At 37.0% G+C, this 72089-nt stretch overlaps 2 protein-coding genes across 5 annotated transcripts in view; both read right to left on the bottom strand.

Moving 5' to 3' along the window:
* Nucleotides 1–27623: 27623 nt before the first annotated feature.
* On the bottom strand, nucleotides 27624–55713 carry LOC147760275 (scavenger receptor cysteine-rich domain superfamily protein-like). The gene is made up of 15 exons (XM_086994142.1): nucleotides 55527–55713; nucleotides 44885–45043; nucleotides 43723–43890; nucleotides 43023–43214; nucleotides 38164–38304; nucleotides 37173–37364; nucleotides 36480–36620; nucleotides 35945–36148; nucleotides 34683–34808; nucleotides 30587–30757; nucleotides 29958–30125; nucleotides 29431–29498; nucleotides 28913–28983; nucleotides 28044–28129; nucleotides 27624–27649 (listed from the first exon to the last, which is right to left on the bottom strand). Exons 1-15 carry the CDS (start codon nucleotides 55711–55713, stop codon nucleotides 27624–27626), a joined length of 2100 nt encoding a protein of 699 aa, XP_086850268.1.
* An 8004-nt stretch (nucleotides 55714–63717) lies between these two features.
* The window catches only part of LOC106160109 (scavenger receptor cysteine-rich domain superfamily protein-like), a 15484-nt gene continuing 7112 nt past the window's right edge, over nucleotides 63718–72089 (bottom strand). Inside the window, exons 4-12 of one of the 4 annotated variants that reach the window (XM_087018831.1) lie at nucleotides 71504–71695; nucleotides 70766–70906; nucleotides 70171–70374; nucleotides 68064–68189; nucleotides 67425–67595; nucleotides 66777–66944; nucleotides 65881–65948; nucleotides 65368–65481; nucleotides 63718–64849 (exon numbers count right to left, since the gene is read on the bottom strand). In XM_087018831.1, coding sequence (XP_086874957.1) covers nucleotides 64553–64849; nucleotides 65368–65481; nucleotides 65881–65948; nucleotides 66777–66944; nucleotides 67425–67595; nucleotides 68064–68189; nucleotides 70171–70374; nucleotides 70766–70906; nucleotides 71504–71695 — 1481 coding nt within the window. In that variant the 3' untranslated portion in view covers nucleotides 63718–64552. The remainder of the gene's footprint in view (nucleotides 64850–65367; nucleotides 65482–65880; nucleotides 65949–66776; nucleotides 66945–67424; nucleotides 67596–68063; nucleotides 68190–70170; nucleotides 70375–70765; nucleotides 70907–71503; nucleotides 71696–72089) is intronic. The other 3 variants (XM_087018830.1, XM_087018829.1, XM_087018828.1) reach the window with 3 other exon arrangements.

The following is a 72089-nucleotide window of genomic DNA, read 5'->3' as shown; positions in this document are numbered from 1 at the left end:
ATTTTGCCTTGGCTTAAGTCTGAAAAACAGCATATTAACTAAAAACAACATCCGGTTATTACACGATTGTCAGTAATCAAAGAAAGTCTAATCTTGTAAAATATCTGCAACCCGACATTAATTTCGTCTATTTCATGTAATAGGTACTATAATCAAAATAGTTTCTAATTAAAATTTAACACACACACACACACACACACACACACACACACACACACATATTACCTATAATAAATTTTTAGTACATGTATTTGTAAGTATTCTATATTTGTTAGAAGTGTTCAGAGCGAAATATTTATTCACGGTCTTTAACTATTAAAGGAAGATATCGAAATATCCACGATTAAACTTTTCAGTTAAAGTATTTTATTTGTACACTCACTTGTCCCCCTAGGTGACGTATTAAATAATCGTGTGTGGGCTCCGGAGAATCCAAGCTGTTTACACGCCACGTCAGCACTAGTCTGGTCCCAGCCGTAGTCACAAACCCTTCCCCATCTCCCGGAATAGAAGATCTCCAAGCGACCTTCGTACGCATTTGATGTGTTAATAAGACGCAAGGCACCATCACCGTCTGAAAGCATTAATAAAACCCCGCTCAAATCAAACTTTCGAATCGAATATTTACTCTTTAAACTGCATCATTGTGCATGACGTGATCATACCATGTTTGAACGACTTTCGTTACCTTATGTGCCGTGTCAACCGACTTTCTGAACACTATGTGTGCATTAAACGTTTTAGGTAAAAACAAACATGCAAGTTTGAGAAACTTACAAAGTGCATGCATATGTTTTCATTTTTCCTTCCCATATTCATGACATCGATAGCTTTGGAATTGTACAGGGTTGGTTTTAAAAACACCTCTCGTATCCAATATAAATAATCAGGAAAGAGCAGATCATATCTTTAATATAAAATAATTCCATGAAGCATAGGGCACCATAACATTTAAAAAACGTGTTCTATAATGATAACGACTACCTTACATCTGATACACAGGTAAGAAGGATAAAGGGATAATGCTTCAAAACATATACATGCAGTATGCAGATCGAAAACGGGTTCAGACGTACCAGCTGGATAAAAGCGATCTGTCGTAATAATGGCGAGTGGGGGAAGCTTGAATTGCCACCTTTATGATTGGATATATCTAAATATGTGCGTATAAATCTCTGTGTGCGTGTGTGTTTGTGAGTCTCACCTCCATGGCATATTACCCCGGCGTCGTTGTAGTTATTTTGACGACAGTAGTCCGAATAAATGACGCCAACGCCAGCATGGGTACACTGGGTTATATTGGACTCTGTTCCTCCACAGTTTACATTATAAATCCAGTATTTACCTGAGTTAGAAAAAGAAAAACGTTTTCAAAGCAACACAAAATTGATGGGAATGTAGATAAACTATAAACGTTATTTGTTAATATATATAGTTGTTGCAACACTATATATGCTGTCTTCTTATCTAGTTTGAATTGATAGTATATCATATGAACTAAAATAAATAAATAAATAAATAAATAAATAAATAAATAAATAAAACCTGAAAAATATACATTTCCGCCTTCCATAAAATATAATTGATTCAATAACTTATTCACATTTTGCTAAATGAGCACAACCGTCGATGCAAAGGTCATGCTCATTTGCACTGACAGCAAAATGTGTATGTTGTGCCGCCAGTATGTTTGCATGGCATATGTAATGTATAATTAAATTGTGGATGTCATAGATGTAAGTATACCCCAGTATCATATTAAACCTACAGGTCTGGCACATGAAATTTAGTTTAGAAGCATTTAATGATAATGCATCGTGTAAAGGGACTATTACATAAATAAAGAAAAAAAAAAAAATTAATGCATGTACTATTTAACACATATAGTAAAGACATATTTATGTAAAGCTACAAAAATGAGGAAAAGTGTGCACATTAACATTGCATGCACCATATTTAAAAATCGTTTATTAAGAAAAATATAACATCAGCATATCTGAATGTGAATTCAAGTATAGGTATAATAAACATAAGACCTCTTACAACTGCGTAGCCAAACGTCACCATAACTCATTAAAGCCTCGGTCACAACCGGACAAATTTGAGAACCGTACTTCCCCTACTAATTTTGGGTGCAGCGGAGGTTGTAGAGTTCGTAGAGGTACAAGGAAGGTTTCAATGGAAAGTCTGCTTTGCGAGTCGCAAGGAGCCACGTTAAGCCTGGGCTCCGTATCTCGAAAGGTTCGCTATGTTGCGCACGTAAGCAAGTGTCTCGATTCCATGGCTCCGTATCTCGAAATAGAATCGGTTATGGAATCGAGACACTAACGCGCGTGCGCAACACAGCGAACCTTTCGAGATACGGAGCCCTGGGTCACACTGCGCTTGCAACCTTTTGGCAACCACAGAATCTGGCGGTCGCTTCCGATCAGTCTGCGGGCTAATTAAGATGCTTTGGCATATTTTGACCGACAACTAGGCGCAAACCGGTTGCATCAAGGTTGCAGTTAGGTGACTGTAACCTCTTACATACCATCTTCAAGCTATAGGTTACCAGTCGCACACCGTTTGCCGAGTGATAAATAACCTGTCAGCAACCAATTGGTAATTGAAAATCGGTTGCATGACTGCAGCGATCACTTGCCAACTGGTAGCAGCAAGGTTGCACATAATATATACTCTACAGGTATATAACTTACCGGTGCCTCTCGGACTCCAAGTCGTAAAAGACGTATGTGCCCCAGCCAATCCAAGTTGCCTGCAAACTACATTGCCATCGTTAATGCCCCAGCCCCGGCCACACACACGCCCCCACTCCCCGGCATAGTACACCTCAACACGGCCTTCGTAGGGGCTAGTTGTGTTCACCAGGCGAACGGCACCATCGCCAGCTACAAGGTAAAGGAGGAGATGTATTGTATCTCACTCAGAAAATAAAGGAAGTTCGCCGCTTTGGAATAGATCGATTGTTAAAAGGGGGGAAAAAACTCGTCACAATTCACAAAATACATTGTAAACAGCTCATGGAGATACAATAAGTTGTATGTTACCACCAAAATCACAGTTTTATCACAATTATTCTGAAATCTGTGCATCCCAAAGGAACACGCGATCTTCACGGATGGCTTATATTAATCTTTTTTAACTTCGAACGTGTAAATAGTTCATTAACCATAGGGAAATTGCCGTGATTCCCAGAAAAAAATCTTACTTTGAAATAATTTCTAAAAAGATTTTCTCAAAATTTTGTCTTTTTTGTCCTTTCACATCGGCATTTACGTACGTGCTTTGCAGATGACTCCAGCATCGTCGTAGTGTTCGGAGAAACAGTCAGAGTTGATGTTGCCCCACCCTCGGGAAGAACAGCTGGACAAGCGCATCTCAGTTCCGGCGCAATTGATGTCTGACAACCAAAAGGATCCTATGCCTCGGGGGTTATAGTTGCTAAACACTGAAGGGTCAGAAAATAGGACGTAAAACCCAGTTTCTCTCTAAAGCCCCAGTCACACTTATTCGGATTCAGCAGTAATCAAGCAGAATGACCCGGAATGAAGAATTTTCAAAATACCATTGGAATACTCAGAATGCGCTTGAATCCACCTGGAATGATTCGTGCACAATTCGGATGTATTAGCTCTCAAATGCATCTCGAATGTAGTTGGAATACTTGGAATATCGAAAATGCTGTCAGAAAGCAGTCAGAATATTTAAAATTCACTTTAAATGCCGTACTAGTGCACATGCACAACATCCTAGCAGGATTTGAAGTGTCTTGCCATTTCTGTTGAAATGCTGTTCATTTCTGTTAAAAGACCTTAATAATATTAAGAATGCACTCAGAGTTCAATTCGGATACACTTAGAATGAAATTCAAAAATTCTCCGCTTGGAATGCACTTCGAAAGTTTTGAGCATGACCAAAAAAATTCCGACCGGACACAATAATGAGCCTACATAGTTCACTCTGAATTTTTAGAACGCAACGCGAATACCTAGGAATATACAAAAAAAAAAAAAAGTTTCATACCGACTACATTCTAGCTCATTCCGCCTCCAGTGTGACTAAAGTATTAAGGACCCGTTAAACTAGAGGTGGCATGAGCAAGAATGCCGTCGGAAATATCATTCTTTGTACGCTCCTGTATTTTCGAAGAGCACTGTAAAATTTTAGAGTGCATTTTTACCCATTCTTGTGGCCGGCCCGAATTTTTGCTCATGCTCAAAACTTTTGAGGTGCATTCCAAGTGGAGAAAATATCTAATGGCATTCTTAGTGTATTTTAACTGTGCTATGATTGCATTCTAAATATTAATACGGCATTTTTACAGCATTCGAAACATTCTGATCGCGTTCGAGGGAAAACCGAAATGGCAAGAAACTTCAAATTTTGCTAGAATTAGCCGGAATACAACTGCATGCATCTCGATGGCTCCCTAAATCCTACTTCAACCAGGAATCGAAATACACTCGTACGACATTCGAAGTGTACTCTAAATATCCTGCCTGCTTTCTGACAGCATTTTCGATCTTACTAGTTTTCGAACTACATTCGGATCCCATATGAGAGCTAATACAGCCGGAGTGTTCACGAATTCCAGGCGAATCCAAGCGCATTCGGAGTATTCCAACAGCATTCTTACAAAATTTTACATGTAGGTCAATTTGAAATTTCTTCCCGAATGTAGTACAGATTTAGAAAATGCTCATTCTAGATGTACTTGATTCCTGCTGATTCCGTATAAGAGTGTGACGGGGCCTTTAAAGCCCAATAGATGCATCGGCCTATAAATATTGCGCAGTAACTCAAAGTTGACTTTAGCTATATAGAAATCAGTGTAATGTGCCTCCTGGCGTTGACTGAAATACAGAAAAAATGGTGCGTGTACGACTATGTTGTAAACAAGAAGCTAAATAAATACTTCATGTTTTATTCAACCAGTTCAATTTTGTTTTCTCTTATTCCGTGTTCTAACGTCGATCTACAATACATTTGGAGAATATATGTTTGGATTTCTTCTGGTGAGCAATAATACATTAATTAGCTGATGGGCGATATATAATAAATATCTTGTTCAAGAGACCCGTAAACAATGATGTGCAATTAAGAACTTGATCACAATAAGTATCTCGGGTAACTGTGTCGAGTGCAAACTATCCAGATTTTAGTTTTGGGGAACAGCCAGCACTGATGTCTTATGCTTTGTACTAGGCAGTTGGAATTGTAGTCATATCTCTGGTCTCGTTTTAAGCAAACGTATGTTTCCAAGCTATCCAAAGGAATAGAGCAGAATTTTCTCAACATTTTTTTCCTAAGCATTAACATGTATCTGGGTGATATGATAAGAACTGAAGCCGTCTAAAACAGAATATGATACTTACCAGTGTGGGGATGCCCGTAGCCTAGCTGTCTGCACGCAACTTTGGCGTCGTTAAAATCCCAACCCTCCTCACACACTCTCCGCCACACACCGTTACGGTAGATCTCAACACGACCTTGATATTGCGTGTCCCCATCCTGAAGGCGAATGTCTCCATCGACTTAAAAATAAAATAGGACAACGTGCAATATTATGATATTATTCAATTTACCAACGCTAGGTAAATCCTCTTGGCTTATTTCACTGGATTGAAATAAAGAAAAGCTGATGATTGTACAGGTACATACATATACATGTATATGACGACATAAACAAAGGGAAAAAAATGAAGCAAAGATATCAGTGAACGAAAACTCCGTTGAACATAACATCTAACTTTTGACAGTAACTCGAAAATTAAAACAAAGCTGGAACCGTATAGTTACGGCGGTTACATATCAAAACGAAAGCATTTAGTTAAAAAGTTAACGTAAAATCCTGAACCTTGTCTTAAACAGGGAACTGTTCCCCAATGTGTTTTGCTGTTTTCTCTAATGTTATATTTCTGATATGATACAGCCAAGTAGGTAATAAAGATTTTGCGATGCTATTATGGGAGACTGTTTTGTTTGTTTGTCGGCAATAAACGTAGGCCCCTTTACATACATGTTAAACGGAAAAATATATGAGTCTGATTTATCTTATAGAATATATTCAAACACTGTGGGTATCTTTTCGTAAGGAGGGCAAGGAGATAACTGTAGTTCTTATTTCAAACACGGTTTCGTCTCTGCTTACATAATTTGAAATTATAAAGGGTAAGGCTGCATAGTGTAGCAAGGTATGAGGAACCATATTAAAAGTACGCCCTTTGGGTAACAGTGGGGGTAAAGGAAAAGTCTAGTACTATTTGAATGGGTTTTCGTTTCTGATAACATGATGATATGTAATATCAGGTAGTATAAAGTAAGTTTTATTACACCATAAACAAGGTGAATAAGCATCATGGGTGTACAGTTAAAGTAAATTGGGGCGTTATAAGAAAATTATATCTTTAAAACAAATTTTCGTCTCTGAATACGCAATTATGCGCAATTTGACATCATGCGTTTTATTGAAACTACCCTATTGAGAAAATTTAGTTATCTTTCTCTTTTAAGTTATACAGTGCAGTATTTGTATTTTCATGAAAGTTTAATAGTGCAGTAGTTTCTCTTCATCTTTAGAAATTAGAATGTATTCTTTGTCCACATGACATGTGGAAGCGTTTTTCTCTTTACTGCAAAAAAAAAAAAAAAAAAAAAAGAAAGATTTTTGTCAGTTTAAAGTAAATTGTTTATTTTTTCTTTTCAACTTTAAAATTCTGTTTTTGTTATTGATAATGCATATAGGTCTAATTGGACTAGATTGGACTTTAGATTAGTTGAATTAAAGGTTGACCATTTGTGGTCCTTAAAAAACATCTATTTGCCCAGTAGGGCCATATTTTAGGCCACATCGGCTTGCTCACATGGGAAACACAATGAGCTTATTGACAAATCCATCCAGGACCAACATCACAGTCCATATGGGCCACACATGGGACCTAACGTTGCGTGTTGACTGGAATTTTTTCTCAATATTAAGGTCTATTTAACTTGTATTAAATCAAAAGTAAGCATGCAGAAGGATTTTTTGTTCTAGTGGAACATCAATCTACTGACTACATTTTAAATTTCGGTCACTCGTTACACCATCTCACTTTTTCCAATTGATCTAAATCCGTTTTTACTAAAGTAGAAAACCTGCAACTTGTCAAGGAGCTAGTATGGTGTCTAACATCTCGGAAAATGCCCTGAAGGTATATTTCAAATAAAATAAATAAAGCTTGAGGCTACTTTCGTGGTGTCGACAAATTTTCAAAAAGTGAAAAAACTTCGTTACGTCCTCTTGCGAATGTCATTATTTTTGGTTGTTTTACATGTTATGTAATATTTTAGCCATTCATAAAAGCCTAAGTTTAGTTCCATCCATTATTAGCAAGAGAATATGGTGACAGAACGCAATCAAATGAATTTGTCAATATGAATAATAACGATGTAGAAAACACTTAGATAGGAGATCCATCGGCAGTAGTAGAAATCCATTGTTTACGGCGGATCTTCCTGAAACATGCTTATTACCAAACAGATATATATTAAGAGAGTAATAAGGGAGAGGAAAACACTGAGAAGTGGGGAACAAACTTAATTTGACTATGTGCAATGTGGCTGCCTGGCAGTAGTACCGTATCGGTAATAATCATGTGTACATTTAGTCAGTTTGCCCTTTAAAGATTACACGCTAAAATTATTGTTTGAATACAATAGACGAGTGTTATAATTACGGGGTAGCTAGAAAATTGTAAGCAAACTATGGTGATTAGCCTAATCCCCCAGTCGAATCGATTAGAACGCCCCTTTTAAGTAGTAGTTGCGAACTATTCACTAGTCTTTGTTCACTAGTCTTTAGTATCACGAGCTACCTGCACATTCAACCAGTGTTAATTATTTGTTTTAACATGATCAACAATACGCTGTTATATGTTTAAAAAAGAACTGTTGTAAATTTTACGCATATAGACATAACAGAAAATGAATAAATTAAGAAAGAGGAAAGAAACTTAGCAGGAAATCCAGCAACTTACATTTTCATCAAGGAAAAGTAACAACAAAACCAATGTTTTTCTTTAATTGCCGTAGCACTTTACTGGTAGCATCAGCGCAACTTGTACGTAAAAAGAAAGGATGGCCAAATTATAATAATAACAAAGAAAACAACAGTGCTTTTATAGCAAATATCGATATAATAAACAAGCTTATTACACGCAGTCTCAGTTAATACAAATAAATTGTACCGGAAAACGAACAAAAGAATAACACTAGTCTTTTCGGAAATGTATTTGTTCTGAAGAACAATATTATATAAAAAAAGGAAGACCGTCTCTCCTCGGGGATGCTGGGATTAAATTAATCACTTTTTAATGTACCTAGCTTTGAATTACGGATTAAAGATAAAGTGGGTTTTATAAAAATGTATTCATTACAGTACAAAACACGGCTCCAGAACATACAGAACCATCTGATATCCAAGTGGGTCTTAACAACCCCCCCTCCTTAACAATCGCCCCCACTGACTATAATGTCAACTTCTATTTTATACTTAACAGTGCTCTCCGCATGGAAAAAAATTGTCCACAATACTAAATGATATTGAAAGATAATCGATGAAAATCGATCATAATTCTTCTGGAAGAAATTATTTCAAACACTAATATCGCGCCTCATGCATGCGTGTTATCACCTCATTATGCATATTTACACACACGATCATTCTTCTGGTTGCTTCATCTGCTCGTTTAAAATACGGACGCTAAAGATGCTCCATGTTTTCTTTTTTTAGTTTTCATGACACCTAAGGGTAATTGCTACGAAAACACAAACAAAAGAAGTGATGCATGTTGTCTAGACATCCAAAGAAATTAGACTCTCACTGGGGTGTCTAAACAACTCCGTTAACAAGACAATTAAGAAAAGACAACACTTCATACTGTTTCCAAACGTCGATTTGCCCTAGAATATATTTTCTTTTAAATGAAATGATTTACTAGAACAAAAAATAAAATTGCATGTGCAGTTGATTTTTTTCCACATCGAGCACACTGTTTAGGCTGTGAGGACAGGATCCTCTTGAATGTGTCAGATCTGCAGTCGTTTACTTACAAAACCAGTTTCAAAACAAAAAAGATATCTAATTTCGGTCCAAATTAATGTAGCTTTCCAAATACAAAAAAAAAAAAAAAAAAAAAAAAAAAAAAAAAAAATGTGTTTTTCATCAATTTATTCATTATTCTTTTTTTGCTCACGGCAAGCTTAAAGGAGAGTTCAATTTACTTGAATATGAGATAGCTTTAAGGGCAAACAGACTCACTAGCGATCTGCATGTAAACGTGTTTGCAATATCTCCTCAAATACATTTTGATTCTTTGATTTGCTGGTATTATAAAAAAATAAGAAAAATGACTATAGAATAAAAATACATGTGTATCTATCTAGAAGCAAAAGTTGAAAAATGGCCTATTTACCAGTACACTCATCAAAATGTTACATGTAAACATGTGGGAGATATTTATCTGCCCAGTATTATTTTTTTTTTTATTTTGGTTTTGTGCTCCTTCAATCTCTCTCTCTTTCTCTCTCTCTCTGGAGTAGTTTTTACTTTCTCTCTGTAATATTTACAGGCTTTTGTGAACACGTACAGTGTTGAAAAAGATGACTGCAATCACTACCCTAAATCATGGTTAAATAGTACTTTCTGAAAACAGGGTGCACTAGTCTGTTACAAAGAAGTAAATTAGGCTAAATCGGCTTTTGAAGATGGATTTGACTTAAATAAATTCGCCTCGAAACGAGTATATCACTTTGCAGCTCAGTTTCATTTGTTCCCTGAATATTTTATTATACAACATTATTCTGTTGGAAATTCTGTACTCAAGGAGAGGGCATAGTTTTTGGGTTATCCAGACACAGGTTATTTTCTTGGCTTGTCATCCATCCTTTTTTGATTTAAAGATATTTACATTTTGTTTGCTTAAGGTTAGGCATATTCTGCCATGAGTGTCAGGACATTGTAAAGCTAACTATTCATACATTTTCATGGGATAGCTTTACAGTGAATCTGAGGAACAGCGGCAATGTTGAGTATCCGTGAATCAAAGGAAATGCTCCCCAGTAAATATGCAGCTGAATGACATTGATCCAACATGAAACGTAAAACATATTTGATCTTGCTTTATCTAATTTATAAAACAGGCGCGGGGGTGACGCAGGTGCGACGCATTCCCGGTGTGCTCTCGACTTTGTTCGTTAGTTGTGAGGGCGTGCGCCTTACTCCACACGCAAAGGGCACTCGCTCCTTTATTGCTTGCGACTTGCATCTTGCACAACGCGCGTCTCTCTTGCTAACTCCGTGCGAGGGGAGCATGTTGCGGCCTCGCTGTTAGCAGGCTATTCGTAAAATTTTTTGGGCATGTCCAACATCCTCCGAACGTGATTACGGGCTGTCTGCGAACTGGAAATTTCGTAAGAAGGACTTGCGTGGGAAGTAAGATTCTGCCCAAAATTTGGACGCAAACAGCCCATAAGAGCCTGTACGGCCGTTTGTGACCGAGGCTTAATATGTACATTGTATCTATGAAGTAACAAAACTAAGGGTACGCGCAAGATCGATAGCTAGTTTAATTCTAGGAAGATAACCATCCGCCCCCTTCCTTATGAAAAGGCATTATTTTATTAATACAATGCAACCGACGCGTATCCGCAAGTTAGAAGAAAATGTGTGATTACTCACCCCAGTAGGAGGCCGTTACCCCTTCCAAACAAAGAGTCAACAAAGCAGCAAATTAGAAGACAATGTGTTATTACCCACGGCAGTAGGAGGCCGCTAGCGCTTCCCAGCAAGACATACCCGCACGAAAACGCAGTAGATGCTCCAGCGCAGTAGACTACTGCAATCATACTGCAAATATGCCTCAAATCTGCTTCGCATTGGGAGCTAATTAGCATATTTGAAACATGCTTCTATCATGCTGCTAATCTACTGCATTAATGCTCCTCCTCTGTACAACCCTATGTAATTTTTGAAGTAGAATTGCAGTAGGCTATATTGCATTTCTACTGCAAATATGCTCCACACCACGACTGCGATAATGCTTCTTTGCTACTTCGATACTACTGCATTTTCGTGTGGGATAAACACTGGTGGGCGTGACCATCGCCTAATTAGGGGCGAGAGGTTGTCCTTATTTGATTGGTATAACACCTGTTGGTGGAATCAAAAGACCAACTCCGTGGTCTCCGTGCAACAGAACTGTTAGTGTCTATTTTGTGGATATTTAAAAATACCTAGTGTCCGCCAAGTCACACTTGGAAAACTTCGATGGAAACTTAAAGCAATAATAATTCTTCCTCTGAGTTTCAAAATTCCGCAAGAAATACATTGTAAACAACGCATGGAAATATATCCTATTGCATTATACCACTAACACGGCCATTATTGTAGTAAAACTAAAATCTGTGCTTGTCAATAGGGCTTTCGATGCCTTTCTTCCCGTTCGTCAAGGCATCCGTTGCCAATGACGTTTGGGATGTCACGCGGATTCTCGCGTTCATTCGAGACCAAAATAACTTCTGGCGCGAAAAGCCTGATGTAATACGCAGACGTAAGTTGCGAGTTTTTGTACAGTGCGTTGGATAACGAAAAGCCCAGAATAGCACACATTGTAGATATAGATGCATTTTGAGCAATAAGACGAATATATCTTATGAATTTTATATTATTGTTATGTAGTGTTGCTGTTGTCTGCTTTTCCCGCGGTTTTAAGTAGGTCACCAAAAACTATCGCTCGATATCGCGTGACTATGCAATGTCAGAGTGGGCTCCGTCAGTTAAAATCTCTTAAGACATTTTAACAAAAATACCAAACGTTTAGGAAAAAACCTGGACTAACTATGGATGCAGGAATGGGGTCGCTGACCATTGGTAAGTACGGGGAAATTGCCGTTTACTCCAGGAAAATCCAATTTTTGGCCAAAATAAAGTTATTATGTCTTTGATTTTTTATGCGCGGAAAATATATATTATAGCCAGATGCAATCACATTTATTGATTGACATTAACTGAAATTGTTGTACTCACTTATAAGAAGCATTCCCTTTACTGCTCTTATACCCGATTTTATGGAATGTACTTAATCTGACCCTGAATTTGTTTACGCGTTTAAAGTCAGTCCCGTCCCAGATTCATAACGACGATAACTTAGTTAGTTTTACCCATAAAAAATAATTCCTTACCTTACCATGTTTGCAAAACAATAACTTTGAGAAGTGCGTATGAAAAAAAGGGTCTAAAGTTAAATTACGGTGATAAGATTTGATTTTCAAGTGAACCTTATCTGACGCCGCATGAGACAAGTTGCGTCGTTGACCTTTACTGAAGTGATCATCATCGGCCGAGTCCAAAACTGAAATATGGACCACATGTTACCTTGCATACCGATTGTCCCTATATCAATATACAGAAAAACTAAATAAGTACCTATGGTTCTGACAAGTATTTCAATTTATTGACATACACAGAGAACAGCCCCTTCCAAAATACCATCCGTGACGTAATTACGGACATTGTTACAAGGGTACCCGTAGTTTACTTTAACTATTACATACCAACTACACAGCCAATTATCTTATATATATTGAGGACGTTAGTAGTTCAACACTGACCTATCTAACGTAAACATATTGAAACTCTATTTACCTTTAACATGCTGCTCTTTGAAGAGAGGAGTGCCCTTTTTTACCAAGCGGCAGGCATAGGAGGGATTATTCTATAAAGGGTATTCAGAGGGATAAGCAGCATCATATTCGAGTAGGTACATGGGCAAGATTGCCTGGGTAATTATGCTCCAAAATTGCCCACACAAGAAAAAATATAATTATATGTAAATTTTTAAAATATAAAAATAAATAATTAAAACACCGAAGCTTTTGTCATACGCGTACTTCACATTCATTGTACTGACCAAATGAACTAGAAGATATTCATGGTTCACTTTGCACACTATTTATTTTCATCCAAGTTTATGAATTTTAGGCCTATATGACAGTTAGAAAAAGTAACCAGAATTGGACTTACACGAGAAGTGCTTCATGCTGAGTGCAAGCATCAAGACATACATAACAAATATAACTCTAGGCGATGTAAATGCCGTATCCCAAATCTGCTAACAGGCTAATCAACTTTTAAATCTTGTAAAACTTTTAAGAAGTGTCTTCTCATTACATTTAGGCCTATTTGTAATAAAGCCTGACATTGTTTGTGTAGGTCCTATACCGCTCGACGCCTATTGAAAATGGCCTCAAGAGAATTTATACCCTTATACTTTAAGTAATTCCATGGTTTAACCAGATACAACCAAAAATCCGAAAACAATGCAGGTTTTGAAAATGTCTTATAAATGTATTTTAAAATGTATTTTAGAAAACGTTTGAATGCCTTATACTTTTCTTAGAATTAACCATTTTAGTACAGTTTCAAATAAATATTGTTATGAAGTATATTATAAAGAGCTACGATTTTTGCCATACATGTAAATCACCGTGACGATTCCTTACAACTTATTTATACATACTTAATATTGAAAAATAATCCATACATTTCTTTTAGGATTAACATTTTCGATGCAGTTTTAGTCTTATTTTAGCTTGATAATATCTACTTACTTTGTCCTTGAATACCCCTGGGAATCCATGAAGTGACCAACAGAAAAAACACAAATGTGTTCAATCGCCACATCTTCACATCAGCCGGATAAATCTTACTCTGCGTCACAAGTTTTAATCTGCGTTGCGCGGGATTATTCCCCATGGCGCAAAGGTGGATATAGTAAGTCAGAGGGTGACAAGATAGAGGTCAACTACCCTGACACTCAGGGCAGTAATTACCTTCTGACATTATAAATCAAATTAGAGCCGTAACCCTTTACCCTAGGTTCTGATTGATCGAATATTGTCGCTGTTCCTTAGTGCCAGTAAAGCGATCCCATCACAAGGTGTGAATAGTTATTAATCTAACTTTACTGTGCCCTGACACACAGGGTATAGCCCTCGTACGGGACTTGTAACGTCCAAATATGGAAGTGCCACAGGCAAAATTTAGCCGAACACGCCCCCAATCTGCCGCTAGTTTCTAGTGTCAGTTTTGCTGATATAGGTTATATGTGAAATCAAGATCGAGCCACCCCGCTTATATGGCTTACCTTGATAATTTCTTATGCTGTATATTATTTTTTAAGAATATTTAAAATTATATTTTTTCCTTATCTAAAATATGGTATATTGTGCCCCATATCTGTAAAAGTTATGATCCCAAATAAGAAAGCCAGTGGCTGCCAATATACACCATGTTGATGTTTGGCCACACCAAGGAGTTATAAAAGAAGGAGATTACACATACGCCTCTCTATTGTCCGATGTCTGAGGAACTAGCTACGGGGGGGGGGGGGGGGGGGGGGGGGGGGGGGGGGGGGGGTTCCTGAGTAGTAAGGAATCAGGCTGAGGGTTACCATCGGCGTGTGGATTGACTTGTGGATTGTTTGTTTGTTTGCCTGTGTGCTTGTTTGTTTGTCTGTCTGTTTTTGTTTGTTTGTCTGTCTGTTTGTTTGTTTGTCTGCCTTTTTGTTTGTTTGTCTGTTTGTTTTTGAGGGGACGGGTAACTATGGCTACCAATGCTTTTTTATTTTCTTTTTCTTCGGTCTTATTAATTTTTTCTTGTGTATTAAACATTTTATTACATCATTTTCTTTGTTTTTGAAAATCTGATCTTGTCTGTTTTGATTTTCAGTCTCGTCTCATCCTATAGGTTATGGTGAGCTTGTACTGTAAATTGTTTCAGTGCAATATTGGGTTGATTCGATAAGCGCGTATCCAAACAGTTCAGCTAAGTCATAAGTTTAAAAAAATATTAAACACATTTTCTTTTGATAGCCTGTCGTGATTGTCCTGCCATCTTCGGGTAGACGCAGTAGTGAAAGTGTTAATTATATGATTGAAACGTTGGAGATTTATAACTCGCTTTCACTCTTGAGAAAAGTAACTGCTTTGTTATTTTATTGTCCAATTGATATTACAATAATGAAACACTCCACATGTAGATGTATGTTGCTGACTCTCTTTTAATTTCCTCTATAGAAAAAGAAAATAGATATCAAGATATCATGTATTTACAAAGCCTATGAATCACTTGAAAGGCAAAAGAACAATTGAAGAAATTGTAACATAAATCACTCCAAGTGGATTTAATTGGGGTTGCACCTGAGAAAAATAATAAAATGAAACAGTTTTTTTCCTTTTACCTTTAAAGAATTCCTGTGTAGTTTTTAAAATCTTTATTGCTCACTAAAATAAGATATACAGAATGCTGGTGAGATATTAGGTATGCACAGTAATAACTCATTAAATGGGGTGGGGGTGAATTACTTGTCAATAATAATTTTAAATTATTCAGAAGTTGTTGGGCTCTGTTTGAAAAGTACATTGTGTGAGCAATCCTGTATTGTAGATCTAAAAATAAAATCCCTGCTAAAATGGGCCTCTTGATTATTTTGAATAATTTTGGCAACTGTAATATGGGACAGAATTGATGGTAGCCATCTTGTATTTATAACAATTGGATATACTTGTCCTTATCAAAGCTGTTTGAAAACCTGACAATGACTATTTGATTAGATTTGGTTATTGGAAGGTATTATCTCAAATGGTACTTGTATCCTGACTTGGGCACTTTTTTTTTTTTTTTTTTTTTTTTTTTTTTTTTTTTTTTTTTTTTTTTTTTGCCAAACCCAGCGGGCAAATTATGATGCTTTAAAGTTGAAACAACTTTGAACCATAACGTTGATAAGATGTTGGATAAACGTTGGATTTGAAAGTTGGATCAACGTCAGATAACAACATTGTATCACGGTCAGATAACAACATTGTATCAACTCTAGTTGTTAGACAACATCCTTGCATGAAAAGACATTAAAATGACCTGAATGTTTTTATTAATTTTTGGTACAAAACACAGGTACACAATTATAACGTACACTGTAAAAACATCCAAGTGCCTGCTTTGTCTGATTTTTTCAACGCATTTAGCTTCTAAGCATGTTTTGCACCTAAGCACGGTACACCCTTATAGCCTGGATGTGTTTAGCAGTAGGACATATTTGATGGCTAAATATGTGTAGGGTATATATGTCTGGCCTTCAAGTTTGGATTTCGAAGGTTTATATATGTATATGGTTGTTTTCTTGTCAGTCACAGTCACCTCAACCTGTCCATCTATAACAGGGTACCGAGAACTGTCATATTTGTTAACTTCACTCTATCACATTTACAGCTACTTATTCATCATAGTGTTAGCTGACCTTGCAAGGAAGATTATTGGAATGTATTTCTGAAAATTCACTAGTTCACTAAAGACACAAAACAACTGTCACTGTCAATTTCTGTGATAAGACTAACATATTCTAAGGATCCCTACGCAATTTTACGGATGTCAATCCGGCAAAAAGAGAGATATTAATGCGTGAAAATTGCTTGGTAGAAAGGTGAGTTTGGAGGGGGGTAATAAAAATGGGCGTGGTTCGTCAGTTTGAAGATTAAACTGAAACTAAGTAACATATTCTCAGTGCCAAATGGCTGGTTTAACTAGTTTAATTATCAATTTATTTCAAAATAGCAGTAATTTGGACATATTTGCTCATGAAGTGGCTTTATTAATCGAAGCTGAAAATCGAGCCAGAAAATGGCCAAAAACATATAAAATCATATTATAATTATATCCAATGATTTCTTTTGGGGTTAGTGACTTCAGTGCTAATACCTGCTATGTGTGCAACAATACTAAGAATTTGGTAGAAATATGCTGACCCCATAGAAGACAATGTGTGATTACTCACAGCAGTAGGAGGCCGTTACCCCTTCCCAGCAAGGAGTCAACAAAGCCGCAAATTAAAAAACAATGTGTGATTGCCCACAGCAGTAGGAAGCTGCTAGCCCTTCTCAACAAGACATAAACACTGGTGGGCGTGGCCATCGCCTAATTAGGAGTGAGAGGCTGTCCTTATATGATTGGTATAACACCTATTCCACTATCAATGTTCATGCACTTATTAATCAGACAAGTCACTTCTTGGCTGTGTTACTGACATGATCATCACCAGTTGGTGGAATCAAAAGACCAACTCTGTGGTCTACGTGCAACAGAACTGTTAGTGTCTATTTTGTGGATATTTAAAAATACCTAGTGTCCGCCAAGTCACACTTGCAAAACTTCGATGGGAACTTAATTTTTTATGCACGGAAAATATTTATTATAGCCAGATACAATTACATTTATTGTTTGACATTAACTGAAAATGTTGTGCTCACTTATTAGACGCATTTCCTTTACTGCTGTTAAACACGATTTTATGGAATGTAGTTAATCTGACCCTGAACTTGTTTACGCGACACAGTTTAAAGTCAGTCTCGTCCCGTCATAACGACGATAACATAGTTAGTTTTACCCATTAAAAATAATAATCCCTTACCTTATCATGTTTGCAAAACAATAAATGTGAGAAGTGCGTATGAAAAATAAAGAGTCTAAAGTTAAATTACGGTGATAAGATTTGATTTTCAAGTGAACCTTATCTGACGCCGCGTGAGACAAATTTTCAGACAAGTTGCGTCGTTGGCCTTTACTGAAATGATCATCATCGGCTGATGGAGTAACAAAAAAAAAAAAAAAAGGCAAAAATTCGTGATTCTAATACTTTTTAAATCAAAATAACTTAGCTGTGGACTACATGTAACCTTGTATAACGAATGTCTCAATATAAAAAAAGGAATAAATAAAAAAGTACCTATGCTGCTGACAATATTTCAATTTATTGACATACACAGAGCACAGTCTCCTTCCAAAATATCATCCATGACGTAATTATGGTCAATGTTGCAAGGGTAGCCATAGTTTACTTTAACTATTACATACCAACTACACAGCCAATCATCTTAAAATTTGAGGATGTGAGTAGTCCAACATTGACCTACCTAACGTAAACATAAATCCTAAAACGCCATTTACCTTTAACATGCTGCCCCTAAATGAGAGAGGTACACTTTTTTTACCAAGCGGCAGGCATAGGAGGGATTCTTGACCCGACAAATTGCCAGAAGGTTGGGTTATTCCAAAAGGGGTATTCAGAGGGATAAACAGCATCATAACTGAGTAGGAACATGGGAAAGATCGCCTGGGTAATTATGCTCCAAAATTGCCCACACAAGAAAAATATAATAATATGTAAACATTACATAATATGTGCGTACTTTACATATATTGTGTAAACAAATGAACTAGAATATATTCATGGTTCACTTTGCACACTATTTATTTTCATCGAGGTTTATGAATTTTATATGTCAGTTAAAAAATGTAACAAGAAGTGGAGAAGTGCTTTTTGCTGAGTGCAAGCATCAAGACATACATAACAAATATAACTCTAGGCGATGTAAATGCCGTATCCCAAATCTGCTAACAGGCTAATCAACTTTTAAATCTTGTAAAACTTTTAAGAAGTGTCTTCTCATTACATTTAGGCCTATTTGTAATAAAGCCTGACATTGTTTGTGTAGGTCCTATACCGCTCGACGCCTGTTGAAAATGGCCTCAAGGAAATTTATACCCTTATATTTTAAATAATTCCACGGTTTTAATAGATATATCCAAACGTTCGAAAACAATGCAGTTCTTGAAAATGTCTTATAAATGTATTTAAAATGTATTTTAGAAAATGTTTAAATGTCTAATTCTTTTCTTAGAATTAACCATTTTAGTACAGTTTCAAATAAATATTGTTACTATGTACGTTTTTCGCCAAAAATCACCCTGACGATTCTTTCCAACTTATTTATACATACTTAATATTGAAAAAAATCCACACATTTTCTTTCAGGATTAACATTTTCGATGTAAATTTTAGTCTTATTTTAGCTTAATAATATCTACTTACTTTGTCCTTGAATACCCCCGGGAATCCATGAAATGACCAACAGAAAAAACACAAATGTGTTCAATCGCCACATCTTCACATCAGCCGGATAAATCTTACTCTGCGTCACAAGTTTTAATCTGCGTTGCGCGGGATTATTCCCCATGGCGCAAAGGTGGATATACTAAGTCAGAGGGAGGAAAGATAGGGTCAACTACCCTGACACTCAGGGCAGTAGTAACCTTTTGACATTTTAAATCAAATTAGAGCCGTGGCCCTCTACTGTAGGTTCTGATTGACGGAAATTGAACATTGTCGCTGTTCCTCAGGGCCAGTAAAGCGATCCCATCACAAGGTGTGAATAGTTATTAATCTAACTTTACTGTGCCCTGACACACAGGGTATAGCCTCGTGCACAGGCAAAATTTAGCCGAACACGCCCCCAATCTGTCTCTAGTTTCTAGTGTCAGTTTTGCTGATATGGTTTATATATGAAATCAAGATCAAGCTGACAAAACTGAAATCTAGAACCTAGGGTAGTAGCTAAATGCCAAATGTGGTGCTTTTATTCGATTTTACCATATTTGGAAAAATACATTCCCACAATGCAGTTGGTTGCTATAAACATTATAAAAGCCGTGATAGTTGCTAACAAAAAAGTGATCTATATCATATTTGGAAAATGAATTGCCCATAATAAACAATATTCTTAGTATATTTCAAGATGGTACATTCATTAAAATAATGGGAAAAATATCTACAGGATATTTTAACGTCAGTGTCAAAAACATATCCAGGGCAAGGTAGTGACATACTTTCTAACAAAATGGCTGACTTGGCACGTTTGACAGATTCTGTCAATAGCAGCGTAGACTTTTTTTTTGTCGATTTAAAAAGTATGTTTTAGTAAAATAAAAGATAATAAATCTGTCACGGAGATTGCATGGGTCCTGTTCGTAGCAGGCGCCGTGTCAACTTTGATCAAGTCTTTTATGTAATCTATTGATTCAGTATCACTTAAATCATCAAGAGCAAACACACATCTTCTAAAATTCTCTTTCTAATCATTGTGAAATCTCATAGGACTTACTCCCAAAGCAAGCAGGTTCGCCATTTTTGATGATTTAACAGCATGATAGCAGATTTATCCAACCTATTTCGAGCGGACAACTTTATCCTCTAGATAAGCTGATTTATCCCCTGGATAACGTTATCCACTGTTGATGAAACGCGCTATCCTCTGGATAGCTCTATCCAGAGCATAGATGCCATTATTATCCATACGATAGCGCTGTCCAGCCTTGATGAAAGCGGGCCCAGGTGAATCAGATAACAGAGAGAAATTATAAATAAATAAATAAATAAATAAATAAATAAATAAATATTCAGCAACCGCTTCCTTATAAAAAAGGTATATACTAATCTAAACCACCAAAGAACAAGCTGTTATCTGAATTTATATAAGGAATAGTTAAGACGGTAACGTGTTTTATCGAGGTCGCGCCACGATTTCAAGACGCGAATTTTAAATAAGTAGTCATGAGCACCACGTCAACGAGCATAACCAATATCGAGGCTGCTCCTCGAAAAAATTACACCCTTGTATGTCACGACTTGTGCTGTAAATAGCAGTTATTTCACTGGCGAATAATGTTTTCTTTAATTCTTTGTTACATGCGCCCCAGGTCCAACCATCCTTGGAGTCTGAAGATCGGTGTTATTATTGCGATGAGTTCGTCTCGGTTACAGGATCTCAGTCGCAAATTACAGGTAATCAAGGTTGCAACTTAAAGTCGTTTTTATGGTGTAGTTTCGATAGTTTCTGTACTCAGTCGTGCGACACGGAGTTATGCCTTCAATGCAATGCAAATATATATTTTAGCAATCCAGAATTTTGATTTAAAAGGAGAATCACTTTTTGTCAGTCTCGATCGTCCTTACGCACTCGGACCTCGATGGCAATGTACATTACTTTTATTTGTTCTGTAAAGCCACAATTTTGTGTTAAGGGCATCATCAAACGCTCTTCGACAATAGAACATTTGTATTGATATAAAATACCCTTTACTCAAAGCAGCACTTGTAAAAATCGCCTTAAATGAAAAGTTCGTCCCACGCCCACACGACGATGCGTATTGTACACAAAGTAGGTACCGCTTGCACAAGGTGAACTAGAAACTGGCCAAGAACTTCGTGACTTGATCACAATGGACTTTTAGTGCACTGGTTCTTAAGTATAGGAAATATTGCGCATAAGTAGCAGTCTGATTTAAACGGATAAATTACGGTATGGTCATGTTATAGAGTTGTGTGGGTGGATTACGGCTTCAGTTGAGCTTGGGTCGGTCGTATCTTGGGCGTGGCAGCAATGGCGACACCAAAGATGGGATGTGCAGTGGGTCACGTGACCCCCCTTAAGATTTTATGATATATTGATATGCTCCCTTAGAAAAAGAAATGGGGGGAAAAGTGAAAAGGTCCAAATTTTTGCGATTATGCGCCCCTCTACCCATTTTTTTATAGTAGAAATGCCCTGGTCCACCGTTTAGGTACTTTAAGTAAGTCAAGGAAGTGGCTATTTCACCACCCCACCCCATCCCCAATTAACAAAATGTTATATCTAGTAGTGGACAGGAATCTATTTCACTAGTTTGTAGTAGCTTTTTGGGAAAGAAACCCCGTCCTACAAAGACCTATAGCCTACTGGTGTGCAATTTACAAAAAGGACGTCTTAACCGTTGTTTAACTTCACATCTTGAGCAAATTGTTATTACACTGATATTGAGACCGATATATACATTCCGCGTATGGTGACAGTGTTAATGTGGGTATGTCAAATACGTTTATACTACCTGTACTGTGGGGCTGTCATTCTTAAAAGGCTCTTAGCCCTATACTGTAAAATCGGCTTAACGAAATCAGCTGTCTAAATCTAGTAGGCTGTAAGCTTAGATAAAGAGGGAAATGAACCCATGTACTATAAAGCACATTGTACCAGTTGGGCATAGTTACGTAGGAGCCACATAAAAGGGGACGACACTAGCAAACTTTAATTTCTCTTCTATGATTGAGCATAGAAAGAGGCAAAAACTAACTTAGCATGACAAAGGAACACATGAATACACGACGCTGTGAAATCGAAGAAGATGGAGTTTTTAAAATATCGTTATGAAAATGATTATTTTGATTGCAGTTACCGGTATTAAGTGCGACGTAACTGGTAATTCGAAATGTTGAAATATATGACTATTTTCGAGACGACTATTTTCATTCATCTATAATTTGGCCTAAGCGATTTTATTCAAGGTTATGACCTAAAAGATGCTTACACATACCATTCCAGTAATATTATACTCACAATGATTATGTTCAATAAAATTAATACAAGACACATCTACTGTATATTAAGACATTATTTTCCTTTGTCTGCCTTTTAGATTTGGTGCAAATTACACTACCCGCACGAAAACACAGTAGATACTCCAGCACCGTAGACTACTGCAATCATACTGCAAACATGCTTCAAATCTGCTCCGATTTGGGAGCTAATTAGTATATTTGAAACATGCTTCTATCATTCTGCTAATCTTCTGCATTAATGCTCCTCTCGGTATTAGCCTGTGTACTTTTTGGAGTGGAATTGCAGTAGGTTATACTGCATATCTACTGCAAATATGCTCCACACCACTACTGCGTTAATGCTTCTTTGCTACTTCGATACTACTGAATTTTCGTGTGGGTAGGATTCGCAATGGATATTACCGTTACAATCAGCCCTACATTTAGTCCCATTTCCCTACTTTTCTAGATTATATATAGGCTCACATTCCATAATTATAGAACAAGTATATATTATTCAATTGCAGTAAGCATTTTAAACTAAATTTTAATATATATATATATATATATATATATATATATATATATATATATATATATATATATATATTTCAAATTGATTAATGGAATCACTCATACACCTCATTTTATACAATTAAAGAATAAGTGTGATAAAATATTATAACTCTTTTGTAGGTTATTATTCTCTTGAAGGCAAAACAATACGTGATGTACTGCTGTGTGCATAAAATACAATACTTTTCATACCTTACACTTCTACTACTTATACTACAGTGTACATGGTGCCCTTCAAGCAGTCAAATTTCACTTAAGCATCACGTACATCCAATGGCGGCGCTCAGGTCGTCAACACAGATTGTAATTATTATTGTTATCATTGCCATCATTATTATTAGTATATCAGTAGGCCTACCTGGCATATAACACAATTACTGCGTACAGGATGAGTGTAAACAGACAGAGTGCTGGCCATATGGAAATATTTCGCCAATAGCAAAGCCATTGTTCATGAGGACGTACACTGCCCAATATGACCGATAAAATTAACAGATAAATAAACAAATGAATAGACTGTGACGTGCAAACATACAGATGACTGTTAGTTAGGATTTCTTCCACTACTTTTTTATGATCTAACCATAGAACATTGCTTATTAGTGGTGTCTGAAACAATATTTTACTTACAAGAAGGCATGGATCGTTGATTTAAAAGTAAGCAATTATACAATTAAAAAGGGGTTGCATTTACCTCTTATCATCCCATTTTTAAACATTCTCTATACATCGAACAAACACACAAATAAATAAATAAGTAAATAAATAAATAAGTAAATAAATAAATAAATAAAAAATTCAGGAACTATTCCTTTATATAAAAAGTAAACCCTATTTTAAACCAATGAAGAACAATCTGATCTATATATTTTCCATAAAGCCGATCATCATTTTAAAAAATTGGACACTTTGGGCTCCAAAAAACGTTTTTAAAGCATTTTTGTGAATGGCTCTGGAATATCGTTTACCATAATACTTTCGTATAAGTTTTAAAACTGCTAGGGAATTAAAGGTTTATTATTACATTAGGGTCTAAAGCGTGCAGTGAATGCCTTTAATTCCAAGCAAAGATAAAGAACAAAATCGCGTAGAAGACGTTAGACCAATCACTTTGGGAACTGGATCCTCTATTGGTGGTCTTTCTGCTGGTTTGGGACGTATCCAGTGTATCGCTGTTACAGTAGTCACTAGCGCAGCACTGCCTGCAGACTCTACTGGTCCCAGTTCCCGTGCAGGTACTTCCCTGGAATTCTTGGCTGGTACAAAATGACCGGGCTCTACACCCGCGACTGTAGCTGTATGCAATGGTGGAAGAACCAAAACCGAGAGCGTAACTGCGATACGCCGAGGCCGTTGTCTGCAAAAATATGTTTACCCATATCATAACAACGAAACATTATTATTGGAAAACATAAAACATTCATTAAAATAAATGCTGTCTTAGGTATGAACACAGCTTTCTTTCATTAAACTTGATGCTGGTGAAATAAGAAAGTGTAAATTGGTACATTCACTGGCCATTGTCAAATTTGGACTGCAATGCTATTCGGCTATGAGGCATAAGACTTGCCCTTGCGGCTAAAGGGCTGGACAAATTTTAACAAATATTGTGCGAAGAAGAAGAAAAAAAGTAAGAAGAAGAAATATATTTATAAAACGGCAATAACAGTCTTTTCATAAAACATTAATTCGACGTCAAGAATAGAATAAACCTGAAGAGGTGCATAGCCTTTAGTGGACTAAATCTGTGCAGAAGGTATTTTATCTGAATTAGGCGCCCGCCTGTTAGGGGTAAAGGCGTCTAGAAAAGCTATTTTCTTAAAAGAATCATAGGGCCAGATAAATATCCGCTACGAAATAAAATTTATTGTATTGTATTGTATTGTATCTCACTGTGCACGTAGATAAACAGTTAAGGAATGCCCACAATAAATTCGGAAAACGAATGATGCGCCAACATATAGATAATCGCGATTGTATAATGTCGAAATATTAAAATGAATAACCCTGCCATTTGACGCTTTAAACCAATCAAAGCAGCGGAAAGGGGGTCACGTGATCGCTTGACCCACATCTGAAAAAATGAATTTCCACGCGAAGCTTGCCGATTTTATAGAGGATTCCCACGCATAGTTTCAATAAAAAAGGTCTAGCTCTTTAAAATGGATGTCAATATTGAAAGAAAAGTTAAAGCTGTTGGAGAAATATGTGTATTTATGTACTTTGCTAAATGATGACATGAATTCACGAAAAAAATATATGCTGTACAGCCCGTGTGTACCGTACCACTTTTAGTTCAATCGCACAAGGTCACGCTACTACACTATATTGTGATCGTGCAATATCTGTGTTGTTAGATTAAATGCAGTTAAATTTTCAGATGTGTCAAAGTACAGTACATAAAATCACTATCACTATGAATATTAGTTGAATCCACATTTCATATACTCAGTAGATGTATATAATATACTGTAAATCCATGCATAGGGGTTTGCAAGCTATGCATTTTAGAGGTTGTCTAACTGTTTATAAAGCTGCACGCAGTAAAATTATTTCTAAAATATGCAAGTCCTTGCACAACATTGTAGAATCATAAAAGTTTTTATATTCAAATATATCTTTAATAGCAGAAGTATAATTCCAAAGAGGTATGTTTATTGTAATTAATTGCACCATTGTCCAGTAACAACAGCACGTTAAAAGAAAATTCAGCCAACACTCAGCAAGGCCTCAATGTTTTTTAATGTTAAGACCTAAAACTTGCTAGGTTACTACCTAACAATATATAAGCTAATGTGTCAAACACCCTCTTTTCCATAAAATATATATATATATATATATATATATATATATATATATATATATATATATATATATATATATATATATTCTTGTGCCCTTCAGCAAATAATAGCATTTAAATAATCGTGATAATAAACCCATATGTATACAATACATACAAATACAATACATTTTTTCCAACTTCATTATTACACCTGTGAAAATATAACTTTCTGTGTTACTTATGAATATCATTTACAAATAAGAATAAGATTCAGTGTCATTTCCATCTTCTGATCCACTAGCAACCGGCTCCCTTTCAGTTTTGTTTGTGCAATTTTTCAAACCACAAACATCAGTGCATGGCAAGTTCTACACATAGCAAAATACTTTCAGGGGCTGGGTCATGTGTCATTCACTTAATTTCAATATCATTGTTTTTGATTTGCCACCATCTCCATTGGGATGTGGTGCTTCAATGCACTGCTCAGTAGCAGGTCTGTGGATTTTTGTTTGATAATTTTATCCTTAAATATGCAAAATCAGAGCATCTCGGGTAGGAAGCATGCTCTGATCACTGGTGGTTGACAAGCAACATACTTTACCTGACCTTTTTGACACCACTACTTCCTTTGGGCTATAGGGGTAACAGAAAAATCATTCCGTGCACTCTTGATATTATTTCTGCAACTTCGAAGGCTGCCCCAAGACTGGAGACAGCCTCTATAAAGGCACGTTGCCATAATACATGTATATATCAAAAGCCTTTCTCTTTCCTTTCATAAAAAAAGCACTGCATGGCACATGGTTAGAAGCATTGTCAGTTTTGATATGCCAAGCCCTGACACTGATCTCAACCTCTTAGGGTATGGACACACTACTGGTTGATCGATCTGTAAAAGAAGCAAAATGAAATTGTAATTTTTCATCCCTTGTACAAGTATATTAACATGACATATACAGACTACTATAGAAACAACTTCATCCAAGTGGGTATTAAAAGGATATATAAAATTGTAAAATGCTCAAAATGTAGCTAACATTTGTACAAATAAATAGCAGAGAATACTTATTTCAAAATAGATACTCATAGATACACCTGGTTACACAAATGATTCAGCAAATACAGGGCAGACCACTAAGTTACAAACATACAGCAAGTGAGTATATCACATCGTTGACACTGAGTGATATGAACAGCTAATTACATATATCCTCATGATTTTAAGAAAGGCCATATAATAGGGTAGGTATAGGATTCAACATAAGAGTGTCTTATTATGTTCTTACTATGAGGGGAGAAGCTATAACAAACTGTAAGCAAATGAGACTCGCTGACTAAGGGACCATTCTCACAGATATTAGGATCTATCTATCTCCCTGGGGAGTCTCACTGAATTGCTATCAACTTAACCGACGTAAATGTCTTTCACGCTTAGAAAAGCTGTCAGGGGGTATTTATCTTTACCATAGCTGATTCAGTAGGCGTGACAGACATTAAAGCTGGTTAGGTTGATAGCAAGATAGACTGATCAAGATGGATTGATCTTGGCATGGAAACCCAATGTAATACTTGTTGCAACAAAGACAAATCATCAAGCTTACAAAGCTTATTTGTTAAAGGGAGCCAACTACCATTTTACTGCCCAGGTTTATATTAAAAAGCTTTGAATAGAAAGGAACCCTTCTTATTTCTTAACTGGACTGCATCCAGTCATCCAAATCACTTTTGGCCCTAATTGATACTATTTACGAATTTCGTTATTATACAATTTATGTATTCCCCTCTCTCTCTCTCTCTCTCTCTCTCTCTCTCTCTCTATATATATATATATATATATATATATATATATATATATATATATATATATATTATTGTACGTGTAATAGCATCTTATAAAAAACTTACAAGGGAAAATCCTAAAAGTCCTAATTATTTTCATCACACTGCAGATGTTTTTTTGTAAAGAGATAGCCTACTCATTCTGTCCCATAAGAAATATTCCCTGAAATGCATTGTCAATTAAGTTGTGGTTAGCCTATACATCTTTATATAAGAGATCTCTCAATGGAATGGGGTGGCTAACTAAGCTGATTAACATGGCATGTAAATCATTTTCAAGCTGCCCAGCTTATCAGGCCTAAATCATATATGTTATACAGAACTCTTTTTTTCAAATATTAAACCGTAAAGTATTTACAAATTTAACGATAATAATAATAATAATAATAATAATAATAATAATAATAATAACCCGTTTGACTATTTTATCATCGTCTTTATCATTCATCCTTTATTTACTATTTTTACATGTACATGTAACATCAGCCAAGCACAATGTACACATCACACGATCGGGGCTCACTTAAAAACATATTGCAATAAGTTAATTGACTTACCTTCTTCAGCAGGACTGCCTTGTTTCTCAACTTTCTCATACTTCTTTGCTGCCTGAGATGACGCTTGTCGCTTGTTCATTATCATCCTGTAGAGTGAAAAGTCGGTGACATCGTGGGCTCCAAGTTGTCGAAGTTCTAACTCTGCGCAAATCGACCGAACAGCAGCGACTTCTCTACCTCCAAATTTCATCCATTATTTAGCTGCAATTCTAAACGTTTAACAAAGAATACGTGTGATGTTATCTACATTGTCTCTAAGCAACCGTACGTACTACATGTAAACAACAAGAAAGTTATGAAGTGGTCCAAGATTCCACGTCTCCTTTCTCTGAACCTTCATTATTAAACCATGCTGGTTTGTTTACATTGCGAGACCTGTTGGGAAGGTCACGTGACCCCTTTCCGTTAATTTAATTGGTTTAAAGGGTCGAACGGCAAGTCCATTTGTTTTGATATTTCGACATAATACAATTGCGATTACTGTATCAATATGTTGGCGCATATTCCGTTTTCCGAATTCATTTTGGGCATTCCTTCACTGTTTATCTTCGTGCAAAGTGAAAAATGTATGGCCCTATGATTCTTTAAGGCAATGAAACGATAGGTATTGGACTATAGTTTTTAATCAATGCACTATGAGGATACCGACTGCTACAGGTTAAACAAAGGTGTTATAAAACTTGTCCATATCAGTCACATGCCGTTATGGTTGGCGCCAAAATGATTTGTGTTTAAATCTGGTCTAGTGTGTGTTTTTGCAAGTGTGTCCTTACTCTTGTGTGTACATGCGTGTTAAATCGCGTGCGTGAGTGTGGGTGCTTGCGCTGTACTCGTGTGTGTGCACGTACAAATGGGAGAAAGAGACTCACGTGGCACACGTATCCATAAGAACACGTAAGGTAGGTGTTATAAGTTTGCGATTTGCCACACGAGGAGGTGTCTGAGCAAGAATAACATCTAGGTCCGCTCTGAAACTAAAAAACCATATAGTTAAGTGTACACTAAAAGTTATTTATTCAGTAGATTGTGATGTAAAATATATATCTCACCAGCCAATCACCTTTCTACCCTCTGATGACATGGGCATGTAAACAGACGACATTCTGTCTATGCTGACAAAAATTCAGTTCGTTTAAAAGTTATTGGCAATATAATCTATTTATCGAATTGCATATAAATCCTATGTGTATGTATGTTCGGCGCTGCTACTAATACATTTTTTGATTTAAGAGAAGGCGCCCAGGGTACACATTACCGATGCTTCACTCGTTTACAGACAACGTTGACGTCGTTGAAAACACGAATGCAAATTTACAAACAACAAAGTAAATTTATTCTGAGTGAAAATGAACGAAAAAAAAAAATGAAAGCAATAGATACGACTTACTGCAACAGTGGTTCTTGTGGCCCCTGTGTGTGGTGTTGTGGTGGTTGTACTTGTTGGAGTAACACCCGCTGGTGAGAAGATAGAGGAAAAATATCAATTGTTTAAATCTTGATTTTAAGTTTTCAAACCGTTTTGAAATACGTCATAATGGCATTAAACGCATCTCACACAATATTAAAATAAAATGGAATCGTATGATAAACTGCATTGATCTCAATTTAATTGACCATCAAATGGTTCACTCAGTCGGGGAATTAGTAAGCTCAGCACCTCTGTTAAATTTCAATGGCCTAAATGGGACGAAAAAAAACAATATATGTTGTTACTAGATGTGCACATTGTTCAAAAAAGACAAAATGCCCGGATTATCGACCTAACCCACCCACCATTTCCACGTCCTGATAGCCCAACAGGAGATAATGGTGCACAGACAAGCTGTTATACAGACAGACGAATCCCAAAAAGAGATGAGAAGCAGATAAAAAACGGACCTGTCGACCAACAAAAAGACATACGTGTATACTCACGTAAGTATCCCTGGCAATAGACCCCAGCGTCATCATATCTATCTCGACGACACGCATAACCCGTGGTTACCGCAATTCCATCGTTAGTGCAGTCTGTAAGGTTGCTCTCTGTTCCCAGACAGCCAACATTTTGCAGCCAATAAGACCCACTCCCCTTGGGGTTCCAACCTGAAATGCCAAAACAACAAATTGTTGAGACTATAAGACACTAAAATTTTCAAAAGAAGCCAAGAGTGTGTTCCTTCTTGTGAGGCACAATGTTTGAAGTGTTGGCCGATGTCCTCTTCATTCACATCTCACCTCTAACTCAATCTATCAAATGGGGTTACAACCCATACGCTCATACTCAACTACCTTGACGTAGCAACCTCGTTAAGTTCTTGCTTGTCATAAAATAACGTACATGTAGGCAAAGTGCTTGAAAACCAACATGAAAATATCACAACCTTTGTGAATTTAAACAGATAAAATCCCTCAAATGAATCAACCTGATGTCGAAATGACATTAGGACATATCCGAAGGGTGAACTTTAACTGGATTTTGGCTATTTGTTAAGTGAGTTATTAAAACGAATCAGAATTGGTAGAAAACATTGGATTAAACAGAAAAGGGCGATCTTCGGCCTAACCTCTCTCTGCTCTAACATATCCGCTATAACCCAACTGTCGGCAGACAACTGCTGCGTCGTTGCTTCCCCATCCATTGTCACAGATGCGCCTCCATATACCGGCAAACTTGATCTCCACACGGCCGCTGTTGTAGCCGTTACCGTCCACCAGACGAAGTTGACCATCGTCAGCTATAAATGTAAAAGACTTGATGGCAATGCCTATCTTACACAGAAGGGAATTCAACAAAAATCTTTTTGAATTCCACATATATGTAGACATCGATTTAGGATTGTGCTAATTATCTTTTACTTTGCGTGCTTTTCAACTGTTCCAGATAAAGAGGATGGGGGTACATATTTTCTAAACCAGCTGGATCTGATTTAGTGTAGTTAATAATAATCATCAAAACAGAAACATGCTACCCATACGCTCAAATTAATAATTTATACAGAGTACACGGAACTCAGGCATTCATATGCGCACAACAAACGCTTATGTAGGGTGTTCCAAAAGATGTTTCAATTTTTGAAAATTAACAATTTTCACAAACAGAGAAACCAAACATCATTTTAATAGACCTGTCTTACAGACGTGGGTGTTTTGTTAAGCGTCATTTTTTTCCTCGTTTACGCTATAATTTTGAGAGCACAGGTTAGTAGTTGAAGCATCTTTTGGACCACCCTGTATATCTGTCATTCTTTGCTAGTGGTTACAAAATGTTGAATTTGACCAAAAATTTCAAACTTTCTCTGGGAAGCTGTAATTTTGCGATGTGATAGCTACACCATCACAGTTTATCATTTCATAAAAAGGGAAACAGCAGCTGCCCTTTTTAGGGCACACAGGAGAGTTGAACAGCTATACCCACCAAATCCAAGACGCGTAACCCTGGGTAATATATTTTGCACAAACTAATGAAAGTCTAATGGAATGTTTTCAGTTTTAGTTTAAATCATAAGGGGGTGTTGTCTCAATGCTTCAAAACTGGGTTTGAAGAATTTAATCCACATTTCATAATTAATAAAAATGGTGAATATGTGGGTAATGGTAACGTTATTGACGCGGGTACAAAAAATTTTCATAATCATGTAAATAATAACAATATTTTTGCTATTATCCATACACACTTCAATCATGAGGGGCACACCACTTTCACATGCTTTTAAAATGGAATTGACAAACACAGAGGAATAATGCACATATTTTATTTACTGTAACTCTGTCACATGGGACACACACTGAACAAAGTTGATCTAAAGAATGTTCCAGATTGTAGTTTTTTATCTGAATTATTATTATTTTTTTTATTATTTTAACACAATAAAGTTCAGTTAAATGCAAAATTTAACAAAATGAAGTTCAGTGTAACACAAAGTTCATAATTATAACATTCTTCCTGACATATGTGGACCAATGGTGATATCTGTTCTGTGCTCACTAAGGCATTCACTCTTGGGATTCTGAAAAAAAAATCACACAAAGAATCTGTTAACTCTGATAACGAACAATGGATAACCTAAGATCACAAATAGTTTATTGCTTATTCAAAGAAAGTACAGTGCATTATGAGTGGCAAACACGCATTACTGAGACACATTTTCTTCACCCATTTTCGGTGCTTCATTGCGTAACGTAAGTGTTGCTAGTAATCCATTATTGCTGTTTTTACAGACGGTTAATTTTTAAACGCACGGAATACAGCGTAGCAGCTTAATTTAAGAAAAAACTAAAAAAAGTAATTCAATTTCGATGATTCAGTTTTCGAGAACAAGAGAACATTAATACGGTATCACCGCGTCATCATGTTCAATATGACCTTTAGGGTACGTACAGATAAAATTTAGTCCCAAAATATTACACGTCCCTATACTCCCGTTGCCGATAGATACATAAAGGAAAAACGGAAAAAACGTCTTTTTAGATTTAAATACCGATAGATCCGAATTTTTTCTGCTGTCCTATATATTTGCGTTCCTATAGATATGACGTCCTCATAAACCCACGTCATTTAAATCCGCACACCTATAGATCCACGTATTTTTAGATCCAAATACCGATAGATCCATTACAGGTACACTATTGCTCGAAATGGTTGGTATACTACTCAGTACATAAAATGCACTTCTTTAAAACGGCAGTACGCAGTCAGCAATATATTATTCTACTAGATCGTTTTCACACAATACTCAGTGAAAGATCATAAAAAGAACAAAAGTGTGTTCTATATTTCACAACGCTTAATTACTGTTCTAGCGTCAGAACACTGTTTAAAGCGTTCTCAAAATGCAACATTCGAACACGTAAAAAGTGTTCTGAATTTACATGTAAATGTGTTCTAAACAAAACAAAACAAAAAAGAACATAAAATGTGTTCTAAATTTCACAACGCAAGTTGATATGGCCCATTTAGCCGATTACGATGTCAGATAGATGGATCTAGCGGTACCTGGATCTAAAGATACGTGGGTTTATAGGAATCTGTTGGTGGATCTATCGGAACGTAAATTTAACGAGACGTAAATCTATTGAGACGTGTATGTATAGAGACGTATCTATCGGGGCGAATATTTTATTGGGACGTTTATCTATATGGCAGACCCCGACCTTTAGTCCCCCATGTGACACAGACGCAAAACGAAAGTTCAGACGAAGTCACCCTACTTATAGAATGGTAAAAATCAATCGGTACACAAATATGTTGAAACAATTGAAGAAAAATGAAACGAAACTCATTATTTCTCACCTTCATACAAAGAAGATCCCAATAAACAATCCTGTGACGGTTAAATCGAGGGAATTACACCTGTGCCCTGCATCCTATCTCGACAGCGTCATTGCGTGACATGTTATCAGAATGGGCCACCCGCCAGTTTGAGCTGTTTTTTTTAGTGTGCAAAAGAAGCCATTCGTGTGTAAGACGTCATCAGTTAGTGAGTATGGAAGAAGATCGCTATCGATGTATAATTTTCACGCGGCATTTTAAAGTCGTCTGATAAGAATCGATCTCTGAAGTTTCAGCGTTGCGAACGTTACATTGGTACGCGGTGAAGAAAAATCGACCTTGCTGAGCAATAAATGTGAAATTCTTAAGAAAACTGATATTATCATGGATTTCGTGACACAAACTAACCGACATACTACTTTGGACGATTGAACAGTTTTAATACGGAAAGATAGGATTAGATGAAATTTTCATCGGGGTGGGACACCGCATGTATCGTAAGTTAAGCTAATTTTGTGATCATTTTTCAGTGACTTCAAATAAATTTTTATTGAAATAACCATTTGCACATTCTGTTTATTATATCTTCTTGCAGTAGGTGTATTCCCTGCTTCAATAATTCATTCAAACCCTAAACAAACTGTTCCTAAATAGAGGTAGGGTCGAAATTCCACAAAAAAGGACGCCATTTTGAGGGTAATTTCGATATATTTTCTGCTTTTTCTCTTTTTTTGCTTTTATAACAACATCCTCCTTGCTCATGCAGCTTCTTTGATTTGTTATTGAAACATACACAACGATGTCATGAGAATTTGGTCGGCTATCTAAATTTAAATTACATTCCTGTTATGGTTTCCCCGCAGTGCACCACTAGCAAAGAATGACTGATATATAAACCAAATAAACGCTGGTATACGGTACTCATCCGCTGCTTGATATACGCTACAGTTACGTTGATATACGTCATGCAAACACAAGATATATGGTGTTAAAAACTATCAATACGCTATCTGTGCACTGCTTCTACGTTATTTTCGATATGCTGGATAATGGCCGATTTCTTACGTTGAACAATGTGGGAATAACACAATTTACAGTACTGTTGGACACGATTTACTCGTGCGGACCTCTGAACGCTATAGTGTGACAGAGCCTTATAGTTATACGCTATAGTGTGGCAGCTAGGGCCTTAAGCAAAATCCTGAAACCCGTTCAGGGCTCCAAGGGCATCCCAGGACCAACAGATATGCGGATCAAATATGCCGCTTAATTCCCGATTAGACGCTAAATAGATACCCTGCCAGGATAAGGCAACAAGCATTCAAGTAGGCCGGCCATATTTAATCTGCAGATCTGTTAGTCCGCTGTTCTGAATGCGCTCTTATGCTCACGCGCTTCACAGGCAACTCCAGCGTCCACGGCCGAGTTTTTCGAGCAGGACGATGAACTTGGGTATCCTATCCATCCATGAGTGCAGGCATCCAGTCGACTTTCTGTACCGGCACAGTTTAATTTGTCTGAAATTTTTCAGTGTAATTTATATCTCAAAAATCACGTTAAACCTGTGTCCCAGGGCTACTTACATAAATCATTATTAGTTTTGATGAGAATCATAAGAACATTCCAAAAACATACATTTGAATTAAAAAGTGTTATTTGCCGTTTAACTGCAAAATCACATTTAATCAAAATTTTACATTGCTTTTCATTATATTCGACCAAAAACATCGCTATTTTGAATAATTGTAACATAACCAATACCATATGAGATAACAGAATCATTTAAACCCAATAATGGATAATGCACAAACAATGCCCTTTTTTCAAGGGAAAAATAATGTGGGAATTACAGGGATATTTGTAAATGTGGGGTAAAAAAAACATGGAAATGGAATGACAAAGTTGGAGAAAGGAAAACATCTTGTTCAAAGTTTGTCACTCCATTTTCATGACTGTTTAAATGAAATTAAACCTCGAATCCATGCCATGAATGTCGCTGAGATTCCCATATAACACTTTGCTTGCAAAATTTTCAAAAAGAAAGGAATTTTTGGTGCACTGTTCAACAATATGTGGCTTACCTTTTTACCTTAGCTTACATAACTATTTTATAATTGTTTAAAAGAACAATGCTTCCGAACTTTTTGGTTTTCGAATGTATTAAATTTCACAAAGCACACGGCAAATTAACAACACTCTATTTATTTGTGCACTATTATAATACCGTATAAGTTTAACGTTCCTTACTATGTTACATTGGCGGAAATTGTATTCCAGAAATTTCTGTAACTTTCATACAAAACTGACCATTCGCGAAAAAAATAATAAAATATGAGTAACAAACCTTGGCGAATAACTCCCCTGACCACAAATAAAACATTTACAGTTTGTTTAGATTTTTTAAAAAAATCCATAAAAAAGGCAGTGAAGCAAACTCAGGAGGAAAGGCAGACAGACATACAAACAAATATACAGACACACAGACAGACATGTGCAGACACGATCAGACAGACAGACACCCAGAAAGGCAGACAGCCATTAATACAGACAGTCACACAGGCAGATTGGCCTATTGAAACACAGACACATTCATATGAACGAGCATATACATGTATACGGAAGAACATGCATACGGACAAACAGTAGACTGTACCTAGAACCACCCTCGAGGTCCCTCGAGGTGTCCAGTTTGTCCAGTAATTCAGCGCCCCGCTGAAGCCAAGCTGTCTACAGGCCACTATGGCGTCATTCAATGACCAACCGTTTTTGCACACTCTTCCCCAGTCACCTGCGTAGAATATCTCAACGCGACCAAAATATTGGGAGGGGCCGATCAATCTGATTTCTCCGTCGTTGGCTATTGGGAAGCAGAAGAAATTAATGAGTAAAAACAACACTGCACGAAGCATTGCCGTGTTACAGGGAAAGTAGTTCTTGAAATGAACGCCAGGGGTCTCATGTGATTACTGCAGGTTAGGTTAGTTGTAGTATGGGGGTTATTATATATGGGACGCCTACGGTTCCTATCAGACTAGCATTTTTGTCACGATGGTACTTTTTTGATCATTTTGTATGCAAAAAAAAAAAAAGAAAAATATAATAATAATAAATTAATAAATAGATAAATTAATTAATCCTCACAAATACAGTGTGATATACACAGGTGAACATTTGAATCATGTACTCACGTCCTTTACACAGTACGCCGGCATCATCTGACGAAGACTGGGTACAATAAGTTGAGCTTGTTTTTCCAATGCCGTCATGGGAGCAATCTGCCAGGGTCGACTCAGATCCCTGGCAATTCAAATTCTGCATCCAGAATTCACCTGGTGTTTAAAAAGAATACTTGTAAAATACCATTTGCTTTGACTTAAGTCTGCAAAACAAGGTATTAAATAAAGTAACGGCTTGTTAGATGGAATAACAAGCTTAGTTTCATTCGCCACTATCAAAACGCCGTGTTTGACTGCTTTTCGCTATTTATACTCTAATAAATACATGCTTGATTGATCAACATCTCTGCATGCATTGAACTCACAATTACCAAAATGACGATATATAGTAAGCAATAACACATGTACATACTTAGATTGGTAAAATATTTTGTTACCCATACAAGTTACAAACAACTGTTCAAATATAATAGGTCAAGATTTAAGATTTATAATAGGTCAAGATTAAAGATTATATATATATATATATATATATATATATATATATATATATATATATATATATATATATATATATATATAAGTTTTAAATGCTAAATATTCATGTAAATGCCTATCGTTTTAAAATTATGGTCTTAAAAATAAAAGGATATCGAAATATTTACGATTAAACTTTAATTTAAGGTATACAATCTGTACACTCACCAGTCCCCCTAGGTGTCCAACCAGTAATATATGTGTGGACTCCTGTGAAACCAAGCTGTTTACACGCCACGTCAGCGCTAGTCTGGTCCCAGCCGTTGTCACAAACCCTCCCCCATCTCCCAGAATAGAAGATCTCCAAGCGGCCTTCGTACGCATTTGATGAGTTAATAAGACGCAAGGCACCATCACCGGCTGAAAACATAAATGAAAACATTCGAATCAAATATTTATTCTTTAAATTGCATCATGTGCATGAAATTATCATATCAAGTTTGAACGACTTACGTTAACTTGTTGTGATTCAACGTAATTTGATAAACCATGAATAAAACAAGCAGCTTCATGTGGATACTAAGCGTTACATCATATCCATCACCTGACATGGCGCATCACACACAGCAAAACCCGCCCTTCAAACCCACGTGACTAAGAGGCGCCACACCAAGCTTCAGGCACATATTATGACAATCTCATGTGCTGTGTCAACTGACTTTCTGATCATTATGTGCATATGCACTAGACATTTTAGGTGAATAAAAACATGCTTTATGTATGTATATGTTTTCATTTTACTTTCCTTACTCATAATATTGAAAGTTTTGGAAGGAACACAGTGTTGATTTTTAAAACGATTGCCGTATCCAAGATAAATACTCAAAAGAGAGCAGTCCAGAACGCCCTGCTTCGGATGTGAAGCCACCTTGAAGTGGGATTCGGGTCCTGCTTAGGGGCCCGACAAATTTTTGGTATTTTGCAGGGCAGATAGTGATTTTGGTACGGTTTAGAAGGATGATTCAGCTAGTCAATATTCTAATACAAGAGGGGAATATTGGTTTGATATATGTTTCAGAAACCGAAGAGGGGGGGGGGGGCATGTCATGTGGCGGATTAAGAGGGGGGTCAGAACCCCCATGACCCCCCTCCCCCTTTATATCCGCCACATGACTATATATATAATCCGTATACGTGTGTGTGTGCGCGCGCGCCTCACCTCCATGGCATATTACCCCGGCGTCGTCATAGTTATTTTGCCGACAGTAGTCGGAATTAATGGCGCCAACTCCAGCATGGGTGCATTGGGTTATATCGGATTCTGTTCCTCCACAGTTAACCTTATATAGCCAGTATTTACCTGGATCAGAAAAAATGATAATCAAATTAAATTGATTTGTAAATATATGTAGTTGTCGCAATATGTTATATGCTTCCTTCATATCTATCTTGAATTGAGGGTATATCATCTGAACTAAAAAACTGAAAACTATACATCACCATTTTCTATAGAAATTAAAGATTCAATAAACATTTGCATTTTGATGAATAAGCACAATTGTCAATATAATACACTGGGTCTTTTAATTATTAACAGCATAATGTACATGTTAAGCCAGCACTTTGTTTGCATGGCGAGTGAAACGTGTCATTAAACTGTAGATGTCATAGATGTAGGTATACCCCAGTATCATATTAAACCTACAGGTCTTGTAAATGGAATTTAGTTTAAAAAGTATCAGGTGACAATGCTTTTTAGGGGCTATTGTATCAATATACAAAGAAAAAGCATTTTTCTATGTACTTATTAACACATAGCATATAGGAATATTTTAATAAAGGTGAACTCTTAGGAAAAGCCGATCCACTTACATTGTATGCAGCGTAGTCAAATATTTGATCATTTTATTAAGAAATAATAAATTGTACAAAACAAAATTTGAATTATCTGCCAGCCAATAGCTACATTTTATATTTGCAGGCACATCATTGAGTAATAGAGCACCTTGAAGGGGAAGTTATTTGGATACCTAAAACTAATTGAACCCAGTAATAATTACTGTGAAAAGACCAACATGAATTGTGCAGGTTTGTATAGTTGTTTTCGGTATTATATATATATATATATATATATATATATATATATATATATATAACTTGATACTAATCTGATCCTTTCCTACATTTTTATCAAAATGTATAAGGTCCTAACAAATGCCAATTTATGAATGTTCCACACTGCTATGGTTAAGATGTAAGTAAAAAAAAATACTTAGTTTCATTTTTTTCACTCCAATAAATCCGCTTTTTATGTAATGAAATAACCAGTTTACTCTTGGGAAACGTACATGTTTTAGTTTAATTTATATAAATGAAAAATATTTTTCCTTGGACCCCCCCCCCCAATTACAATTAACATTCCTTCACCAAATGTTTTATTCGAGCTAAATTGCACAACTTTCAACTTTCAGATGTTATTTGTAGAAACCACATAAAATGAATACAATATAATTACATTTGACATACAAAAGAGCTGGCAGTTAACCTGCACATTACTTGGTAAATTAACCCATTGGGTTATTATGGTTTTAACAACGCAAAGACCCATTGGGATCTGGTCTAGTCCATATATATATATATATATATATATATATATATATATATATATATATATATATATATATAAGACTCATTGTTAAAAACTGGCTGGTCGACAATAATCTTATTACTCGCGTCCACAAAGAATTCCAAGAGAGTGTTATATTTTTGGTTGATAAACGTTTATGTAACACGCAGTCTAATATTGGTCTTTACCTACATAGCACCATAGAGATCGACCATATACGATGATCAGAATAGCAACGGAATTGAATTGTCAAATGAAAATCTCGCGTTATTAGACCTGGACTTCGGACCACGTGTATCATTTGTTATTGCAGGTCACTTAAATGCGCGAGTCAAAGACCTATTAGACTATATTCCAGATGACACTGTTGAATTTATATTTAATGGCAATACGGACTACCCCAGTGACACATTCTCTTTACCACAGAATAACCGTGACACGGAACTTACACGGAACTTACAATTTCGGTTTGTCATTGATAGAGTTAAGCTGCACTAAAGATATCCATTTGCTAAACGATAGGTTTAGTGACATTGAGGGTAATTTTAACCGCAAATAACGGAAGGAGTACAGTAGACTATATTTTGTGTTCAACAGAACTCTTTCCCTCCATACAGGATTTCAGTGCCGGTGGTCTTGATATATCTGATCATTTCCCAATCTCATGCGAGCTCCAACTTTATTACGATAAATCGGCTAGACAAAATATTAACAATAATGAATGCGCGCTATCTAAACATCAACCATATAAATGGAATAAAACATAAAGACGCTTTTTTGAGCAAATTTAATGACTTGTTTACGTGACGGACGAGAATATTATAGACACGCAGAAGGATTTCATTACTCTGTATCAAACAGCAGGCGAATGTATGAAACGCACACGAAATGTCAACAAGAAGAAAACTACGCTACCAGAATGGTGGGATTAGATGAACAATGTGCAATTGCTAAACAAGATAAATATAAAAAGTTAAGATAATTTAGGAAAACAAGCTCACAGTCAGATCTGAGTGAGTATTTAGACTCTAAACATATGTTACGAAATATATGCAGAGATAAGAAAGCACAATTTGAAAGGACGGTTAGAGCTTATTGATTGTCGTAACAACGCAACTACATTCTGGGCGTGTATAAAAATGCCAGTAAACAATCCCAAAGCGTCAGTAAAGGAGGAAAATGACTTAGCTATTTTAAGGCATTGTATGCTATGAAAGAACATACTACTGCTAATGACGATACAAAAGTAAATATTTTCAGAGATATGAATTATGTTAGAGACTCAACTATACTAGACAGGGATATAATGGAAGATGAAATTATTCAAAGTGTTAAATCACTTAATAACGGAAAAGCAGCGGGTATTGATGGTACATGTATAGAAATGTACAAGCGAACTATAAACAAAACATTACCTAATTTAAAAATGTTATTTAACAAAGTGTTATCAAAAGGTAACGTCCCTCAAGACTGGTGCGTAAGCCTAATCTCACCAATTCACAAAATAGGAGCTAAACTAGACCCTTATAATTACAGGGCTATTTATGTAGTGAACAGTCTTAGTAAGTTATTTATGAAAATCGTGACCTCATGGGCCGAGGAAAATGGTGTGAGTGACGAATCTCAAGCTGGATTTCGCAAGGGGTATTCGTCAACAGATAATATCATTAGCCTTCAAGCAGTTATCCAAAAATATTTGTCAAGACAGAAAGGTCGACTTTATGTTTTTACATAGATTTTTTAAAAGCTTATGATAATTGTGTCCATGAACAACTCAGGAAAAGCCTGCAGCGTAAAGAAATTCCAGAAAACAGTAATCTACTATTAGTTTTTAAAACGATTTATAACCAACTCAAATCGTGTATAAAAATACAAAATTGTCTTACTTCATTTTTCCATGCGAAATTGAAACCAAACAAGGACGTGTGAGCTCTACGATTATCTGCTCTCTATTTGTGAATGATCTGGTCGAATACATGAAGCTTTAATGTGGTAATGAAATCTTTATTACTGCAGACTTTACAGAATTGCATGCCTTAATGTTTGCGGGTGACGTCTCAGCTATTGCGGAAACTGTTATTAAGCTATAAAGACAAATTAATTCAGTGAGCGATTGTTGTGATGAAACAGGTATGAAATTATATCTAGACAAATCCAAAATAATGGCATTCAGGAGAGGTGTCGTATTAAAATAGACATGTAAAATGGACACGTAAAGGAAATAGAATTGAGGTCGTATCCAGTTATAAATATTTAGGAGTCTTATTTACTCCTCGATTAGCTTGGTCTAGAACGCAGGAACACTTGTCATTACAAACGATAAAGGCATCTAACGCAATATTCCGTTGTCAAAAATATTTTTGATATTTTAATTATCAAGAAGCTTTTAAACTGTTCGATGCAACTGTGAAACCGATTTTAATATATGCAGCAGAAATATGGGGATTTCAACAGTGCGCAAAAGTTGAACAAATTCATGTCCATTTTTGCAAAAGAGTGGCCTGCTTAAATCAAAATGTGACAAATGTTCTAGCATTGAGCGAATGTGGTAGACTCCCTCTTTATGTGTCATATATGACTAAATGTATTAAATACTGGGTCAAAATGTTAACCAGCAGCAGAAATGTACCCCAAGCAATGTTATATTATGTTACGCATAATTTAAACTCTGAAGGAAGATCATCCTTGGCGACTTGCATTAAAACTTATTATGGTTTTGGATACGCCTGGATAGCGAACGATATCGGGGATGCAGAGGCGTTCTTAAGTTTATTTAGAACTAGAATAACAGACTGTGCACAACAAACTGTATTTACCGATATTAATGTATCGCCAAAATGCATCAGTAATAAACTCTACAAAAGTGCTTTAAATCCTGAACGATACCTTTCACTGCCTTTAACCTACAACTACAAGCGAAGAAAAATTATTTCAAACTTTCGTTGCTCATGAGCTCATGATCGAAAGAGGCCGTTATACAAAAATCGACAGAGATCAAAGATTTTGCCTTCTATGTCTCGAACTAGGCATTCACACAGGAGAAGACAAAATGCATGTTTTACTTTTATGTCCCTTATACGACGAATTCAGATTGAAATACTCTAGAACTGAATGGACAACCCGCTTTCCAAATAAATATTTGTTTACAACTTTAATGTCTGACGAGAACGAAAATAGTATTTTCTCACTGACTAGATTTTTATTGAACGCCTTTGCACTACGAATTGATATTGTAGATAACATTGTTAACCGTTCGAATATGTAAATGAAATACTTGTATATGTATGGTGTACACATAATTTATTTCTGTATGTAACGCCTTGATTGTATATGTCTTCTGTTTTTATGCAGATTGTATTGTTGGCCAGAGGCCTTAAACAACAAAGAATAAATCATATATATATAAATATATATATATATATATATATATATATATATATATATATATATACCAGTGCCTCTTGGATTCCAGCCCTTAAAAGATGTATGAGCCCCAGCCAATCCAAGTTGCCTGCAAACCACTTTGGCATCATTAAAATCCCAGTTGTAATCACACACACGTCCCCACTCCCCGGCATAGTACACCTCAACACGGCCTTCGTAGGGGCTAGTTGTATTCACCAGGCGAACGGCACCATCGCCAGCTACAAGAAAAAAGAGGAGAGCTATTGTACTTCACTAAGTCAGAAAACGATGGAAGTTGGCCGCTTTGAATAAGATTGATTGTGAAAGGGATAAAAAAAATATGTAAATATAATAAGCTCTATGTTACCATCAAAACGGCAGTTTAATAGCAATTATTGTGGAATCTGTGCTTTCTCATGGACCTTTATAGATGGCTGTAATCTCGGTAATAATTATTACAAAAAATAAAATAAAATAAATAAAAATCGATTAACTTTGAATATGTTAAAAGGTTCATTAACCATTCGAAAATTGCCGTATACCCACAAAAATTCCATTTTTATCAAAATTTACGTTCTCATCACTTAATTTGTAAAAAAAAAAAAAAAAAAAAATATATATATATATATATATATATATATATATATATATATATATATATATATATATATATATCAAAAGCTTGTTTTTATTTTAATTTATTTATTTATTTATTTATTTTGTCCTTATACCACGACATTTACGTACGTGCTTTGCAGACGACTCCAGCATCGTCGTAGTCTCCTGTGAAGCAGAAAGAGTCGATGGCGCCCCACCCTCGGGAAGAACAGCTGGACAAGTTCCTCTCAGTCCCGGCACAGTTGAGGTTGGACAACCAAAAGGATCCAGTGCCTCGGGGCTTATAGTTGCTGAACGCTGTCGAGAAAGAGAATAGGACGTAAAACTCAGTTTCTTCTTTAAGTTCCAATGGATTCATCGACCTAGATATTGCACAGTAACACCAAGTAGACTATTGCTGAATACAAATCAGACTAATATGCCTCCTGGCGTTGATTGAAATACAGAATAACAGGTGATTGTACGAGAACGTGTCAAACATGAAGCTAAAAAAGACTAAATGTTTTACTCAACCTGTTTAATATTGCTTTTCTCTTCTTCCGTGTTCTAACTACAAGCTACAGTACATTTGGAGATTTGATTTTGTTTGGTTTTCTTCTGGTGAGCAATAATAAAATAATTAGATGCTCGGCATTGGTTGGCAAATGTCCTGTTCAAGAACACATGGGCCAGAAAAACAGAATAACCCAAAATCAATCCTTTGCGATTAAGAACTTGATCAAAATAAGTATCTTGGGTATCTGTTTCGTATATGCGAACTATCCAGTTTCTAGTTTTGATGTACAACCAGCACTGATGTTTTGTACTAGGCAGTTGGATGGACTTACTAGAACAGTAATGTCCTTTTAGTTGCACCGTAAACGTTTCAACCAGAAATAGTACCAAACTTTTTCTTTGGCTTTAATCGGAGGCGTTGCCATCTTTCAAGTTTTGTGAACACAACTGTCTTGCAAAAGCAAACATCAACGACTGGGCCATACTTGTGCTCAGCTCTGTTCCATTAATAAAAAATCACTAACCACTAACTTTTGAATTACTCAAAAATTTATGAAAACTTACGCAACTTGGACGTTATTTATTGGGTAATGCTACAGCAAGCTAAGAATTCGGAAGTTGTCAGAGTGACCTTTTGAATTTTAGTCATATATCTGGTCTTGTTTTAAGCAAGAGTATTTTTCCAACCTATCCAAAGAAGTGGAGCGGAATTATCTCAACATTTTCCTTAGCATTAGTATGCCTCTAAGTGAAATAATAAGACAAAAACCAGTATAAAAAGGTACACCATACTTACCAGTGTTGGCATCCTCGTAGCCTAGCTGTTTGCACACAACTTTGGCGTCGTCTAGTCCCCACGACCGGTCACACACTCTCCGCCACTCCCCGTTATGGTAGATCTCCACACGGCCTTGGTATTGCGTGTCCCCATCCTGAAGGCGAACGTCTCCATCGGCTTAAAAGTAACAAAGAACAACGTGCAATAATATGATATTATTCAATTAGTATACATCCCAGCGGGCAAATTATGTTGTTTTAACGTTGAAACAACGTTGAACCATAACGTTGAAAAGACGTTAGATAAACACTGGGTTTGAAAGTTGGATCAACGTCAGATAACGACATAGTATCAACCCCAGTTGTAAGACAACATTCTTGTATGAAAAGACATTAAAATGACCTGAAATGTTTTATTTTTGGTACAAAACACAGGTACACAATTATAACGTACACTGTAAAAACATCTAAGTGCCTGCTTTGTCTGATTTTTTCAGCGCATTTAGCTCCTAAGCATGTTTTGCACCTAAACATGGTTCACCCTTTTAGCCTGGATGTGTTAAGCAGTAGGACATGTTTGATATCCCGCAAGAAAACGCAGTAGATACTCCAGCGCAGTAGACTACTGCAATCATACTGCAAACCGCAGTAGACTACTGCGATCATACTGCAAACATGCTTCAAATCTGCTTCGATTTGGGAGCTAATTGGCATATTTGAAACATGCTTCTATCATACTGCTAATCTACTGCATTAATGCTCCTCTCTGTACAAACCTATGTACTTTTTGGAGTAGAATTGCAGTAGGCTATGCTGCATTTCTACTGCATATATATATATATATATATATATATATATATATATATATATATATATATATATAACAAAGTCATAGTCTTCCCAACCTATCTATAACAGAGTACCGAGAACTGTCAAATTTTGTTAACTTCACTCGAACACATTTACAGCGACTTATTTATCCTAATGTTAGCTGACCTTGCAAGTATTTCTGAACAACAAGTTAAGAAAATTCACTAGTTCACTAAAGACACAAAACAACTGTCACTTTTACTTTAAAACACGTTTTTATTATTTTGATAAAGTTAGTTACAGTATTGATAAACAAAGTATCACGTTTTCATAATTAATATTGTAACGTCCCCCCCCTCCGTTTTGCATTCCAATACAACATTTTCACCTAATCTCTTCAGAAATTCACTTTGGAAGGGTTAGCGGTTACGTACCTGCCCTCCACCTTTATTTGATTCCCCCTACTACAATTATTTCCGTCAATTGTAAGAAACTTTTATCTAAAGATGACAAAACTACCGATACAGTGCATCGACGATGCATGGAAGCCGCCATATATGCCACTTCATGCTGACCTACGCCGTACGCGAAGCTCGTGCTTCGCGCGACTGATGACGTCGCCGCGTCAGAGTATAAATAGAGTGGCGCGCTGTATGAAAGGGAGCGTTTACACAGATTCTAGTACGGAGAGAGAGTTTTTGACAGATTCGAGTACAGACTGAGACCGGACTTAGAAGAGAGTTATCAGTAAGCGTCAGGGCAGCCCCTAGGGGCTAGCCCGCTCCATTTTCTTCTCATTTTTACGGGGGGGGGGGGTCTTATTTTAGAGATTTTTAATGTTTGGTAGATTGAACGGTAGATTATAACCGTTGCTAGATTGACGTAGAAGTTTTACGGAAACTTTATTTCCATGTAGCCCCAGTTTTCATTACTAACTAGAACAGTTTATACTGAGTCCGATTATGGACACAGACTAGTAAGTTTGTTATTGCTACTGCAGTTGTTTTATTGACAGCAGTAACTATTTAAGTTCGTTATTTTCACAGCCGTCTGTCACTCCATGTTGTCATCTAATGACCACGTCATTTCGGTCAAAGTTAAGTTAAGTTATCTTTTAGGGACAACGTCATGTTGTCGTCAGAGACAACGTCCGTCACTCCATGTTGTCATCTAATGACCACGTCATTCCAGTCATAGTTAAGTTAGGTTGTCTTTTAGGGACAACGTCATGTTGACGTCAGAGACAACGTCAGTCATTCCATGTTGTCATCTAGTGACCACGTCATTTCAGTCATAGTTAAGGCATGTTGGCTGTTTTAGGGATAACGTCGTAGGGTCATATTTATCACTTATAATTAAGCTTAGTTTAACTACAGCGTAACCTAACGCTAGGTCCTTGTTTTGAGTTATCTGCTAATGGAATCAGTGTTCAGTGTTACACTAGTATATGGGGGTAGGATTTCAGTGTACGCAAGATAAGTTGTTACGATAGTATATGGGGGGAGAGATTTAACCGCATTTACCTAAAGTTTAAAGACTGTGTACGGGAGGGCGGTTTTTAAGGAAATAATGTTATGCACGCCGGCGAGCTATGTTGGCTATGGATAGACAAGGTCGGCATAGTGAGTCTTTCAGAGGGAGTTAGGGACCTCATTAAATTTCTCTAGCTAGCAGGGCCGTAGCCTGAGAAAATTGCCAGGGGGGGGGGGGGGGCAGTAAACGGACACGAGGGGGCGAAGCCCCCGAGGGGGGAGGGTGTGGAAGGGGGTTCCCCCTCCCAGGGCATGGAAAATTTTTAAAAACTGTATGTATAATACTGCATTCTGGTGCAATTTAACTGTTATTTATTGCTCAATCAGAAGTCAGAAATTGTGGGTTCATTTTACCATAAATACTGTCATTTTTTCAACACAACAAGGGAGGGTGAGCTTTTTGGCATGAACTGAGTTGGCTAAAAACAGTACACCTTTGTAAACAGATTGTTGAATGATTGTCTAGTGGCCATGAGTGCACTTTCTTACAGAATTGATACCAACTTTGCCATTATTTTTTTTTTTACCTTTGCGATTATTATTATTATTATTACTATTTTTTTTGCACCTCATATCCCAGGGGGGGCAGCTGCCCCTCCTGTCCCCCCCCCCGGAGGCTACGGCCCTGACCCTAGTGTAGGCAATGCTAAGATATAAAATCATTGTAAGAAGTAAATTTCATAGTTGAATAATCAGTGTTTAGCACAGTGCAAAGTGGGAGAGTTACTCTCCGGTTAAGATTACTAATCAACGTGATTTGAGTTCCTTTGAGTTAACAGTTGGCTGGGCGGAACCTCTTCAGTGTCTTCCGGGCCATGGGCTTATGCAGCATAACGGTCTGGGACCCCTTGGTAGAGCTGTGCCAAGGATGTTGCAATTATTGTGTATGACGACCCCGGGTGAAAAGCCGGCCGGATCCGGGGCGCCATAGTAGAGCGGACGTCCACTTGGGTCTGATGCCGAGTTCCAGCCCAAGAGTGTTCCTCCCGTGTGAAGGGAGTCGAGTTACCACGTGTGAAGGGGCAGATTTTGCTTTTGTTTCTTTAGTTCAGTGTGTCCAACCGGAGGAGTCGAGTGGATGCCAGCCGACTGTGACCTTAGAAACGGAGACGTGGTGAAGATTTCACACGGAACAGACGGTGCTCAGGGAGTGGAAAATGTGGGCTTGTGATATGCGAAGATTAACCTTGCTCTTTCGGTGCCAACGATCACTGGTCCCGGGTCAAAGGGTTTCAGCGCCGCCAAGATCTAGACTGATCGGTTTGAAGGCCGCGGCGATCCCCTGCGCCCTCGTCACTGGTGACCGGAAAGATTGTCAGTATTGAGTTGGTATCACTTGACCCGCACCCTTGCGCATTTCTGGTAGAGAGTATCGCCGCATCCACATCAGAGCTGGTGAAGCTGGAATCGGGCTGTCGGGAGAGGGTGCACACCGAGAGCTGACTTGGATTCCCCTAGCGCCTGCGGCCGTGCGATGCGGTATGAACTCCCTACCATGAGGACATCATCTTGAACAGAGAATTACAGAACGGACAGCACCACGGAGATGAGTGAGACTACGCGAGCCACGACGCTACCATAAGAAGACTACGTACGATAATTCATATGAGAAGATACGCGATCTACGGGAACCGCTGCGCTACCCATAAGAAGACTACGCAAGCCACGACGCTACCAGAAATGTCTTCGTTGTCTTCGTTTTACTACCCAGATGCTGTCGCGCGCAACATTTGAAATTTGTGAACTTTAATGACCATAAGTCACGTCAAAGGATACTTGGAAATGCATGAACTATTGTGGCCATAAGTCACGTTTATATTGCATGAATTTTTGTATTCAATGTTTGGAGATTTAATAATCATATTGGAAATGTAATACCTGTTTTTTTTTTTTTATTTCCGAAGGTTGGGGATAGACTTTCCTCAAGGTACAGGCAACATCAATCCCACACCGCGTCGGGGTGTCGTCGCCGACTCGAGGCGGACGGCCGCGTCGCGTTACAATATTTTAAATTTCAATCCATGTCTTGCATCACGACGACCAAACAACAACGTTGAGTCAATGACCAAAATACAACGTTGAGCCAACGTTACGTTATGACGGTGTTTTGACGGGGCTGAAACAACGCTGATTTTACGTTGAATTTAGTTAGATCAACGGCAATTCAACTTATCAACCTGTTTTCAACGTTGATCCAACGTCACTATGCCTGCTGGCATGTATATACACACTTGCAACTTGACGTTGATTGAAACACAGAGAACTGGCGATTGTACATGACCCAGGTTGTAATCAATGCACGTGCAAGTATTCAATCCGCCAAACGTCGCTTCCAGTTAGGCCCAATTGTTTGCGATCCTCCCACTTGCATTGTGTAGAAAGGGGCGGATGGTGAGGCTACGCAATCAGACATCGCACGCCCTAGATCACAGTTACGCGATTGTCAAGGGATCTAATTTTAGCTGCATTTGCTTTGCCTCTCGTTTTTTAAGTAAGCGTAACGGAGTGCCTACATGACACATTCAAAGGGATCTTTTCCTCACAGCCTGCACAGTGTGCTAAAAGTTGGATTATACACTGATGCTCATAAGTTAAGCAACACTTTCTTATTTCTCGAATTTCTCAGCAACCAAAAATTTTATTGAGGCAAAATTTGTACAATAGCTAGATATTTTTCTTGTTTTTACTTTGACTTACTGGACCGTGACATTAGAGTACTATTTACTGTTGGGCACGATAGAATGTGCAATGGGGGTGCCATTTGCGAAAAACACAGTTTGGCCATGCCATGAGGAGCTTCCAGTTTGGCTAGTTTCATGGGCACAATTTGTTATTTTGGACCAACCAATGGTTAGAAGAGGACTCAACGAGGTAATCAGATGGCAAATAATGGGAAGCCATCGTGCTGGGGTGCCAAAGAGACAGATTGCAAGGCAACAAAAAAGCAGCACCAAGTCAAGTGTCCAAGCTGGTAGCAAAATGGCGCCAAACTCATCATGTATTGGACAAGCCTCTTTCTGGTAGACCAATATTAACCGACGCAAGAGATGAAGATATCTGGTTCGATTATGCCACCAGGACCATTTCATTTCAGCCAAACAATAAAAAATTGCCACCGTACGTCATTCAAGGGAGGCGCCCTGGTCATCAATACAGAGACGAAATACCATTGGGGTGCATACAATCACACATTCAAGCAAATCCAGAAAGAAAAATAATTTTGGTGCAGGACAATGCGCCCATCCAGAAAGCATGGTCGTGCAAGACGCACTGCAACAGCGCGGTATCCCACATTTGGATTGGCCTGCATATTTACCAATTCTCAATGTAATCGAGCATGCTTAGGATATGATTGACAGGGCAATAAATGAGAGACAATCTCCAGTTAGAAACATTAGAGAGGTCCAACAGGCAGTAAATAAAGAATGGAACCGGCTCTCAAAGTAAGATTGGCAGAATTTGGTGGCAAGTTGCAGGAGACAATGTGAAGCTGTTGTTCAAAACCAGGGAAAGCACACCCGGTATTTATTGCATAATAGACGATTAATCATCTATTATCTACAGTCTTCTTTTATTAAAACTAATTCTTAGATGATCGAACTTTATTTTTTCATAATAAGCTGTTTTAATCAGCACGTACTTTTTGCTGTGTGAGCATACTTTTTTGACACATGGTTTGGCATATTTTAGTACCGTTTGGATAAATAAAGTCATTTTGATTATTACAATAAGCTGTGTGGTGTATTTCTTTAACCGAAATATTCAACTTGAATAAGTTATTTATAAAATATGAAAGAAATATGCATAATCCCACCAACAAATGAAATAATGATCATGACAGAAGAAACTTTTGAAATAACCGGGGTGTTGCTTAACTTATGAGCATCAGTGTAATCTCTAAGTATTGATACGTACTTAGAGATACTGGTGTAGCTGCACCAGTAGAGTGGAATAAGTTGCCAATTTTTATTAGACAAATAGAATCACAAGAATCTTTTAAAAAGGAATTAAAAACTCATATTTTTAAAACATTTTATTCATGAATCTTAAATTTTACAATTTTAAAGAAACCTTGGATTTTTTTCCTTTTAATTACTGTTTATTACAATTAAGTTAGTTTAGCTCTTATTTATATAAAATATATCTTAACCATTTTTATCTATAAACTTCTTTGTATTTTATGTTGTACAGTCTATTGAACATTTTATGGATTTTAGACTTGAAATAAATATATTATTATTATTATTATTATTACTTATAACTGCTAAACAACCACAAATGCCATTATACGCATTGTTCTAGTAAAGCCTTAAATTTCTAGGTCAAATTGTTGATTGGTTACATAATGAAGTGGTGTCATTTATATACTGTTTTGTTAACAGGGTTGTTCGGATACCATTGGACATCCCAGTGACAGTCTAATTATATAATACATAAGAAGAACAAAGAACATCCTTTGTAGCTGCCATATTTTAAACAACCTAATGAAACAACCAGAGGAATAATTGTGTTGGTATATGTGTAGATATGAGGTGATAATACGCAACCCTAATCCTGGGTCCCAACTACACGCACGACTTTCAGGACGTGCGTTTTTTAGGTTCCTTTCGCTGGGTCGTAGCAAGGTCGCAGGGAGGAAATCAAGTAATTGGGTGATTGCAAGGAGTGCGCAAGAAGAAAATGCGTGGAAAGTACGTGAGAAGCACAGCCTCCGCACGTCAGAAGTACCTGCTGCACCTGACGGGCTTTCGCACGCGGCCCGCGCCCCGTGCATGCTATGTACAAGCATCGTGCACTATGAACGCAATCCGTACTGGGAGAACGGGCAACGCAAGGGGAACGCAAGGGGACGTAGGGCTACGGTTGTTGTTCGTCCTTTGCACGTCTGTCTTGGGAGGGTATAAAAACAGCGCATGTCTGAGGAGATCATTATATCCGCAGCAGTGTTCAAAATGGTGAGCTCATTTTATGCCTGGCTTGTCCCCGGTCCCCCTCTCCCCACCTTGCTCTTTGTTGTCTTTTAAAGTATTTTATTTCAAGCAAGGAATAAGTTATTTAAAACCAACACACTTTCGGACTTGCAGAGTTTATTTAAGAAAATAAATAAACGACTAACTACATACAATTGAAATATATATAGTATAACAATTCGTTTAAAGAAAAAAAGTTGACACAATGGAAAATAACTGTATATAAAAACCTACTGATGATGAAACGACTATATCCCCCATGCTGAGTTGCAAGTCTGGAATTTTCGTACATCCCCTTGAGGGTGGGTGGGTGGGAAATAAAAGCGCAATAAATATGAAGCACCGGAGGATGAGGGAGAGCGCCTGCTCCCTAGACGCGTCTTCCTCGCTAGCTGCCAAAACGTCAATTGCCGAGTTTAAAAGAGTCACGTGGCTGTTTTCGGCTAACGGCCTTAAATTTGATAGGCTCCCCCGACGGGAACCGCGAGCGGCGCGCCCTCCAGTGGTGGTTTTAAAAAACTTTCCGTTAAACGAAAAGAGTACTTTACCGTGCCCCTTAACCACGTGCATCGCACTTACCAATCGCAATGGGAAAAATAATTTTCTCACGTGTCCCTTACTACAGGCGCACGGCAGGCGAACATGTTCCCTTTTTTAGATTTCGTAGACCACACGCAGAGGCTGTTGATCATGTCCATTCTACGTGCTGTCAATTATCTCTATCTATTTTCTGTTCGCGTGGACTTTTCTTGCAATGTTATATACGGAAAGGCAGTGCATTTAAGAAGGGTTTATATAAAATATTACTACATTTACCAATGGCTGTTTTTTTCTTTTTTCGTTTTTTTTTTAAATAAACAAACAAAAAGAATGTGTTTACAACAAGAAACATATTATCAACCCAATGGGTACTAATCTTGTGCATTGGATCCAGAGAGGTGTACACTCATGTAACTGAGGTAGAGATATTTTTTGATGAGTAAAAGTTGAAGACAAGTTCTGAGGTAGTGAACAAGATCCTTTCATGGTCTCCCATAACCAACATATGGAGGCAAACCTGATTTATTTAGGTGTAATGCAAGCGTTGTATAGTCAAAATAGTACTATATGTAGTTTTCTGACTTGAAATTACATTATTTAAAATATTATTAAAAAAAAAACTTAACTGAGCTGTGGACGAATCAAATGTTGACTAGTATTGCACAGCATCTGTTCCAATATCAATATACATGCACCTATTTATCAGACGATTCACTTCCTCGCTGTGTTGCTGACATTGAGCCAGGGGCCGGTTTCACAAAGCAGTAGTTAGTTAGCGATCGGTAGTTAGCCTATCGCTAGTTATAGTGCCGTTTCACGAAGCAGTCGCTAGTTCTCTCGCTCGTTATTGTCTCGTTGTTGCCTTGGATATTTAACGACTGGTCAGACCAGTCGCTAACTCTAGAGTTTCATCGTACGCATGCGTAATGAGTGAAATAAAAAGGTTGCTTAGTTACCGTTGTCTGTCGTTTGTCTTTGTATCCAATATGGCGGCTACTTTTCTTGCTATCCGTACCGCCAGACGGCAACGTAGACTACGACGTTTTCATGAAAGGCAGAATCTATTAGAATATACACACGATGATGCAATTTACGAGAGGTTGCGCCTAGCTGTGACAAAAAGAGCGGCAAAAAGGTGGTGGAGATCCTTTACGACGACCTCAAAGCAGACGTTCTTATGCATTTCCAGCCACCAAAAATTGGAGAGTTAGTGCTTTCGTGACACTTTTACGCAAGAGTTCCACTTCCGGCAGACGGTTTCGAGACTACGGTGAGTAACGAGAGAACTAACGACCGAACTTTACGACTGAACTTAGCGATGAGTTAACGACTGTTTCTTGAAACACCCCTCGAAAATCGCTAAGTTTGCTCGTTAGCGAGGTAGTTCAGTAGTTAGTTGTTCTAACTAACTACTGCTTTGTGAAACCGGCCCCTGTTAAATGGCAGTTCCTGAGCATTGTACATTTATCTAACCAATGATCTAACCAATGATCAAATCTGCTGCATTAGTCAGTAAAGAGGAAAAAATAATAGGGGGGGGGGGGGGCAGGGTAGGATTTGAATAACTTTTCCAAAATTCACCTTAAACATTTATTTACTGAATGTTGTGAATTTCACTAGACAAGTAAACAAGTGAACAAGAGTATTAACTATAACCTGAGTAACTGACCTCTGATTGGCTGGTCTTACAGAGGCAAGGTGGCACTGTCCACGCGCAGGTAGGTGGCACCCCCTAATTCTGTCTCACAAGTGCCGCTTGAAAGTGATTTAGTCTAAGTGTGAAAAACACAAAGGAGGCATCCTGACTGAAATTAGGGAGGAAACATCTGGAGCTTGTTTTATAAGAGCCAAGCTCCCTGGGAAGCCTGTCTAACACTGATATTCTCATCCCACATGGATCCTTTTATTGTGCCCAATAAATTATATTTATTTATGCATGAATTGAGAGGAGTCTCCGAGGCTAGTTTGTTATTAGCAATTTCGTGATTTATTCAATAACAACAGAATAAGTTTTTAGTTGAAAATGTCATTTCATGATTAATACACATAATACGAATATAAAATACATACAGTTAAATATTATCATATAATGATACTCATGTATTGTAAACCATTTACACTTTTAAGATATAATCCACATCTAGGTGGAATAAATTCTGATTTAAAGTAACGTACTAAACCTAATACAGGTGGGCTATACAAGGTTAAGAGCAAATCATTATCAGGCAGTGTCATGCTATCAGACGATAAGTCAATTTTCACATTGTATTTTCTTAAGAAATCTGTGCCAACTGATTTAATACGTGAACTTTATGTGTCCAAAACAAAGAGGTAACTCCACTTTTCCTAGAACTTAAATCACAGATCCATCAACAACTGAAACTTCTTTTAATGAGTTTTTCGTATGTATTTCCATAATTTTTTTCCTAACTTGATATGACGGCACCTGTGTAAACCAAAACATTGACATGTTGTTTGTCGATTTGAATTGATATCAGATTATTAGCTTGGTAATCGGAAAGATAGAAATTGGCACTTTTCTATCTTCCATTTTGTTATAAAACTATTTTCTTTTTCTTAGCTTTTTGTTTACACGTGCAGCATGACAGACTACGTGACCTATTTTACCACAATTACAGTTAAAATTGCGAGCAAAACAATTAGGTCTAGCTAAGATGCGTGTACTCACCACATCCCTGACACATTGGTCATTTTCTTATGGGGTTTCGCTGTTGAGGATAGTTAGAACGTCCAGCTGATGTTAATTTGTATTCTGATCGTCGCAGATGTCTGTTGCGATGAGGCATACGTCTAGGACCTATGGCGTTGGGAGTGAATTTTCCTGAAGACACTATAGGGCTCGCTCTCGGGGGTGCAAGTTTTGTTTCATTTCTGGTCTCACTTGGGTTTTGCAACAAATGGATTGCAGACTGTGCACTGTTACGGACGGCGTCGCTTATTGAAGTCTGAAGAGCTTCTATTTTCTCTGTTATCATTTTTATGTCAGTTCGTTGACTTCTTTTCGTCGGTTGGACCGCGTTTTCTGCAATGCGCCCGTGGTTCATAAGTGAATCAAAGTCAGAGGGCTCCTTGTGCAATACAAATGGACGGGTTTCGGGGAGTAACCCATTCATTACCACTGTAAGGGCCGCTCCTTCATCTAAACGCGCACGTTTGGCGTCGCGACGCACCGACGCAATGTAATTATGTACTGGTTCTTCTGGCAGCTGATGACGACTGACAAATTCTTAGGCTTTCGCCCAAGGTTCTTCGGATTTCAGTTCATATCGCTGCCGGAACTCACGGACTAGCTATGCCTAGTTTTTTTTTTTTTTTTTTTTTTTTTTTTTTTCCAGTGGTAAACACTCATACCAGTCTAACACTGTTTGATTCAGTAAGAGAGGAAATATAAGGCGGTACTTTGCTCATCTTCTCATTGTTTATTCTGTGTTTGGTTTTAAAGTGTTTTAACCACATTTCCACAGTTTCATCTTCGTTGCCTGTTAACTTTTCTGGCGCTAAAGATAAATCTGAGGACATCTTCAGCTTTTTAAAAATGTATTCATTGTTGCTGACAATAATGATTTCTGGCTATTTTCAATACCCAGTTTCCTCTGCGCTGGGGCACTGACGATGTTTGCCCTTGGGTGGATGGTGTGAACCCATCGGTGTCTACGCTCCAGTCGCCGTCATCACTATAACTGTATCGCCGTTCCACTTGCCTCGGTAGAGCAGGGGTCGATTTTTCCTCCAACACTTGTTATAGTGAAGAATAACGACAACAGTCTGGAGCTTTGGAACGTTTATTCACTGATCAACTTTTCTTACAATGTCACAAGTATTAAAACTCTATTTCTGCGCACTGATCATGCATCTGTTTTGTTTTCTTTCCATTGTCTTTGCGTGATTAAAATATATGTTCCATTCGCATGTTGCAAGTCATCATTGTCAATTAAAGATATTAAAAATATTATTTGAATTACTCATGCTTGGACCTTATCCAAAACTCAGATATCATGTGATAAACAGATGATCGAAATTGAAATTTGTTATGAAATTAACCAATCACATAAACTATTATTGACTTTGACATTTTCCATCTTTATTTGACACTAAAACATGTTCCTCACTTGTTAACTCTTGATGAAACTTAATTTACACTTAATAACTCCCTATCCTTTCACTCGTTTTAATTCCGTTTTAATTGTTATCTGTGATCAGTGAAACTGTAAGTTATTCGCTTTACAACAACATCATCATCACCAGTTGGTGGTCTCCGTGCACTAGAATTGAGTGTATATTTTGTGGATCTTTAAAAAAACCTAGTGTTTGCCAAGACACCCTCGCGAAACTTCGATGAAAACTTTTTTTTTTGCTCAGAAAATATGTCTTATAGCCAGAGATTTTTATATCTATTGTTTGACATTCACTGAAAATAGTGTGTTCACTTATCAGACCTATTCATTTACTGTTCTTAAAGACGATTTTATGTAATGTACTTAAACTGACCCTGAACTTGTTTACTCGACAGAGCTTCGAGTCAGTTACGTCCCTGGTTCAAAACGACGATAACTCAGTTTTACCCATAAAGTCAATAACCACCTACCTGTCGATGTTTGAAAAACGACAGATATTGGTCTAAAGTTTAAATTATAGTGATAAGATTTCATTTTCAGGTGAGCCTTATCTGACCCCGGGCTAACGCGTGAGACAAATTTTCAGACAAGTTGCGTCGTTAACGTTTACTGAATCGATCATCATCGCCTGGCGGAGTCAAAGAAAGCACAATGCGTGATTCTAATACTCTTTAAATTAAAATAACTGAGCTATGGACTACATGTAACCTTGTATAACGGTTGTCCCTATATCAACGTACAGAAAACTAAATAATTACCTATGGTGCTGACAAGTATTTCAATTTATTGATATACACAGAATATACCCCCCTTCCAAAATACCATCCATGACGTAATTATGGTCATTGTTACAAGAGTTTTCGTAGTTTACTTTAACTATTACATACTAAATGCACAGCCAGTCATCTTATATATTGAGGATGTGAGTAGTTCATCATTGGTCAACCTAACGTAAAATATTAATACTTAAACTCCATTTACCTTGAATATGCTGCTCCTAAATGAGAGGGGTACACTTTTTACCAAGCGGCAGGGATAGGAGGGATTTTTGACCCGACGGATTTCCAGAAAGTTTGGTTATTCCATGAGGACCATTGAGACAGTTAAAATACATCATAAACAAGTAGGCACACGAGCAAGATCGCCTTCATGTAGGTAATTATGCTAAAAAAATGCCTACACAAGATAAAATATAATAATATAAAACTCAAGTAATTGAAACGCCCACGCTTTCGTCATATGCACCCTTAACATTCATTGTACTGACTAAATGAACCAGAAAATATTCATGGTTCACTTTGCACACTTATTTAATCTCATCCAGGCTTATGAAGAATGTCAGAAAAACGAACACAAAGTGAATCTACGCAAGGAGTGCTTCATGCTAGACTGTATGACATCAAGACACATTACAAATATACCTCTAGGCGATATAAATGTCGTACCTCAAACCTTCTAACAGACTAATCAACTTATTAATATTGTAAAACTATTGAAAAAAGATAAGGCCTGACATTGTTTATGTACATGTAGGTGCTATATCACTCAAAGCCTGTTGAAATGTCCTCAAGGTAATGTATAACATTATATTTTAAGCAATTCCATGATTTTACCAAATACATCAAAAAATTAGAATACAATACACTTCTTGAAACTTAAATGTCTTTTAAATGTCTTTTAAAATGTATTTTAGAAAATGTTTTTATGTCTGAAACTTTTCTTAGAATTGATAATTTTAGTACAGTTTCAAATAAATATTGTTATTAAATATATTATAAAGGGAAACGATTCTTGCCATAAATCACCATGACGATTCTTTCCAACTTTTTTATACCTACTTAAAATCGAAAAAAAAAACACAAATTTCTTTCAGGTTTAACCTTTTCGATACAATGTTTAGTCTTATTTTAGGTTAGTAATATCTACTTACTTTGACCTTGAATACCGCCGGGAATCCATGAAATGACCAACAGAAAAAATACAAATGTGTTCAACCGCCACATCTTCACCTCAGCCGGGTAAATCTATCTCTGCGTGACAAGTTTTAATCTGCGTTGTGCTGTTCAAAGCGTATATCTATATGTATATATATATAATCCCGAGCGTATAGATATATGTATATATGCGCGGGATTATTTTCCATGACGCAAAGGTGAATAGACTAATCAGAGGGTGACAAGATAGGGGTCAACTACCGTGACACTCAGGGCAGTTGTTACCTTTTGACATTATAAATCAAATTAGTGCCGCAGACCGCCACACTAGGTTCTAGATCTCAGATTTGCCAACTCGATCTTGATTTCTTATATAACCCGTATCAGCAAAACCGACTCTAGCCACTACCCGCACGAAAACGAAGTAGATACTCCAGCGCAGTAGACTACTGCAATCATACTGCAAACATGCTTCAAATCTGCTTCTTTGTGGGAGCTAATTAGCATATTTGAAACATGCTTCTATCATGCTGCTAATCTACTGCATTAGTGCTCCTCCTCTGTACATCCTATGTAATTTTTAAAGTAGAATTGCAGTAGGCTATACTGCATTTCTACTGCAAATATGCTCCACACCACTACTGCGTTAGATCAATGCTTCTTTGCTACTGCAATACTACTGCATTTTCTTGCGAGTATTTCAATAGGTGGGCGTGTTCGACAAACGTACGAGACTTGTGGCTACGATTTTCGCTAAGCCATCCCGCTTATATGGCTTACCTTAATAATTTATTATGCAGTATATGATTTTTAAAGAATAATTAAAATTATAGCTTTTCAAGATCTAAAATATGGTATATTTTGCCATAAATACTTTGTCCCATATCTTTAAAAGTAATGATCTCTAATAAGAAAACCAGTGGCTGCCAATATCTATCATGTTGATGGTTGGCCACACCAAAAAATATTTACAATCTGTTGACCCTCATCTTGCCACTTTTCGATCAATTTGTCTGGTTTTCTCATGGTCACACTGTTAAATAGGGTGAATGTGCCAGTTCAAAACAGTTCAGTAACAATTTTCCACGTCGCCGATGCAGTGCATGAATTGCACAATATTCCCTATGCTACTAACTTCGGTGTGATAGGAGTGGTAGCCCTAGGAATGGAAGTCCGGGTCCCACATGATTAGAACAGGTAACTGAGGTTAGGATTAGTAGATGTATTGGGTAGGTATATGGGGCGAATATCACATGTACAAAGTAACTGGAAAAGGAATGATATACCTTGCAGACTACCATGCCTGTCACACTGGCCTAACTGACCATCTGCAAGACTGTACACTTCAACATGCACTTCTTCTTTTTTCCCCCTTCTCAGTGATAGACAAATATACCTGGCCCGGTTTCATCAAGGCTGGATAGCGCTATCCTATGGATAACAATATCCATGGTACATGTGTATAAATCTCTTATTCTCTGGACAATGAGCCTATGCATAAATGTGTGTTTCACAAAGGCTGGATAAGCACCATGATGGTAATCCAGTGGATTAAAATTCATCTATTACCATATTTGGAAAAAGACATTCCCATAATGCAGTTGGTTGCTATAAACATTATAAAAGCCATGATAGTTGCTAACAAAAAAGTGATCTATATCATATTTGGAAAATGAATTGCCCATAATAAACAATATTCTTAGTATATTTCAAGATGGTACATTCATTAAAATAATGGGAAAAATATATACAGGATATTTTAACGTCAGTGTCAAAAACATATCCAGGGCAAGGTCGTGACATACTTTCTAACAAAATGGCTGACTTGGCACGTTTGACAGATTCTGTCAATAGCAGCGTAGACTTTTTTCGTCGATTTAAAAGGTATGTTTTAGTAAAATAAAAGATAATAAATCTGTCACGGAGATTGCATGGGTCCTGTTCGTAGCAGGCGCCGTGTCAACTTTGATCAAGTCTTTTATGTAATCTATTGATTCAGTATCACTTAAAGCATCAAGAGCAAACACACATCTTCTAAAATTCTCTTTCTAATCATTGTGAAATCTCATAGGATTTACTCCCAAAGCAAGCAGGTTCGCCATTTTTGATGATTTAACAGCATGTTAGCAGATTTATCCAACCTATTTCGAGCGGACAACTTTATCCTCTAGATAAGCTGATTTATCCCCTGGATAACGTTATCCACTGTTGATGAAACACACTATCCTCTGGATAGCTCTATCCGGAGCATAGCTGCCATTATTATCCATACGATAGCGCTGTCCAGCCTTGATGAAAGCGGGCCCAGGTGAATCAGATAACAGAGAGCAATTATAAATAAATAAATGAATAAAGAAAGAAAGAAAGAAATAAATTTTCAGCAAATACTTCCTTATATAAAAGGTATATACTAATCTAAACCACCGAAGAACAAGCTGTTATCTGAATTTATATAAGGAATAGTTAAGACGGTAACGTGTTTTATCGAGGTCGCGCCACGATTTCAAAACGCGAATTTTAAATAAGTAGTCATGAGCACCATGTCAACGAGCATAACCAATATCGAGGCTGCTCCTCGAAAAAATTACACCCTTGTATGTCACGACTTGTGCTGTAAATAGCAGTTATTTCACTGGCGAAGAATGTTTTCTTTAATTCTTTGTTACATGCGCCCCAGTTCCAACCATCCTTGGAGTCTGAAGATCGGTGTTATTATTGCGATGAGTTCGTCTCGGTTACAGGACCTCAGTCGCAAATTACAGGTAATTAAGGTTGCAACTTAAAGTCGTTTTTATGGCGTAGTTTCGATAGTTTCTGTACTCAGTCGTGCGACACGGAGTTATGCCTTCAATGCAATGCAAATATATATTTTAGCAATCCAGAATTTTGATTTAAAAGGAGAATCACTTTTTGTCAGTCTCGATCGTCCTTACGCACTCGGACCTCGATGGCAATGTACATTACTTTTATTTGTTCTGTAAAGCCACAATTTTATGTTAAGGGCATCATCAAACACTCTTCGACAATAGAACATTTGTATTGATATAAAATATCCTTTACCCTTTACTCAGCACTTGTAAAAATCGCCTTAAATGACAAGTTCGTCCCACGCCCACACGACGATGCGTATTGTACACAAAGTAGGTACCGCTTGCACAAGGTGAACTAGAAACTGGCCAAGAACTTCGTGACTTGATCACAATGGACTTTTAGTATACCGGTTCTTAAGTACAGAAAATATTGCTCATAAGTAGCAGTCTGATATAAACGGATAAATTACGGTGTGGTCATGTTATAGAGTCGCGTGGATGGATTACAGCTTCAGTCGAGACTGGGTCGGTTGTATCTTGGGTGTGGCAGCAATGGCGACACCAAAGATGGGATGTGCAGTGGGTCACGTGGCCCTCCTTTAGCTTCAATGATAAAGTGATATCCTCCCTTAGAAAAAAAAATTGGGAAAAAAGTGAAAAGGTTCAAAGTTTTGCGATTGTGCGCCCCTCTACCCATTTTTTATAGTAGAAATGCCCTGGTCCACCGTTTAGGTACTTTAAGTAAGTTAAGGAAGTGGCTATTTCACCACCACACCCCCTCCCCAATTAACAAAATGTTATATCTAGTAGTGGACAGGAGCCTATTTCACTAGTTTGTAGTAGCTTTTTGGGAAAGAAACCCCGTCTTACAAAGACCTATAGCCTACTGATGTGCAATTTACAAAAGGACGTCTTAACCGTTGTTTAACTTCACATCTTGAGCAAATTGTTATTACACTGATATTGAGACCGATATATACATGCCGCGTATGGTGACAGTGTTAATGTGGGTATGTCAAATACGTTTATACTACCTGTACTGTGGGGCTGTCATTCTTAAAAGGCTCTTAGCCAGATACTGTAAAATCGGCTTAACGAAATCAGCTGTCTAAATCTAGTAGGCTGTAAGCTTAGATAAAGAGGGAAATGAATCCATGTACTATAAAGCACATTGTACCAGTTGGGCATAGTTACGTAGGAGCCACATAAAAGGGGGCGACACTAGCAAACTTTAATTTCTCTTTTATGATTGAGCATAGAAAGAGGCAAAAACTAACTTAGCATGACAAAGGAACACATGAATACATGAAACTGTGAAATCGAAGAAGATGGAGTTTTTAAAATATAGTTATGAAAATAATTATTTTGATTGCAGTTACCGGTATTAAGTGCGACATAACTGTTAATTCGAAATGTTGAAATATATGACTGTTTTCGAGACGATTATTTTCATTCATCTATAATTTTGCTCAAGCGATTTTATTCAAGGTTATGAAATAAAAGATGCGTACACATACTATTCCAGTAATATTATACTCACAATGATTATGTTCAATAAAACTAATACAAGACACAGCTACTGTATATTAAGACATTCTTTTCCTTTGTCTGTCTTTTAGATTTGGTGCAAATTACACTACCCGCACGAAAACACAGTAGATACTCCAGCACAGTAGACTACTGCAATCATACTGAAAACATGCTTCAAATCTGCTCCGATTTGGGAGCTAATTAGTATATTTGAAACATGCTTCTATCATTCTGCTAATCTACTGCATTGATGCTCCTCTCGGTATAAGCCTGTGTACTTTTTGGAGTGGAATTGCAGTAGGTTATACTGCATATCTACTGCAAATATGCTCCACACCACTACTGCGTCAATGCTTCTTTGCTACTTCGATACTACTGCATTTTCGTGCGGGTAAGATTCGCAATGGATATTACCGTTACAATTAGCTCTACATTTAGATAGTCCCATTTCCCTACTTTTCTAGATTAGGCTCACATTCCAAAATGATAGAAAAAGTATATATTATTCAATTGCAGTAAGCATTTTAAACTAAATTTTAATACATATATATATATATATATATATATATATATATATATATATATATATATATATATATATTTCAAATTGATTAATGGAATCACTCATACACCTCATTTTATACAATTAAAGAATAAGTGTGATAAAATATTATAACTCTCTTGTAGGTTATTATTTTCTTGAAGGCAAAACAATAAGTGACGCAATGCTGTGTGTATAAAATATATACGTTTCATACCTTACACTTCTACTACTTATACTACAGTGTACATGGTGCCCTTCAAGCAGTCACATTTCACTTAAGCATCACGTGCTTCCCAGGGAGGCGCTCAGGTCGTCAACACAGATTGTAATTATTATTGTTATCATTGCCATCATTATTATTAGTATATTAGTAGGCCGACCTGGCATATAACACAATTACTGCGTACAAGATGAGTGTTAACAGACAGAGTGCATGACATATGGTATCATTTCGCCAACGCTAGATCCTTATATGATATTCCCCATCAGCGCATCACTTAGCTTAATTTTATGCAGCATTGTTTTCCTTCCTGCATTTACATCTTATCATCCCAGTATTTAAACATTATCTATACATCAAACAAACACACAAACAAACAAACAAATAAATAAATAATTAAGAATTCAGCACCTATTCCTTTATATAAAAAAGTAAACACTATTTTAAACCAATAAAGGACAATATGATCTATATCTTTACCACAAAGTCCAACAGCATTTCAAAAATTTGGAAACTTTGGGTTCTAAAACGTTTTTAAAAACGTGTTATTGGGAATGTCTCTGGAATATCGTTTACCATAATAATTTCGTATAATGGTAAAACTGCTATGAAATGAGATGACTGCTGCTACATTAGGGTCTAACGAGTGCACTTGGTGCCTTTATTTCCAGGTAAAGATATAGAACAGAAGCAAAATGAATATGTTAAACCATGCACTCTGGGAACTGGATCCTCTGTCGGTGGTGGTGGTTTGGTACGTATCCAGTGTATCGCTGTTACAGTAGTTGGTAGCGCAGCACTCCCTGCAGACCCTACTGGTCCCAGTTCCTGTGCAGGTACTTCCCAGAAATTCACGGCTGGTACAAAATGATCGGTCTCTGCACCCGCGGCTGTACCTGTAGGCAATGGTGGAAGAACCGAAATCGAGAGCGTAATTGCGATACGCCGAGGCCGTGGTCTGCAAAAGATATGTTTACCCATATAATAAAAACAAAAACCATTATTAAAGTAACATAAATTAATCATTATAATGGATATTATTTAAGGTATCAACACAGCTTCCAGTAGGTCAAGACTTGCCCTGGAGGCTAAAGGGCTGAGCAAATTTTGACAAATATTGTGAGAAGAGGAAGAAGAAGAAGAAGAAGAAATTTAAGACAGCAATATTTTCATAAAATATTTCTTCGACGTCAAGGATATAATAAATCTGAGGAAGAGTATAGCCTTTCGTAGACTAAATCTGTGCAGAAAGTGTTTTATCTTAATGTGGGCATTATGAGGATACTGCTGCTCCCTAACGAAAAATTCATATGGAATCCTATAAGATCTTATAAGATCCTATAAGTGTGTGTTTTTGCAAATGTGGACTTACTATTGTGTGTACGTGTAAGTGTGAAATCATGTGTGAGTGTGGGTGACCATGTGGTTGCACTGTACTCGTTTGTGCATGCATGCAAAAGGGAGAAAGAGACTCACGTGGCACACGTATCCATAAGAACACGTGATGTAGGTGTTGTAAGTGAACCGGTTTTGTGATTCGCCACACGAGGAGGTGCCAAAGCAAGAATAACATCTAGGTCCCCTCTGAAACTAAATATACTGTAGTTAAGTATTCACTTTAAGTGATTTATTCAGTAGCTTGGTATATAAAATATATATCTTACCAGTCTATTACGTTTCTACTCCCTGGTGATACCTGAATATAAAGAGAGGGCAAGTTGCCTTTGCTGTCAACATTTTAGCCCGTTTATTAAGCTATTGGATGTGTAATGTATTCATTAACAAGCGTACAGGTTTAATATCAGAATTGCATATAATCTTTGATTTTGTTAAAAATACATTTTTAAGAGAAGGTGCCCACAGTACACATAAACGATGCTTCGCTTATATATAGCCAACGTCAACGGCGTTAAATAGACGAATGGAAGTATACAAACAGCATCTACAAAACTACTTAGGTACTGAGTGAAATCAATAAGTACGACTTACTGCAACAGTGGTTCTTGTAGTCTGTGTGTTCGGTGCGGTGGTGGTTGTACTTGGGGGAGTAACGCCCGCTGGTGAAAAAAATGGACGGTTAAAGGGATAATAACTCTTCGTTTCGGCCAAAAATGAATTTTCCTGGAGTAAACAACAATTTTCCCATACTTGCCAATGGTTAATAAATCCATTTTTACATTCAAAGTTAGTCCCTGGTTTTTTTCTAAAAAGTTTGGTTTTTTGTTAAAATCTCTTAAGAGATTTTAACAGAGTATAGCCATCAATGGAGGTCACGTGGTTTAAAGACAAGCTCAAATATCAGAATTTCGAGCTATAACTGCAGTTTTTGTGGTAAAACAGAATTTATTATATTTCTATGAGTTATTCAAAATGTTTTTATTGTGAAATATAGGTCTCATACGAAGAGTTATTATCCCTTTAATATCAATTATTAATTTTTCAAAGCAGTTTTGAAATACGTCATAATGAGATTAAATACAAATCTCACAACATGAACATGCAGTTATATGGCTGACTCAAAAAAAAAATGCCCTCAATTTAATTGGCTGTCAAACGTTCATTAAATCGGGACATACATGTAAGTAAGCTCAGCAAATTTGTTGCATTCCATGGGCCTATATGGGACGAATAAAACAAATATATTGTACGTTTTTACTCGTTGTGCATATTATTCCAGGGACAAAATGCCATAATTATCGACCTGCTCCACGTACTTATACTACTGTCTTGATAGCCCAACACCATTCTCATGAGAATAAATAAGCTCCGGAAAGGAAACATTGGAGCACAGGCAGGTTGGTAGACAGACAGATGAATTCCAAAAAGGGATGAGAGGGAGGCAGATAGAATCAGATCGACCGACAAACAGACATACGTATACTTACGTAGGTATCCCTGGCAGTAGACGCCAGCGTCATCATTTCTATCTAAGCCACAGTATGAAGAGGTATATGCCCCAACTCCACCGTGAGTACAGTCTGTAAGGTTGCTCTCTGTTCCCACACAGCCAACCCTTTGCAGCCAATAAGACCCACTTCCCCTGGGGTTCCAACCTGAAATGTCCAAAACAAAATATTAGAGACTATAAAACGGTATCATATATTCAAAAGAAACCAAGAACACGTTCCTTCTTGTAAGGCACAATGTTTGAAGTTTAGGCCAGATGTCGCCTGAATTCACACTAATCACACTAATGTATATTGACGTTGCAGCCACGTGAAGTTCTAAATTGCCTTAAAAGAACGAGCGTGTAGGCAAAGTGTTTCATTAACGTCAATGTCGCTTCAAGTATAGTATTGGAGTTTGAAAATATTACAAGTGCCTATTCTTTATGTCTAAATATCCCGCAAAGTACTTATTTTTTCTAAATTGGAACAGTGGATTAGTCTGGTGTCGATATAACATTCTGGATTATCAGAAGGGCAAGGTGAATCTGAATTATGGAAATTTGTTCACTGGATAATATGCAAAATCAAATCAGACTCGGTAGAAAACATAGAATTAAAGAGAAAAGGGGTGATATTCTGCCTTACCTGCAGCGGATCTAACATATCCGCTATATCCCAACTGTCGGCAGACAACTGCGGCGTCGTTGCTTCCCCATCCCCAGTCACAAACACGCCTCCACAGTCCGACAAACTTGATCTCCACACGGCCGCTGTTGTAGCCGTTACCGTCCACCAGACGAAGTTGACCATCGCCAGCTAGAAATGTAAATGTAACAGACTGGAATACCTATCTTTCACAGAAGTAAATTCATCAAAATATTTCTGAATTCAACAAACGCTCATGTAGTGTGCCTAAGTATATTTATCCATTAAAAAAGGTACCACTTACTATTTATAGAAATACTAAACATTAATTTAATAGATATGTCTTACAGACATGGGAGGATTGTGGTGTGAGTTTTTCCCTTGTGTATACCAAAATATGCAGGCAGATCTCAGTAGTTTATAATGTGTTCTACCAAAGCTACTTCGTGAGGAATCAATGTGACTGTTCAACATATGAAAAAAGTCCCTGATGCCCATTCTATTATTATTCTTGGGGCCATCAATAGGGAATGGCACTTTATCAAAAATGGAAACATTTTGACAACGATATATATATATATATATATATATATATATATATATATATATATATATATATATATATATATATATACTCACGCGCTTCACATGCGACTCCGGCGTCCACGGCAGATGTTGCCGAGCAGGACGATTTACTTGGATATCCAATCCATCCATGAGTGCAGGCATCCAGTCGACTTTCTGTACCGGTACAGTTTAATTGGTCTGAAAATTGTAATTGTAATTTATGTCTAAAATTCATGCTATACTTGTCTATCAGGGATACTTACATAAATCATTATTCGACATGATAACAATCATAAGAACATCGAATTGAAATAAATGTTATTTGTCATTTAAGTGCACATCTTATCAAAATATGATAAAACTTGAAATAATTCACTCGGCCAAGACAATTTGGAAACATAGCTATTTTGAATAATAATGATAATAATAATAATAATAATATAACCAATAGCATGTGTGGCAAGGTAAGATTTTAATCCAATATTAATGGATAATGCACAAGGAATGCCCTCGTTTTTGAAATTTTGCAAGGAAAGAAAACATGTGGAAATTACAATGACATTTATAAATGTGGGGTCAAATTAAATTATAAAAAAATGCTAATGGAGTGACAAAGTTTGAGCAAGGAACAATCTTGTTTAAAGTTCAATAATCGTCATTCCATTTGCATGACTTGTGAAATGAACTTTAACCCTGCAATAATGAATGTCGCTGAAAGTCCCACATAATCCCTTTTAGTAGGCTTGTTAAGGACCCAAAAAATATTAAACAACGTATTACTCATTTACAAAGATGTAATACATGTAGTTTCAAAATAGCGAATTATGCCCAATTTCAAAATGGTTTTTGGCGGCCATCTTGGATTCGAGAGATAAAACGGCCACCAATGGCCTCCATAATGGTAAAAATGTGTTTTTTGCTCATAATTTAGTCCAATATGGATAGCTTATAACAAAAAATTGTATTAAGATATATTTGAATACAGTTTATCAATATCCATGGTTTTGCAGCATTCACACATACAGTATCTTGGTAGGCACTTAAAACACCCTCTTTGTCTCTTCATATCACCTTCTATCACCAAAACAATATCAAAAATGACTTTTGCACCCCCAAAAATAGTAGGAATCGATATATATCAAATATATATATATATATATATATATATATATATATATATATATATATATATATATACCAAACGCTTCAAAATTCAACATAAAATAGCAAAATTATGTCCACTTTCAAAACGGCGAGTGGAGGCCATCTTGGATTTGAGGCACAAAATGGCCACCAATTGCTTCCAAATGATCAAAAATGGGTTCCTTGTCCCTAATTTAGTCAGGTTTGATAATGTATATATCTTTCTAGGCCAAAAATTAATGGAAATATGAAATATTATATATTTTGGCACCTAATTTGCATAATTTATGCTAATTTATGCATCGATAGAGCGCGTCTCTTTGGGTAAAAAAATATTTTGGCCCAGGGAACATTTATGCCAAGTTAGACATTTGTACCACAAAATGCAGTGTTTGACCCCCCAACAAGCCTACTATTTTCATGCAAAAGATTAAAAAAGCAAGGAATGGTGGGCCCATTATCCACCAATATTTGGCTAAAAGTTGTTTTTTTTTTTTTTTACCTTAGCTCATATGTCTATAGTTGTTCAAAATAAAGATGCCTATGAATTTTTTTTTTTGGTCGGGTATGATAGATTTCACAAAACACACAATAAATTGGCAACATGCCATTTTTTACTATATAATAATATCTTGCAAATTCTCCGTTTCTAACAATACAAAAAATTAGGAGGCTGTATTTCAGAAACTTGAACAACTTAAATACAAAACTAACAAATACGAGTAACAAACTTTGAAGAATATCTCATCAAAAAAAAAAAAAATGAAACATTGAGAGTTTGTTTTAATTGAAAAATAGGTCCTCTCCAGAGAAATGGCAGAGAAACAAACTCATATCCAGCTGGAGAGGCAGAGAGACAGACAGACCGACATACAAACAGATATAAACACAGACAGACAGGTGCTGAGGCACTCAAACACACAGGCACCCGGATAGGCAGACGACAATCACACAGACACATTGGCAGAATGAAACACAGACACATACATAAGGACGAACATATATACGGACTAACACGCATACGGATGAACAGTACCTAGAACCACCCTCGAAGTCCCTCGAGGTGTCCAGTTTGTCCAGTAAGCCAGCGCCCCGCTGAAGCCAAGCTGTCTACAGGCTACTTTGGCGTCATTCATTGACCAACCGTATTTGCACACTCTTCCCCAGCCTCCTGCGTAGAATATCTCAACTCGACCAAAATATTGGGAGGGGCCGATCAATCTGATTTCTCCGTCGTTGGCTATTGGGAATACAGAGCAAATGAACAGAAACAATAAGTAAAAACAACACGAAGTATTGTCGTGTAACAGGAATAGTAGTCTTTGGAATGAACGTCCGGGGTCTCATATGGTTAGTACAGGTTAGGGATAGTCGGAGTTCTAGTTTTAGTAAATGAGACAAATGTCACCATTACCTACCTGTAATAATGGGGAACGGCTAACGGACTACCATTCCTGTCACGCCGGTCCTTTTTGACCATATATGCAAAAATGTATCCCCCCCCCTTTTAAATTCTGGGCGATTTTCCACATTTAAAACTGTTTTGATATTTTAGGATTGTTTAAGGATTTTGAAAATGATTGTGTGACGAGCAGGACGGGAGTGTCGGTCCAACTGTGAAATCTACTCACGCCCTTTACACAGAACGCCGGCGTCATCTGACGAAGACTGGGAACATGAAGATGAGCTGACTACGCCAACGCCGCCATGGGAGCAATCTGCCAAGCGCGCCTCTCTTCCATGGCAATTCAAATTCTGTATCCAGAATAGACCTGTTGTTTAAAAATATAATGCACACAAATACTTAATTTGGCTTCAATCTTCAAAACAACATATTAACCAAAAGCAACAGTCAACAATTGATGTGTTATATTTCTTATCTCCGATAGCCAATGCCCCTGGAAAAAAAAGTTGCTACATCCCTGTCATCCAACATTTGATGTTTTTCATTTGCCATTAACAAAGAAAACGCCGAATATGACTGCCTTCACCGTTTGTTTTCTAAATTGCTTAATTGATCACCATCACTGCATGCTTTGAACTCTCAACAACATCGTAAATTAACAACATGACAATATAAAACAAGCACTGATACCGGCTCATATTTGAAAAAAAAATTTTGATACACGTGCAAGTTACAGAGAATTGTTGAAATATGATAGCTATGTCATAGTCAAAAGATTTAAGGTTATAACATACCAAAGCGTACTGGTATATATCAAACTTGTTTCAATTTGATTTTTATTTCACTATGATATTAATATATATATACCTGTTGTTTTTAAATCACGGTTTTAAACAATTAAATATATCGATATCGAAATATTATAATTTAATTTTCAGGGAAGATATAAAATTTGAATACTCACCTGTCCCCCGCGGTGACGTATGAAATAATGCTGTATGGGCCCCGGTGAAACCAAGCTGTTTACACGCCACGTCAGCGCTAGTCAGGTCCCAGCCGTTGTCACAGACCCTCCCCCATCTCCCGGAATAGAAGATCTCCAAGCGACCTTCGTACGCATTTGATGTGTTAATAAGACGCAATGCACCGTCACCGTCTGAAAACATTAACAAAACCCCACTCAAAGCAAACGTTTCATACAATATTTGTTCTTTAAACTGTATCATTGTGCGTGGGATGATCATATCAATTTTGGACGACTTTCTTTAACTCACATGTGGTGTTATCCGACTTCTGACCAATGTGCTTGTGCAATATACGTTTTAGAGACAAACAAACATACGACTGCGAGAAACTTTCTTTGTACATGTAGATGTTTTAATTTTGCCTCCCCTAATTTACGATTTCGCAGGTTTTGAAGAATCATCTTGGAAGTTTGAATAAAAAAATGACTGCTCTATCCAAGATATCAACTCAAAAGAGAATCGATCTTATTTTTGAAATAAGGTCAAATAAATATCACAGAACATTTAAGACGCCATACAATCACC

Source organism: Lingula anatina, chromosome 8 (genome assembly GCF_051362555.1).
Source record: "Lingula anatina isolate TDL-2025a chromosome 8, LinAna3.0, whole genome shotgun sequence".
NCBI classification, from domain to species: domain Eukaryota; kingdom Metazoa; phylum Brachiopoda; class Lingulata; order Lingulida; family Lingulidae; genus Lingula; species Lingula anatina.
Note: the sequence above shows the minus strand (reverse complement) of the source record. Positions and strands in the feature narration are given on the sequence as shown.

Excerpts from the sequence above, each read along its gene's own strand:
- LOC147760275 (XM_086994142.1), bottom strand. The coding sequence starts at position 55,713 with ATGATAACAGAGAAAATAGAAGCTCTTCAGACTTCAATAAGCGACGCC. Across the intron at positions 36,621-37,172 it reads TTGGACACCTAGGGGGACTG|GTGAATTCTGGATGCAGAAT; the intron begins GTGAGTGTACAG and ends TTTAAACACCAG. Across the intron at positions 36,149-36,479 it reads CGGCGTACTGTGTAAAGGAC|CCAACGACGGAGAAATCAGA; the intron begins GTGAGTACATGA and ends GCTTCCCAATAG.